The following is a 51,360-nucleotide window of genomic DNA, read 5'->3' on the forward strand; positions in this document are numbered from 1 at the left end:
ACCAGGGAGAGTGTTCGGCTCTCCCATTTGAAATAGTGCTGCTTCTTCCCATTTGTTTGTAATCTCCTCTTGTTAGTAATCCCTCAATCAAAGATGTTGCTGCTACATGTTGTGTAGCTTTTGGGAGAGATGATATTTAATGTGTGTCCATCTTCTCCAATTGTTCTTTGTGAGAGTGAGAGTTATTGGGTGTATGTGGGATTTGGGTTTGAGAGTTAAAACTCTATTTGTAATCTCCTTTTGATATTAGTGGAATTTCCTCGCCGTCTCGGAACTGAACGTAGACTTAAGCCGAACCAGTATAAATCCTTGTGTCATTTGGATTATTTATCTTATCATATTTTGCCGTTGTAGCTTATTGGTTTCATATTTGACGCTTCCGCACAACAAATATTGGTGTTGTTAAAAGTGGATCTTTTATCGTCTCTCTAATAATTTGACATGTGGAAGTGGCTCTGGACCTCCGGTAAGTACAATCTGATCTCCGTTTAAGTTAAAAGTAAAAACAAACTCGCGGGAAAAGCAGAGCGCCACTGCCGCGTGCTCCCGCCTGGGTTTACCGTTATTAAAGGTTTTCCGAAGGGCTGTTCTGACTTTTCACTCATTTAACGATCACAGTTATCTACGCCATAAATCCCGAGTTGCGTCCCTCAAGAGCTTTCCTCCCAGAACTGACCACTGCATGAAAATTCTGAATAGATGAGGTGGAGTCTCACACGTCTGTGCCACCATCAGCCCGTACAACCATCCATGTCCGCCCACGTGTCGCGACAATCGGATAACTCCATACCTGCCACGTTATCATCACCTCCACCTGCAAGTCCACTGTCAGTCACTGCTATATGACCGCATCTCATTCACCCCCAGCCACCGCAACGGCAATACGCAGCACCATGGGCCAGGAAAACGACACCCACTTCAACCTCGTTGGGTTCTCCAACTTCGTCCGGACGAACCCCCGGTCCGACCGGTTCAGGGTCCACCGGTTCCACCACGTCGAGTTCTGGTGCACCGACGCCACCAACGCCGCCCTCCGATTCTCCTGGGGACTCGGCATGCCCATGGTAGCTAAGTCCGACCTCTCCACCGGCAATCAAACCCATGCCTCCTACCTTCTCCGCTCCGGCGACCTCAATTTCCTCTTCACCGCCCCGTACTCCCCCACCCTGACCCGAACCGCCGACCCGGCCCGGCCCAGCAACTCCAGCGCCTCCATCCCCACCTTCGACCACACCGCCTCCCGCGCCTTCTCTGCCACCCACGGCCTCGGCGTCCGCGCCGTCGCCATCCAAGTCGAAGACGCCGTCTCCGCCTTCACCACCAGCGTCGCCCACGGAGCCAAACCCTCGGCCGCCCCCATCCTCCTCGACAACCGCGTCACCATCGCCGAAGTCCAACTCTACGGCGACGTTGTTTTGCGGTACGTCAGCTACTCGGACCACAACCACCTCACAGATCCGGACCCCAACCTCTGGTTCCTCCCCGGATTCGAACCCCTACCGTCGTCGTTTCCAATCGACTTCGGAATCCGCCGCCTCGACCACGCCGTCGGCAACGTGGAGGATCTCAAATCGGCGATATCGTACGTCAAAGGCTTCACCGGATTCCACGAGTTCGCCGAGTTCACCGCCGACGACGTCGGAACGAGCGAGAGCGGATTAAACTCCGTCGTTTTGGCGAACAACGAGGAGATGGTGCTGCTTCCGATGAACGAGCCGGTGTACGGGACGAAGAGGAAGAGCCAGATTCAGACGTACCTGGAGCACAACGAGGGGGCCGGACTCCAGCATTTGGCGCTGGTGAGCGAGGACATATTCAGGACGCTGAGGGAGATGCGGAGCCGCAGCAGCGTCGGCGGATTTCAGTTTATGCCGAAGCCGCCGCCGACGTATTACGAGAATTTGAAGAAGAGGGCAGGGGATGTGCTGACGGATGAGCAGATTAAGGAATGTGAGGAGCTGGGGATTTTGGTGGATAGGGACGATCAGGGGACTCTGCTTCAGATTTTCACTAAGCCTGTTGGAGATAGGTAAATTCCATCACTTTCTCTGCTCTTTTTCTTCGTGTTTCCCGATATTTTAAACTAGTCTAATTTACGAGTTTCATGTTTTTTCAATGAACAAAAAGTATGTTCCTCTGTATATTTCATGATTCAATCCTTGGTAGGAATCTGGTTTTTCATGATTCTGTCAATCTTGATGCCAACCAAGTTGGATTTTAGTGTTTAGCTTCGAATCGAGTCCTTTTAATTCGTATCGTAGAAATCTGTCCTTTGAGAAAGAAGATAGAAATTACTAGTTGTGTTGAAGTTTATGCCTTGTTTGTGCTGTAACGATCGTTGGATTAATGGTTCTTGTATACAATTGGCAGGCCAACCATGTTCATAGAGATCATTCAGAGAGTCGGGTGCATGCTCAAGAACGAAGAAGGCAAGGTTCACCAAAAGGGTGGATGCGGTGGGTTTGGGAAGGGTAACTTCTCCGAGCTCTTCAAGTCCATCGAGGAGTATGAGAAAACGCTTGAAGCCAAACAGATTGCAGAGCCAGCAGCTGCGTGAATCGCCATTGTCTGCGATACTGTAAAACGACTAAATAAGGCAGTTCTGAAGCCAGGTTCGTTGTACTCATTTTAAGGCTGTTGTATGAGTAGTGTCATTTTGTGTATACCAAGCTGTATGTGTGTTACTGTTGGTGCCTATCGATTTATGCACAATGACACAAATGTTATTGCTAAATTATATTTGTGACTGTAATCAATCACCGGCCTTGTTGCACTGTCGACGTGCTTGTAATGTGCAACGTTCAAGAGGAATACAAATCAGAGTATTAAGTCTTTGTACTGTAATCTTTTGTTCTTGTTTTCTTAATTTCGTTGGACATACGACTTTGGGAATTCTACTCTATTACATGGGGATGAGCATTGTAGTCTGTTTTTAAGGTCTTTCACTCGTAGGAACGGGATCGGAGTGGAGACGGGTTAATTGTGTGGCACGAGTCCGGTGTGGAAGGATCGAAACTTTAGAAAGAGGTTCATTGTGTTTGCCTTAACGTTACACATTGCTCTTTACACAAGGATATCAAAGAAACTTTGCTAGATAAGTTTTGAGTGCATTTTCTGAGAAGGATGGAAGGCGTCCCAAAATATGGATTGTATTGATCACACAGGAAACTCATGTCAAATGTTTCTGTGCCGCAGCATCCCACTGTTGCTTCATCCAGTCCTGTCATCAGGAAGATAACACACCTTAAACCGAAAAGATTTACTGGACAAAATTAAAGAAAAGGGATGCTAAACTCTTGCAAGTTTCTTTTCTCAAGAGAAGTTGGACAAAGAAAACCTCTTGTAATTTATTCATTTTAGAATTACGAAGAGAAATGCAATGGATAACTTCCATGCTTCATTGCCGTACAAACCGATTCTATTTGAGCATACTTTTTAAATATTGTAGTTCTACTTCTGCGGGCATAGGTCTCCTACTGAAGGCCTGGCAAACGGGTCGTGTCAGTCGTGTTCGTGTAACACCTGTTATCTTAACGGGTCGTGTCGTGTCACACATGTTATCTTAACGGGTCCTTAACAGGTCGACCCGTTATGATCCGTTAAGAAATTTTTTTCTTTCTAAAATTTGCACATACCACACATTGTCACATAAATAATACTTCAAAACATTAAAACACATTTGTCGTTTAAGGACTACATCTACACTCGAAAATAAGAGCCTCATAAAAAATACATCCATACACTACTAATCTATTACAAATATTAAATGTGCAAGGATATGACAAATGAAACCGTTTTTGTTTTCAAGGTTGTGAAGCCTTTCTCAAAAGTTTAAACCTTGCCAATGGAACTCAAAACTTAATGAAAGTGACCCACTAGAGTGTTTATTCGTACTTTCATTAAGTATAACATAAGATTTTGTGGTATCCACTAGTGTCAATATTTTAAATTGAAGATCGAATTCATTCATTGTATTCATATAGGATCAAGGAGTGTAGTTGTAAAAAATCATCAAAATTGGAGTTAAAATAACTGTTAAATTGTGATTTTTCGTTTATAACCGTCAAAAAGTTTTGTCCTGTTACTTAATCTTTAAATGTTTGTTTTTTGCAATTTTTTGGTGTACAAACAAGTATGACGTTAGATCGTTGAAACTAGTTTCGTAGAATGCGTATCTCATCAAAACAATAGATTCACTAATACTTAAGAGTTTATTCTTACTTTCATTAAGTATAACATAAGATTTTGTGGTATCCACTAATGTAAATATTTTAAATTGAAGATCGAATTCATTCATTGTATTTATATAGGGTCAAGGAGTGTAACTGTAAAAAATCATCAAAATCGGAGTTAAAATAACCGTTAAATCGTGATTTTTCGTTTATAACCGTCGAAAAGTTTTGTATCGTTACTTAATCTCTGAATGTTTGTTTTTTGCAATTTTTGGCATATGCGATCTCGAAGCATATACAAAGAAGTTTGACAGTTGGATCGTTGAAATTAGTTTCGCAAAATGCGTATCTCATCAAAACAATATATTTACTAACACTTAAAGAGTTTATTAATATTTTCATTAAGTATAACATAAGATTTTGTGGTATCCACTAGTGTAAATATTTTAAATTGAAGATCGAATTCATTCATTGTATTCATATACCGTCAAGGAGTGTAGCTGTAAAAAATTATCAAAATCGGAGTTAAAATAACCGTTAAATCGTGATTTTTCGTTTATAACCGTCGAAAAGTTTTGTCCCGTTACATGATCTCTGAATGTTTGTTTTTTGCAATTTTTGGCATATGCGATCTCAAAGCATATACAAACAAGTTTGACAGTTGGATCGTCGAAACTAGTTTCGTAGAATGTGTATCCCATCAAAACAATATATTCACTAACATTTAAAGATTTTATTTATACTTTCATCAAGTATAACATAAGTTTTTGTGGTTTCTACTAGTGTAAATATTTTAAATTGAAGATCGAATTCATTCATTGTATTTATATAGGGTCAAGGAGTGTAGCTGTAAAAATTTATCAAAATTGGAGTTAAAATAACCGTTAAATCGTGATTTTTTGTTTATAACCGTAAAAAAGTTTTGTCTCGTTACTTGATCTCTGAATGTTTGTTTTTTGCAATTTTTGGCATATGTGATCTCAAAGCATATACAAACAAGTTTGACGGTTGGATCGTTGAAACTAGTTTCGCAAAATGCGTATCTCATCAAAACAATATATTCACTAACACTTAAGAGTTTATTAATATTTTCATTACGTATAACATAAGATTTTGTGGTATCCACTTGTGTAAATATTTTAAATTGAAGATCAAATTCATTCATTGTATTTATATAGGGTCAAGGAGTGTAGCTGTAATAAATCATCAAAATCGGAGTTAAAATAACCGTTAAATCGTGATTTTTCATTTATAACCATCGAAAAGTTTTGTCCAGTTACTTGATCCCTGAATGTTTATTTTTTGCAATTTTTGGAATATGCGATCTCAAAGCATATACAAAGAAGTTTGACGGTTGGATCGTTGAAACTAGTTTCGCAAGATGCGTATCTCATCAAAACAATATATTCACTAACACTTAAGAGTTTATTAATATTTTCATTAAGTATAACATAAGATTTTGTGGTATCCACTAGTGTAAATATTTTAAATTGAAGATCGAATTCATTCATTGTATTCATATAGGGTCAAGGAGTGTAGTTGTAAAAAATTATCAAAATCGGAGTTAAAATAACCGTTAAATTGTGATTTTTCGTTTATAACCATAAAAAAGTTTTGTCCTGTTACTCTATCTCTGAATGTTTGTTTTTTGCAATTTTTGGCGTATGCGATCTCGAAGTATATACAAACATGTTTGACAGTTGGATCATTGAAACTAGTTTCGTAGAATGCGTATCCCATCAAAACAATAGATTCATTAACACTTAAGAGTTTATTCATAATTTCATCAAGTATAATATAAGATTTTGTGGTATCCACTAGTGTAAATATTTTAAATTGAAGATCGAATTCATTCATTGTATTCATATAGGGTCAAGGAGTGTAAATGTAAAAAATCATCAAAATCAAAATTAAAATAACCGTTAAATCGTGATTTTTCGTTTATAACCGTCGAAATTGTTTGTCCCGTTACTTGATTTCCGAATGTTTTCTTTTTGCAATTTTTGGCGTATGCGATCTCGAAGCATATACAAACAAGTTTGACTGTTGGATCGTTGAAACTAGTTTCGTAAAATGCGTATCTCATCAAAACAATAAATTCACTAACACTTAAGAGTTTATTCATATTTTCATTAAATATAACATAAGATTTTCTGGTATCCACTAGTGTAAATATTTTAAATTGAAGATCGAATTCATTCATTGTATTCATATAGGGTCAAGGAGTGTAGCTGTAAAAAATTATCAAAATTGGAGTTAAAATAACCGTTAAATCGTGATTTTTCGTTTATAACCGTCGAAAGGTTTTGTCTCGTTACTTGATCTTTGAATGTTTGTTTTTTGCAATTTTCGGCGTATGCGATCTCGAAGTATATACAAACATGTTTGACGGTTGGATCGTTGAAACTAGTTTCGTAGAATGCGTATCCCATCAAAACAATAGATTCACTAACACTTAAGAGTTTATTCATACTTTCATCAAGTATAACATAAAATTTTGTGGTATCCACTAGTGTAAATAGTTTAAATTGAAGATCGAATTAATTCATTGTATTCATATAGGGTCAAGGAGTGTAGCTGTAAAAAATCATCAAAATCGGAGTTAAAATAACCGTTAAATCGTGATTTTTCGTTTATAACCGTCGAAAAGTTTTGTCTCGTTACTTGATCTGTGAATGTTTGTTTTTTGTAATTTTTTGCTGATGCGATCTCGAAGCATATATAAACAAGTTTGACGGTTGAATCATTGAAATTAGTTTTGTATAATTCGTATCCCATGAAGTTCAATGGTGTGTGTGTGTGTATATATATATTTATTTATTAAGTAGATTTAAATCTATTTATTTTGTATGTATAATTATTATAGTTTTTAGGGGTATAAAATTTAATTTAAAATTTAATATATATATATATATATATATAAATATAACTATTATAGTTAATATTTTGGGGGTATAATTATTATAGTATATATAATTATTATAATTATTATAGTTAATTTAATATATATATATATATAATTATTATAGTTTTTAGGCGTATAAAATTGTTAAATTAATATATATAGTAATTATAGTATTTTTTTTAGGGTTATAAAATTATTAAATTAATATTCTGCTTATCGTGTATCGTGTTACCCACGTGTATACCCGAAACAACCCGTTATCTTAACAGGTGCTTATCGGGTTACCCGATAACGACCCGTTTCGTTATCTTGTCGACCCGAACACCTGTTAATTTTGTGTCGTGTCGTGTCGGGTTATCAGGTCGTGTCAGGAATTGCCAGGCCTACTACTGATACTTTGTGGATGTTGGTCCAACTAATCCAATTTGTTGGAGATATTTTCTACCGGTGGTTTAGACTGTGTTGTAGCGTGTGGAAAGGACTATGGAAGAAATGGCCGAAAGCTTTGCCCCACGGTTGGCGCTCACCGCACAAAATGGTCGAAGGCTTTGTAACCAATCAGTTTGGGTTGAAGACCCCCTGAGTTGCATATTTTGTTCGAAGATAGTTCAGAATTTGTTTATGGATTGACATTTGAGGATAAGTCCTTTATGTTGTGTGGGACACTCTTTTCCCTTCGACCGGAGTGAAATTCCTGGCAAGGTTTTATCGAGGCCCAGTATACACACTATCCTTAGTTTGTTTGTATTCTGAATTTGCTTGCAATGAATTATCGTACTTCTCTCAAAAAAAAAAAAGTTTGCTTTAATGGGAAATATGTCCAAATAGAATTAGTTACGAATTTTTAATAAAAATACAACTGCAACTGTATGATATAATGTCCCTTAATTCTAATTGAAATATTTACATCCTCCGCTATGATGTTAAAAGGAACTCGGGAACCAATACAATCTCATCTAAAAGAACCTCCAATATTTTGAATAAGTTCACGAGCATCAGACTATAATAATGTTTGATAAACCATGTTTGCAGCACTCCTCCAATGCCTCTCGAATGGTAGAGGCATCTGCCATCAAAGCAACCCGTTGATTAAACCCTGATGTAAATTAGTGGTTCTTATATGTCCGTGATAGTATTACTATAAAGAAAAAAAATACTTTAAATTATATACTTAAAAGAAAAACCTCGCTAACATTGTATTTGAACTCAATATTACGCCATCCGTTACAGAAAAGAATTGTATTATATGATTTCTTTTATTATTGTAGTGCTTAGAGCATTTCCACCGGAGGTGAAATGTGCCAGCACCCAGTCAAAAAACTAGGCTGGGGGTCAGTGCATCCACTCCAGCCCACAAACTAGCCTAGCACCCAGCCTAAGTCAGGCAACAGACCAGCCCATTTTTTACTGACCCAGGGACCGGCTTATTTGGCTGGCGTGTGGCTTTCATCTGCGAGTGGGCGCGAGTAGGAGACAAGAATGCAGGTGGCGGGGCCCACTATCAGCGTACTCACCCATCACTCGGATCATGGCGATGTGGCCCTCTCTTTGCCGTTGGATTTCCAACAGCTAGTTTTTCTAGACCGTTGGATTTCCAACAGTAAAAAAAATTTGAATTTCACTTTTAAACTGGACCGTCCGATCACAGATCAACGGTCTACGTTCCCCCCCCAAAAAAAAGGTCCAACGGTCAGAATAATACACATCATTTCAGATGGATCGAAGAGCCTCGACATCAAACATTCTAGCTGCAACCCTGACAATTGCCCAACGAGCTTGCACGATCCCAAAACAACGTTCCACATCCTTCCTACACCCATCTTGACATTTTACGAAGTGTTTTTCTTTTTCAGTCTGTGGATGTGGCACTGTTTTGACAAACGAAACCCACCTTGGGTAAATGCCGTCTGCAAGGTAGTATGGTCCGTCGTATTTAGTACCATTAACCCAATATGTGCATTTCGACGATTTTCCTTGCAGCAGATTGTCGAATACTGGAGATTGAGCAAGAGGCCTTTTATGAGCTCATTGGCTTCGGGTTCCATCGAAACTCTAAAGTTAAGCGAGTTCGTACGAGAGCAGTTCCTTGATGGGTGACCCACTAGGAAGTTCTCGTCTGAGTTCCCAAAAACAAAATCGTGAGGACGTGGTCGGGGCCTAAAGCGGACAATATTGTGCTACAGTGGAGTTGAGCCCAAGATGTGGTGGGGGCCTGGGTCGGGATGTGACATTTTGGTATCAGAGCCAATCTGTGGTCGAAAGTGTGCCGATGAGGACATCAGGCCCCTAAGGGGGGTGGATTGTTACATCCCACATCGTCCAGAGGAGTGGATCATGTAAGCCCACATCGTCGAGGGGAGTGGATCATGTAAGCCTTATATGTATATTCCCATCTTTACCTAGCATAAGACCTTTTGGGAGCTCATTGGCTTCGGGTTCCATCGGAACTCCGAAGTTAAGCAAGTTCGCACAAGAGCAATCCCATGATGGGTGACCCACTGGGAAATTCTCATGTGAGTTCCCAGAAACAAAACCGTGAGGGTGTGGTTGGGGCCCAAAACGGACAATATCGTATTACGATGGAGTCGAGCCCAGGATGTGACAAAAATCCTAACATGAAATTGGCGTCGTTGCTGGGGATTGTTTCGAATCATTTGTGTTTATCATATTCTTAGTTAATTTTTTTTGTATATATCTTTTTATTTACCAGTTGATTTTATTTTTATTTTTATTTTTGTAGGTTGTGGTTTGTAAATTTTGAAAGCCATTCAATGATGGAGCCTCCGGTAGGAGAGTTGCCTTTATGAGTTTCTTTAGCAGAAAAGGGTTTTTATAGATTTAAACCTACAATTTGTGCCCTTGTTTATTTGAAGACCCATGATATTTTGCAATGTCCCGAAAGGGAATATTTTCCTGAGTTTTTCCATAAGCATGTCAATATGAGAAACAACTCAAAAAGGCATTGGAACAATCCCTATTCAGAGTTCTACCCTCTAGGTTTGAAAAAGCACCTTTATTTTATGTGGGCATGTAATCAACAGTATTTTGATCAACTAGATGTGCCACAAGAGCTTTCGGTGGAGAACAAAATCTCTATATTGTTGGGATCATCTGATTTGTACATTGAAAATACATAACAAAATATCAAAATTCACCAAAATAAACCAATAAATTATAACTAAGAATAGAGTAAAATGTATGGGCTTTTGGTTTCTTTTGGTATTCCTTGTAGTAGTACACTTCCTTCCACAGCGGAATAACTTGCTGCATTAAACAAAAAAATGATGAGATATTTTGCCTAACATGTTAATTCATCAACATAAATTGGTCGATGCAAGGCGCTTGTAGCTTAGTTGTTAACAACATTCACCACTTTGAGGTCCTGTGTTAGACTTTCTCTCCCCTAGTATTGCTTGTATATATAAACGAAAAATAAAATACGAGTTGGTTGCTTACTAACTGCAACATCAACATCTACATTATCATAGCCAGTTCCTGTAGAAGCAAAGCAAACACTAGTAGCAAAATCTGAAATGTTGTGCGTTGGATCCAAGTAAGGCCATCTCCAACCGATGGCTGGTCAGATGGCTCGTTTTAGCCCTCTGGCCCTCCAAGATTCTCCAAGATATTAATATTTTAATGAACAGTACAGGGCCATATTTGCCTCCGTCTCCAACCGAGGGCCAGAGGGCTCGTTTTAGCCCTTTCACAAAAAACCGTCTCCAACCGAGGGCCAAAGGGTCATAGGGCCAAACATAATTTATGTTTTTAAATGTTTTTAAAAATGTTGTTTAAGTTTCATGTTGTATAATTTTTATGTTGGTTAATGTTATTTAATGTTGTTTCATATTGTTTAATGTTGTTTAATGTTATTTAATTTAATTTAATGTTGTATAATGGCTTACGAAGTTATAGGAAAAAAAATAGAATTTAAAAAAAAATATGAAACAAATTTTGTGAAATAGAAGTTATAGGAGTTATAGGAAAAAAATGGAATTTCAAAAAAAAAAATGAAATAAATTTTGTGAAATAGAAGTTGTAGGAAAAAATAGAAGTTATATGAAAAATTTTGTAAATAAAAAAAATAATAAAACTGTAAAAAAAAATTAAAAAAAAATAATCAAATGCAACGGCTACTAGCCGTTGCATTTGAATTTTTTCTTAAGAAATCCTGTCGGTTATAACTGACAGAAATAACAAAATATTAAAAAAATAATAAAATGGCCAGCCCATGGCTGGCTACATGCAGCTAGCCCTCCAGCCTTCCAGCCCTCAAAACCTCTCCGATTCTGTGGGGCCCTCCCAGATTCCAGAGCCCTCTGGCCTAGCCCTCGGTTGGAGACAGTTTTCGGGCTATTTTCGACCATCTGGCCCTCTGGACCATTCGGTTGGAGATGGCTTAAGCATGTATAGTTAGCTTGCAGCCTAGACCTTCGGGGATGAAGTCAGAAGGAATTCGGCCATTGCAGAACTGCCAGGTGGGCTGGCCTTTGAAAATCTTGACCTTAAGGCTAGATGTTGCCTGTGGCAATATTATAGGAATGAAGTTGTTGTTACCTGAATCAACAGAAGAATCTCCAAATACTATGACTGTTGGAACTTTAGCCCTACATTTGGCAACCAAGGGTTTGAACTAAGAAAAGCCAAGGAATGTACAAGTTTTCCATGTTGCTTTGTAACTATCAGGTTTCTTTTTTGCAATCTCACAGTTGGATGGAAATATGTGATACGAGAATAATTAGATTGGTGGGAGATATGAGTTTTGATCTGTTTAAGCTATTGAATCAAATCCAACAGTCAAATATATATCGACACAAAGTCTCTAGACTGTAGGTACTCAAGAAGAATCGATAATTGAGAACATGAAGTCAGAAATCATAAAAATTTGATGCAAAAGTAAGGAGTAAAAAAATGAAAAAAAAAAACCCATTAAAAACCAACAGATGGAAAGTTCATTGGCACCAAAAAGATGAGTTGAGTTGCTTTTGTGATTGTTAGAGCACTTTCACCCCTTCCAAATCCCCTAGGGGATAGCGGATTGAATTTCCTCCTCCCCCCTTCCAAAAACTTCTCCAGCTCATTTCAATCCATTGGGCTATGGGAGAGCCCAGTTGCTCACCTAGTCAAAAATCAAATGGCCCAGCCCCTAGGCCATATGACGCAAGGCTGACACCAGCTGCGTGAAGAATTCTTTTTTGTGCCAGGCATGCGGAAAGCACGCACACGTCTCTAATAGTGTTGCAACGCTTGGAGCCCGCATACAGGCGCACTAATGAGGCTGGATAAAGGGGAGATGTGGCACATGCTAGGCTGTTGGATTTCCAATGGCTATTTTTTCTGGGACGTTGAATTTCCAACAGTAAAAAAAATTTGAAATCTAGCCCCAACGACTAGATGACATGGCACAATCTGGACTGTTAGATTTCTAACCAACACCCAAGTTTTTAAGCTTAAAAGAAAATATCTAAAAAAAATATCAGAAATGTTACTGTTGGCCACGTGTCAAAATCTAGGATGTTGGATTTCAATTTTTTTGTAATCCAACAGTCCAGATTAAATAAGTCAATAAAAAAATGCATAAAAATTAAAAAAAAAACATTATAGTTTTTTTTTCTATAAATACCTAACCATTATCTTGAACTTTACACCACATTTCAATATTTTTAAATACTTTCAACCAATCTTTCTCTAGTAGACAGAGCTTGTCAGGTTATTGTGAGTGTCTTACCAGCACGGGCCCAAGAGTTTTTCTTCTCAAACTCTAGTATACTCCATTCAGATGACCATTTAAAATTTGATAACATTTCTATAGCATTACCTTAAATTCGATTTTAGGAAAAACTTGTTTGGAAATTTTCTGCCACATGGTAAGGTGAGTGCCAAGTTTTTATACATCGATATATTTACACTAATGGGCGAGAGGAATAAATTGGTATCGAACAATATTCACAAAATTCAAATTTAAGACTTCTAATTTACAAATGAAGAATACCACTAAGTGTAGTACTAAGTGACATTTGTATTTGTTCTTTAAAAGATCTTTGGCATTAATTATGTTTGTACCAAACTTGACCAGTCCCGAAACTACCAAGTACCAGTCAACTTCATACCTTCAAGGACACACTAAAGAGTTCATGCTGAGGCACCCCTACCAAAGCACAAGAGTTTCTCTCCACACAAGAGGTCAATCATAATACGACACATGTCAACGTCAGAATAAAGCTCATAGAGTCCCACATCAACCGCGGACGAAAGTGGAACTCTTCTCAACTATAAAAGAAGACCATTCTCCTACAATTAAGGAGGAATGTCATTATTGTACTTAAACTAGTCATTAGAATCCACTAATGATGATTATGCTTAAACTTATGTATTTGTGTAAACTTCTCTACTCCGTGGACATAGTCAGACTTAGGGTAAACCACGTACATCTTGTGTTTGCTCATCTATCTCTATCTCTTTACATATTATCATCACTACCGAAGCAACCATTCGAAGGTCACAAAATTGACACTTTACGTTGTTCCAAAGTCTCATTGATTTTGTGCATCAACAAATTCATTTTCAAAGTTTGTAACTTTGTCATTTGTTTACATTTTGATATTCTCTTAAATTCGCATAACCCATGATTTTCAAAAACAAATTGCTGATTATCAAAGTACTTAAATGCTAGGCGTCCAAACTGAAAAAAGATCGAGTTGGGTCGACTTTTCATTTTTAGGCACGTTTTATTTCGCTTTATGGATCTTTTCAACAGATCGAGCTGTAAAACGAGGAATTTCTGTACTGTTTTTGACAAGGAGGATGGTCCATGGACACAGACCTCACCCAAAGTCAGTTTCCATTCCTATGTCGTAAGGGCTTAAGTGTTTTATAAAATGAGATCTCTCTCTGTGAAAGGAACCATATTCTGCATGGTGTTTTATAAAACGTGATCTTTCTATGAAAGGAAACATATTCTGGCATGGTATTTTACAAAATGGTATCTTTCTATGCATGAGAGGAAATAAATTCATATATAAAAAGCAAGAGAGATTTACAGTAGGGTTCCAGATCTCATTAGTTTGGCAATCAATCAAATGCCATGCCTATCTTTTGGTGGAAATACTGAATGAGGTTGATGTATAATTGTTTGCCATGAGAAAATCAAATGCTCTCAAATATATGCAACCTTCACATCAAAGTATGATACCGTACAAATGAAATATTTATATACCATACTTTTATTGTATAGTATATGGTATATATAAAAATAAGGATGTGTACGTATTGAGAAAATTAGAATCTGATGCCTCATTTTAGACTTTTCTATATTAAACATTTGTTACTTGTCAACTTTAGATTAAAGCGCTTTCACTTATGATTAAACTCTTAAGAGAAAAACTTATGTGGGGCTTGTCTTGCCACTGGATCATGCTGAGTGGCACTACCATACCACTCATAACTTGCCGTGTGTTAAGCATTGTTGCATTAATATAATTTCTTATTTTCAATTTATATCATAATTAATAAACTTAATATAAAAAACTATATGGAAAAAGAAATTTTTTAAAAGGCCTGACTTTGAGGGACCTCATAATCGCAAGGTTATCTCTCTCACGGCCTTGCATGGTTGCTGGGAAATTGTGTAGAATTTGTGTAATTACTGGTTCAAAGGTTCATTAATCCATCTGAAATGAATTAGGTTTTTGACTAACCTCAGCATTTTTATAACTTATCGAATAATTATTATGGACACATAAATTCTGGTGAAGAACCCAATTATTAAAGCCACCTTCCTTCACCAGTTGTTAGTAGTTCCAGTTTTCAAATACTATGGCCTATTGATGTGAAATTGAATTAGTTATAAGCAATCATGGGAGAGAAATATGAGAGATGTGGGAATCAGGGAAGGGGAGGTTGAGTAGTAAGGGAGAAGAATCGACGACATTAGGGACACCGACCGACGAGAGAGAAGAGTCTATGGGCGGGTTTACAGATGAAGGAACTGGGGTTTGTGAGTTTTATTTTAGCAATTTTAGTTTCTTGAAGAAATAATGCTTTAACTTTTTTATTTTATTTTGACATAAAACGAAAAATTAGAAATCATATTTAATGTTTAACACATGGCAAGTTATGAGTCGTATGTAGTGCCACTCAGCATGATCCAGTGGCAAGTTAAGCCTCACACAAGTTTTTCTCATATGGGGGGTTTCTTTTTTTTAGTATTAAGTACCTAACAACCCCCAATCTTTTCGTGTAATTTCAAATTGGTCTCAACCCTATTAAACATTCCAAACAAACATCCAACCTATTAAAAATGTCACATCCATTGAGCTCTAGTTAATTTTTTCAAACATAGATCATGTTCAAAATCCACCAATTAGGTATATCATGGACAACATTAATATTAGTTGCCTCAAAATTTGAATTTTAAACATAGATTATGTACTATGGACCCCAATGAATAAACGAGTATTGAATTGAATCGAAAATGGACCCAAATTGAAATTATATTAGGATCCCATCTTCTAACAAAGAAGAGGGTTAAGAATTTAGACAAAGTTTCAAGGAGCTTGGTTATGCTCATGTGATGTCCACATACACTGATTCTAGGCCTGTAAAACTTCCAATTCTTCTTTATAGACAGTGAAGATGGTGGTGGCCGCACCATGATAGTCCATACCTTTTTAGCGACCTCCATGACCTTCTTCTCGATGTTGGTGGCTAGAGTTGTGGGGTGGAGTTGTGGTTTTGTGTTGGGTTGAATGTGATGGCATGATGGAGCTAGTGGTGACCGTTCGTTCGTGGATGCTATGCTTCAATGACCTTTTATTGATTTTAGAGACAAAGTAAACCCTAGTTAATTCAACAGATTTTTAACTTGGGCTAACAATTGTGACATTTTCAATAGGTTGAGTACTTGTTTGGAATGATTAAAAAGGTTGAGACTAATTTGGAATGACACTAAAAAGTTATGGAATTTTAGGTGCTTAATCCTTAAAAAAACCATTGTCCTTTTTGCACCCACAATTCAACTTTTTTTTTTTTTGTTATTATGTTATTATAGAATTTTTTTTTCTTTTGAGATATATTGAATTAATGGCACTTACATTAACAATATCTTCTTTTGCAAGATTTTAAGAATTTGTTATATATTGGACTTAATTATTAAACTAATTATAATAATAATTGGTGTAATTTGAAATCAATTAGTAAATTAATTAAAGTTGTAAAAAAGTAGTTTGATTAAATCTCTAAAGTCTTAGATGTTTGGTCTAAAAAATTAAAGATCCAAATACCTAGATCAAAATTCTTATGCTCATAGTTAAACTTTACATCCAAATTGAGAGTACGTATTTCTTAATTAATATTGAGTTTTTTTTTGTATGCTACTCACACACTCATTTTTATTTTTCATACACTTCTTATTATTTATGTCATTTAAAATTCTTCAATTTATTCGATTCGACGATCGAAAATTAAGAAGGGTGGGTAAGAACTAGTGTGGGAATATCACACCCATTTTTATTTTATTTTTTTGAAAAATCATGCCGTACAAGGGGGATTTTTATTAAATAAACAAAGAAAGCTACACATAACTAAACCTATTGATTCAAAAGTTCATTTCATATAAAATGAAAAGAATGTGTATACTATTCCTCGTCAATAGCCAATTGGTCTTATGGTGAAATCTTAATTTTTTTCATGGTATCAGATCATATTGTCTTATGTGTAAAGCCTAATGGCCTCACGTGTTTCACGTCATCCGACTTGTGTTGTTTACGTATTTGACTTGAAAATTCCCCACACGTGAGGGGACGTGTTGAGAGTATTAATCCCACATCGGGGAAAGAAAGGATATTGCATATGCTTATAAGTAATTGAGTTACTTCTCAAATTATCAATTAGTTTGATAGTGGACTCTCAACTGTCTTCAAATTTCAATCATTGTTTCAACTTTCTTCAAATTTGAATCATTGTTTGCTATTAGAGTAATGTTACAAAGACTAAATTTGTAAACAAGTTTTGTAAATTAAATGACATGAAAGTTGATGATTGAATTATTACTTAAGCATTGATAAATTAGTTCATTTCTTATTGGTGACACATCATTTAGTTTGCATATTTTGTCTACAAATTTAGTTTCCGTACTCCCTAGTATTACCTTTTCTATTATGCCCTGTAATTCACTCACAATTATTGTGCTATCTATAGTTAATCAAAAAGTAAAAATACACATGAAATGGAAAGTTTAGACAAATGCAGGACCAACAGCAACAGGTACATGAACTCTCGTGATAATTAAAAGCCTAAAATGGCTCCAAAAAGAGACCTAAAAACTCTATGTAAACATGTGCAAAAATCACATGCACTAAACACATAGAAAATGACCGATATACGTACATTGCACATGCTGCTCATCCCCTCCCGTTTGATACGTGGGACGGGACGGGACGGAACGGGATGAGCTGTTCCGTCCCACGTTTGGTGCGCCTAAAAACTATGGAACGGGTTGTCCCATGGGACGAAATTTGGCTGATTTTTCATTCCACCTCTTCCCCCTAGAACGACCCGTTCCATATCCGTGGAACACAAATTTATAACATATTTTATGACAAAATTTCTCCTTATCTTTTTCAATATTTACATCATCCGTTCCATCCTGTTCCGTCCCGTCCTGTCCTGTCCCGTTTCGTCCCGTCTGCGTACCAAATGGTATGAACAAGATTTTAGTGAGACCAAAAAAGCCAAGTCTTTGCTTCATCTGAATTTGGTAAAAGTGCATGAGTGACACACCAATTTTAGCTTTTTTTTTCCTTTTAGGCTTACAAGATTTGTTTCTGTCAAAAGATACAGTTTATTGTGCAATCTATGTAGGGGTGGGCACATGGAACCGAAAACCGAAATTGAAACACGAATCGAATCGGACCGCACCGAACGGTTTGGTTTTGCGGTTTTGAAATGGTTGCGGTTTCAAAACCGAACCGTGGAAAAGAAAACGGTTTGGTTTCGGTTTTGGGTTTTTAAAACCGCACCATATATTGAATGTTATGTTTTAATTAGTTCAACTAGACTAGTCATCCAATTTTGCACCACTATTCGACATCAATGCCCTGAACTCACTGCTTGCATCTGTCTGTCTCTCTTTCTTAAAACTCATCTTCATCTCTCTCAAAACTCATTTTCATCTCTTCCACAGTCGATTGCTTGCATCTCTGTTTGCGACTTGGCTGCTTGCATCTCTGCAACCTCACTGTTGTTGGAAAATACTTGGCAACTTCCTATACTGCAACACGTATCTGTTGGCATATGGAACATAGTCAATATAATTAGGGTGGATTGAGTCATACGTAAAAACAGGAATGTTGTTATCAAGAAGATTAAAGACTGACCTCATCAGACATGAAGGCACGGTCAGGATCATCAACAATTGGTGAAAGGGTCCCATCGTAGTCTAGGAAAACTACCATCCTCTTCCCTTTTGCTGCTTTCATCATCCGATCAAATGAGTCCAATGTAGAAGGGTGCTCAACCTAAACATATAACACCCAAAACAGAATTATAAAATAAAAACGAACAAGTATATATATGGTAAGAATTGTCATAAGATCACCAACTAAGTCCAAATGGCTAGAACGTACCACCCAAGAATTATAAACTAAATCTGAGGAGAGTGGTCTATTAGGGGTAGTGATGTCATGCAGGTTTGACGGTCTTATGCATGAATAGGTGTGTATTTTAAATTGTACATTTTTTTCTCAAAAACCAAACCGAAACAGTTTGAAACCGCACCGAACCGAACCAAATGGTTTAGTTTCATTTCGGTTTTGGCTTCAAAACCGCACCGAACCACACCGCAAAAAGTTGCGGTTTCACTCGAAACCGCACCACGCCCACCCCTAAATCTATGGCCTCGTTTGGCTTGCCGTATTACACACCGAACAATACTTTTAATAAGAATTCGGTGTTTGGCGCCTTATGTATAATTTTAATACCAGGATTAATTAGGAGACATACGTGTCGCCATACGTTATGTTTTTTAGTAGAATTTTCCAAAACCCTAGTTATTATTTAGCCTTTTTCAGTCTTTATAGGTCCCCAATATTAGTTACATGTTATTGTCAAGATCATGGCCCATGATATGCCAGTAATCTATGCCCGTGACAATGCAAAAAATATGTGCCGACTTGGAGCCTACCTTATCATTATATAAATCAACAATATTGTATTCTAAGTTGCACCAAGTTTTTGAAGCTCCTCTTCTCATGCTTTTTTCTATTGTTCTTCAATTTGTCCATTTTTCTTCAGCTCCCTTTTTATATTATATATATATGGCCTCTGCTATTTCAGAAGGCAAGCAGTTTGTTCTTGGGACAGATGAGTTCGAAGATTTTGAGGTCACAGAAGTTGATGGAGCCCTTCTCTGGGATTTGCTTGAAGAGTTGGAGAAGGAGGAGGAGAATAATGACAAACTAGGGTTTGTAGTGCAATCACCAGTGAGTGCTGATGAGGCCAATAATGTGACGACAGATGGGCAGATTTCATTGGAGCAGCATGGGATTGAAATCTGCATCCCTGATTCAAAGTGGGAAGATGTAGACATGGTGGAGACTGACCCATCATATGAAATGGGAGCTTGGTTCAGAGATGATGACATGGTGGGGATGGTTGATTTTGGTTCTAGTATTGGAGATTATCCACAATTGCAGCACAATGAAATAACTTACCATTGCTTGTGGGAAGGATAGTTGAATATATATGTATATATATCATACATACATATATATATATATTGTGTATATATATATATACAAGTATATATACACGGATGTAGGGGGAAATAATTAGAAATGAAAAAGCATTGATATTATATATATGGACCACCAAATTAACCAGTCCATGTATGCCAATCCTGGTTAATATATGCATGTCACCAGTAATTAGATTAGTTTACTGCCATCTTTAAATAAGTATAGCGACCCAATGCTATTGTTGTCCAATTAATCTACTTAATTCTAAGGGTACCTAATATTAATTTCTTGATATGGGAGGTTTTTTTTTTTAAAAAAAAAAACGTAAATATAAATAAAACTAGTTACAAAAGTTGAATGAAAAAATAAAATCTCGAGTGTACCTTCATTTTTGTCAATTTTATCTATGATTAAGATTTGTATCTGGCCTATAAAGTGTGTATTTCGTCTTTCTTCTCATTTTTATGTCAAGAAATTATAACTTATGTCCCTCTACACCTGTGAGCAAGGACGAAAACATAATAGGGGTCAAGTCTGTTTCTTCCCCTAATATACGCATTGATAAATATTAATGTGTATTGGTGAATATCCACAACAATGGTGTCTGCTATCGAGAATTTGAAAGGGTGGGAACTGGGAAGAACAAACCCATCAGGATTCTAGACAGGGATTTTATGTTAGATTGGGGGGATCTCACGTGTATAGATAATTTGAATTCAAAATATGAGAGATTGGAGTATTATGTATAAAAAAGAAAGACCCTAAATTCAATAGAGAAATAAAAATATTGTACAAATTGAGAAACCCGAATATGAGGTAAAGACTAAGCAAGAAATACTTTAAATATAAGTTAAAACTAAAGAAACGTTGATAGAATAAGGAGGGGAAGTGCATATAACCGCAACACGAGGGATGAAGAGAAAAATGAGGTATGGCCTAAAATAGACAAAAGTTTGGATTGATAACGCTGTTATGGTCCCTTAGTGGCTCCACTCATGATTCTAGATAGAGGCGGAGCCATGAAGAGACCAGGATGGTCCCAGGCCCATCCTGACATTTTTCACGCATAAAAGTTTAGTGTTATGTTTATGATTTTCAAGATTTTCCGTAAGCTCAAGACCCCAATCCGACGTTTTTACTTTAATTTTGTTCGTTGGTTTGAGGTTGGTGGCTCCTACAGAGTTGAGGCAATTCTTTGCTTGTGAGCTTTGAGGAGGACTTTGGTCTGGGGATCAGTGGAAAGGAGAGAGAAAGAAAGTCAGACAGGCTTGGGGTTTAAGTTTAACAAAGAGGATGATGAGGACAACATCATACCATACCCAAACGACGATGATCAGTTGCTCACCACACGACAAAGTAATTTTTGTAATATGCATAATATTGATAAATATTAATGTGTATTGGTGAATATCCACGACAATGGTGTTTGGTACCGAGAATTTGAAGGGGTGAGAACTGGGAAGAACAAAAGACAGTGGATTTTATGTTGGGTTTTATATATGGGAACTTTAACGAAAAGCTCCCGATACTGTTCACTTTAACAAAAAGCTTCCGGTATTCTTAACGAAAAACCACATTTTTACACTAAAAAGTTAATCCTGGTATTATTCACTTTACCCTTTATTTTGTTTTTATCGTTAAAACTCAAAGTTTTTATGCCATTTTCATTACTTTTCCTTTTATATAGATATAGACAGTGGATTTTATGTTGGGTTTTTGGGGTTGGGGGGGGGGGGATCTCACATATATAGATAATTTGAACTCAAAATATGAGAGATTGGAGTAATATCCATAAAAAAAGAAAGACCCTAAATTCAACAGAGAGAAATAAAAACATTGTACAAACCGAGAAACTTGAATATGAGGTAAAGACTAAGCAAGAAATGCTTTTAAATATAAGTTAAAACTAAAGAAACGTTGATAGAATAAGGAGGGGAAGTGCATATAACCACAATACGAGGGATGAAGAGAAAAATGAGATCTGGCCTAAAACAAAAAAGAGTTTGGATTGACAACGCTGTTATATATGGTCCCTTAATGGCTCCGCTCATGATTCTAGATAGAGGCGGAGCCATGAAGAGACTAGGATGGTCCCATGCCCATCTTGACATTTTTTCACACATAAAAGTTTAGTGTTATGCTTATGATTTTCAAGAGTTTTTCCGTAAGCTCAAGACCCCAATCCAACGTTTTTACTTTAATTTTGTTCATCGGTTTGAGGTTGGTGGCTCCTATGGAGTTAAGGCAAACCTTTGCTTGTGAGCTTTGAGGAGGACTTTGGTTTGGGGATCAGTGGAAGGAGAGAGAAAGAAAGTTAGAGAGGCTTGGGGTTTAAGTTTAACAAAGAGGATGACGAGGACAACATCATACTATACCCAAACAACAGTGATCAGTTGCTCACCAAGAAAAAATAACTCTATTAGCACTACGGTCTACAAGTCTATTATCTATGCTTAGTAAGTCACAAGTTTAAAGGTTTTTCGACACCCATAAAATCGCAGGTTCAATACATAATTTGACTAGCTTGTTGTCTGACTTGTATCGTTGTATGAAATAAGAAAAAAAATCAAAACCGTATAAATTCGGGGAATCCATCCAATGAGGATATCTATTAGTTTCGACTGCATGAGTTTAGTAACCGAACAGAGTTATAATAAAGATTATGCACCTATGAGTATGCACTATGGTGCTCTTTATCTAAATCAAGGTTATGCACCGATTAATTGGGTAAATCCTAATAAGGAATCAACAGTGAATTCAATAGATACGTATGAATATTGTGTGCAAAAATATATTTAATTTGGTCAAGTAGCATGTCTTTCACGCCAAATTTCCAAGATTTTGAGCACTTTTTCATCATTTCTATGAACTATCAAAGATATTGGTATGTAAATATTCATCAATATTTCCGTGGATACCTCATACAAATATTTTCTTACTGCCTGTGGGATGAAGAAACAACATTTAAAGCATAGTTGTGATTCGTCGGTCTTCTTCTCTAGTGTATGAAAATATACAACTTGTTAATCACGACCCCTGCTTGAGTATTCGGGCTGGAAACAAATCTTATCAGGTGAATTCTGAGTTCGAGTTAAGACTACTTGTGGTATTTGTGTGCGGGTGAACTTTGAATTCGAGATGAGATTATTTGTTGTGGTATGCGTACGCTGAAGTTCTGATCTTGTCAAGATGCGGAGTTTTGTAAGTCAGCCTTGTTTGATCCAACAGAAAACTTGGCTATGAAAAACCCTATTGTATCAAGCGAGGACGATGGATCAAACCTCTGAACGAGTTCTTCCTCCCCGGGTCTCAGCCACTCCCTGTGAGGTCAATCAGATCACCTGGTTAGTTAGGGTTTGGGAAGGAGTTTAAACAATTACACAGGACTGAGAAATGAACTCACTCAGTATATCCATCGGGAAATTCAAAACGGCCAACAAGACCAGGTCCTCCAATCCTTGGGTGCTGAAAATCAAAGTAAATAGGAAATGAAAAATTAGCTGGCTGAGATATAGTCAATTCCTCATTGTTAAGGAAAATTTGAGAAATTCAACAAACTAAATTGCATAGACCTCCAACAAACTATTTGAACCAAACCTGCGGTGCCAAGGAGAGGAATTTATATGTATCCAAAGCATATCGAACAACAGCTTCATTCTCTCCGGGATTTATGGTACATCTGGAGGTGAGAACAACGTAGAAAGTTCAGTTCAATGGTAGGACGATGCCTGTACAAGAATTTAGTTTCTCTCCGGGATTTATGGTACATCTGGAGGTGATACAGTTTAAAAAGATGGCACCAGTGATGTAACCATCTTTTTCTCGAAAATGAACCAATAATGTAACTTATGATCGAAGTCAAGAAACCTTGCATACTTGAATACTTATCATGCATGCTCAGTAACACTATGAACAAGAGGAGGCATATATCTACTAACGTTGAATACACAAGAACTCCACCCGGGCGAACCAACTGAACAGCCTGATCAAGCATTCTTCTTTGATATGTCGCATGCTTTCTCATGGATTCAATTGTTTCCTGGAATAAGCAACTAACTAAATCAAAACTTAAAAATGTTAATGAACCTAATTTTAAACAAAACATCTTGTAGATACATCCGCGCATAAGACATCAACAACACAAGGCATTAAAAGTACTCAGAACAATGAACAAACAAAAAAACTACTACTGTAATCATGTATTAAAAGTAGAACAATATTTGATAGGATTATGGTACCTCTCCAGCAAATAGTCGAGGTCTTAAACCAAGGGCAGAGCAGGGTGCATCAAGAAGAACTCGATCAAAGCTCTTGGGAGCAAATCCCTTTGACTTCTCAACCCTACCACCCACGCTCTGATTTCTTCCTGGACCATTCCGTTTTATTCGCATTTCCTTCCTGATGGCAGCTTTGCTAGTGTATGTTGTCTCATTCACCTTTTCATTGCTAACTAAAACATTGATTTGATTAGATTCAACTCGAAAGAAGCCTTTGCCATGCACATAATAAAATCAAAATGACAACAACTGTTGCATCAGTATGAAAAAGAACAATTACATGTAGAAGATATGTTAGAATCCACAAGGTCACAAATTATTGCAAGTATATTTAATGACCTTGTTCACAAATTAAAAACATTATGAACGTATATACTGATTCCAACAAGTTCTTGTTCCCAACTATCAGAACCAGAAGCCAGTGCAGAACCATGAAAATTGTTCTCATGTACACATATGAGGAAAGTTTACCTACCACTTTTCTTGAAATCCATCTCAGCATTCAACCTTTCGAAAGTAATCAATTTAGACTTCTCCAATTCTGACTTTATCAAGTCAGAACCTTGAACGTTTCCAACATGATTTTCCTTAATGCAAGAGTGATTAGAAAAATCATCGGACTCGTTTGTTGTACAAACAGATTTTAGAGCATCTAGTTTATATGGGGTTATACAACTCAGGCCCATTTCAGCAGCCAATTTGTGAATACCCTGCACCTGCAAAAGTATTGTGAGTGTAAGTAGCACAAGAAACCGGAATCCTTAAGGCTAAAAAACCAAGAAGGGGGAATATTCATTATGGGACATTAAAATTCCAAGATCAGTGGAATTAAATTATCTTTCCACAATTTGATTTAAACAAGGAACCCAGAATCTAACCACCCATGAGAACCACAGCAAATCTGTTGGACAGACCTTATATAAAGAACTAAAATCCATAACATGACTTAAATAGGATACCGGAATCATAAACCAAGGCAAAGGGAGACACTGTTTCTTCTACCACATCTCGGGTTAGGAAATTTACCTTATTGTGAGATCTATCAGCAGCAACAATTTCTCCTTCATCCTTCATAAGAAGTGCAATTGCAGTTGTTTTCCCTCCCGGTGCAGCACACATGTCCAATATGCGCTCACCTTTTTGAGGATCTAAGAAGCACAAGAGAAATAACAAAATCACACGGTTAAAAAATTTCTTTAAATATTCCAAAAATGATAGCAGTAAAGCAACAGCCAGCTAATTCCTATGGAAGTAAGCATCCATCACAAATATAATACATCATATAAATACAAATAAAGGAAAACCATGACACAGATCACTACTTTGTGCAGAAACCTAAAAGATTATGTAGTTATTGTGGTTTTGGATCACTGTGACAAAATCCTAAAGAACCAATGATAATTAGGAAACAGTACCGTATGTAGATTGCTTTAGTTAATCAAAACAATGTGATAGGTACCTAGTGCGTGAGCAGCAACAATGCTTGGCAGATTTTGAAGAAATATTTCCCCCTCAAGCACGTCTGGAAGCCACGAAAAAAGACATTGGAGTTATAGCCGAATGAAAAACCAAAAATACACACCATATCAGAAAGAACAAGCAACTACTCATCAATTAGGTAAAAAACAAAAGGACAGACTATAGATAAAAGAAAACTCAAAGTTCTCTCATTAACGACCCATGTCAACTACTAAGGAGAACATCCTTCAATCTATAAAGTAAAAATCTATTCTAAATTATCAATGCAATACTATTTGAAACAAAAAATGAAGCAAAAAGCATGAATCAAAGCTCATTGAAACACTTGATATACTAGAAGAAGAGCCATGCAACAGCTTTAGACGGCATGAAATACATTAGCAGAGAGCTAGGCTTCTACTCTCGTATGAACCATACCATGTAACGAAGGGAGATTAAATACTCTGTCACTCATATCCACAGCAAGCCCTTCCATAACACGGAAAATCCCGGCCCTTGACAGCATTGCTCTTCCTTGGCCGATATACAGCCCCCTTCGTTCAATATGATAAGGATCTAAAACATCATTTTAAAAAAACATCTCTTAACCCACAGTCACTTAAGCAAGCTCACAACCTTCGTAACCTATTCTTCAATCCCACATACATGAACAAATACACTATTTACCTGTCTCTGAACCTTGCAGCACAGTCCCTCGGGTGATCCCAACGACCCATCCACCATCGGCACCAGGCTGCTCAACTGCCACTGAAACCGCCACAACATCCCCTTTCTCGACATGAGCAGTGCAACCCAATACACCAGGAACATACACCTACATATCAAAAACCCCCAAAAACATCCTCTTTCAGCAAAAACTGAATAAGCAAACCAAATTCAAAGCAAAAGAAACCGAAAAAACGCTAACCTGGGCACCTCGAAGAACTGCCTCGGCGCATTTCCGGCTCACAAGAACCTCTTTCGGAAGCTTCCCATCTGCAGCACAGCCATAATCAATGGCGTGAGGACCCGAACCCCTCACAAACAGCACATAGTCCATCCCTTCCACGTCACACTTGGAAATGTCAGCTCCCTTTTCTTTCAGAACCGCCCTCAGCTTCTCAATGGCGGCATCCGGCGTCGACTTCAGCGTGTTCACGCGTATACAGGAGTAGCAAGACGGCCGCCTGAGCAAACCCAAAAAACAAAAAAGACAGAAAATATAAGAAAAATGAAATGCACCATTGCAATTGTAGAGAGAGAGAGAGAGAGAGAGAGAGAGAGGTACGATAGGGCTTGGGAGATGCGGGAGAAATGGTGGGGTCCGTATGCCTTGGAGAAGTAGCTTTCGAGGTCGGCGTTCCAGCGGAGAGTTGGGTTGTAAGAGTAGCGCTCTGGTAAATCGTCCATGGCTTTGTGGTGCTTGGTGAAGAAGGAGGCGATGGTTTTGAGCAAGTTCCGAGCTTTCTTCTTCATTCAAGGAGGCGGAAGCAGCAGCACCACCACCATTTTTGCTTGAGTTGCAGAACTTCGGGGGTTTCGGCAATCGGGCTTTGGGGTTTTTGGGGGGAAACTGGGCCGGGATAAATCTCCTGTTAGCTAGAGTTTTGGGCTTTGGGTTGTTTGGGCCTGTTTGGCGCCAAAAATGAACGTTGTGAGGGCTTATTAATGTGGCTCTAGTAGCACAAAGTTGCAATATTTTGACATAAATAGTTGACATTAGGCCTGGGCAAAAAATACCAAGAATTGGTTCGGTTCGGTTCTTTTTTTTGGTTCATTCGATATGGGTACAAGATTGGTTCGGTTTGGGTTCTCTGTTTGGTACCGAATGAGTTTTTCAATTAAAATTGTCGTCCACGTGGCTTGTTTTTAGAGAGTTTTAACGAAATACTCTCGGTACTGTTCACTTTTAATGAAAAACCACATTTTTACCTTTTCTTGGTACTATTCACTACACCTTTATTTGTCATTTTTCTTTAAAACTAAAGTTTTTTTGGACTTTTTGTTAGTTTTTCATTGTTTTTATTGGTGCTTATCCAAGTTCACAAGGACTTGGTCACACTAGAGTGGATCCCTATGGTAAGAAATTTAGTTACCACTCGTCAATGACATAGTTCGATCTCTCTCACTTTTCTCACTCCATCCCTCGGTCTCTCTCTCAATCGCCACCCCGCCGTCCACCACTCATCCTCTCCAATCTATCTCACGGTCTCATCTCCACCACAACCATCGTGACATTGTCTTCTCTCATGGTAAGTCAATCTCTTGAATTTGTTTGCATTTTATAAAATCAGGGTTTTAATTTTTAGATTCAAATTGAGATTGGAATTGGGGGTTTCTCTAAAATTGTAAGATTATGCTGAGGCTTTTGAGTTTGTTGTTGGATTTTGTAGTTTTGATGTAGTTAATCTCTATTACTTGCATTTTATAAAACTAGGGTTTTAATTTTTAGATTCAAATTGGGATTGGAATTGGGGGTTTCTCTGAAATTGTAAGATTATGCTGAGGCTTTTGAGTTTGTCGTTGAATTTTGTAGTTTTGATGTAGTTAATCTATATTAGTTGCATTTTATAAAATTAGGATTTTAATTTTTAGATTCAAATTGGGATTGGAATTGCGGGTTTATCTGAAATTATGAATTTGTTATTATTGTTGTTGAATTGTTATTGTTGTTGTCAAAATATGATTAATTATGAATTTGTTATTGTTGTTGTTGAATTGTTTTAATTCCATAATATTATCCTTTGTATCCTTTTCCTTGTCCTCTACTTTTGCTTGAGAATTAGATTCCCATATATTTCCAACAAAATTTTATCTGAGAAATAATAATGCTTCCTCAAAATTAATTTAGATTAGGGAAACAAATAAAGGAAATGCTGCTCTAATTTGTTCTTGGGGGTAGATTACAAGCATGTTTGAGATTGCTTTTGGAATGGCTATTCTGACAATCAAATAGCATTTATGAGAGCATTTGATAGTAAAACTTAAAAATACTAGGTGGTTCTCTTCCAAGTGCTTTTCTAAGAAGCACTTGAAGTGTTTCTTTGATGGTTGAATGCATTCGCCATTGTATGTGTTGGGGACTCCATAGATGTCAAGCATTGTGAATTTGATATGTAGTGTACAATATATATACATATATATAGTTTTGAAGCTAACTGAATCTAGTAGTGGTTTATAGCTATATACATACATACACACACACACACACCCACACACACACATACATATATATATATATATATATATAATAGGTCAAATTGAATGATTGTCTATGCATTCGAAATGTGATCAGCATTTAACCACCATCATTGTTTGGTTTTAAACACACTAGAACACTAACTCTTCTGCATGCCTGAACTATATATGACTCTGGTACTTGAACACCACCACGAACTTATTATACAACCATTTGTCCAAGTGGCTGCGTTGCTTATAGGAGAAACAAGTAGTCTGCACTAAATATGCACAATTTTAATGGATAATATGTTTGAATGTTTTAATCAGGTTGTGTGAACATAGGAGAAGTAGCTTGCTTAATCTGCACAATTTTAATAGATAATCTGTTTCAATGTTTTAATCAAGTTGTGTGAATATAGGAGAAGTAGTCTATGTATGCTTTAATCAAGTCGTGTGAATATAGGATAATTTATGGAACAGATTCAGTGGTTCTGTGAATGTTATTGTGTATGCTAGATTGACTTGTAATTGTAATCGTAATTGATATTTTTGTATTGATTGGATGCAGGCTTCGGATTATGTAGATTCTGTAGATGATGCAATTGATTTGGAATATGAATCGGGGGGAAGCAAAAGAGAGACCGAAAGTGAAGGCGATCAAGAGGAGGTAAGTGTTTCCCAACTCCTACAAGGTAAACGTAGTAAGACTTGGGAGCACGTTAGGCCTTATCAAGTTAAGACCCTAGTAAGTCTCAAGGATATAGAAGGGAATGTTGTAAAAGATGGATTGATAAACTGGTAATGGTTCTACATGTAAGACTTAGGGCAAAATGTGTGTATTGCCGGGAGCATACAAATGATGGTGACTATGCGTCCGATTCAAGCATTAATGGTACATCCGGAATGAGAAAAAATCTTAATTGACAATGTAAATTTTATCAGGTTAACTTGAGGAAAAAAAAAAAAAACTTCTTTATAAGGATAAGAAAGGGGGTAAAACTTTGGTTAATAGGGAGTTTAACTAATTTGATTGCTTGGAAGCATGTGTAGAGATGATTGTTCTTGATGAGGTACCCTTTAGTATTGATGAGTAGATTTTATATTTGTTTATACTATATTTAGGGCCTCCGTATTTAGAGCTCGTACAAATACTCAGGGGACTTAAATGTAATTATGTGATAAAGGAAGTGGTAAATATGTAATAAGTGAGGAGTCCTTATTCTATAAAAGGACCCCTCACCCTCACAATTAGGGGAGGCCATTTCTGGAGCCTTCTCACCCCTCTCACATCTCCTCTCATTACAGAGGTTCTCTCCCTCACCTCTCAGATAAATACAATACAATCAGTGTGGACGTAGTCCAAATCTTGGGGTGAACCACGATACATCTTGTGTTATTTACATTACTACGTTTACCTTATAGGAGTTGGAAGACACTTACCTCCTTTTGATCTCCTTCACTTTCAGTCTCACTTTTGCTTCCCCCCGATTCATATTCCAAATCAATTGCATCCTTTACATAATCTACATGGTTCGAAGCCTGCATTCAATCAATACAAAAATATCAATTGCAATTACAAGTCAATCTAGCATACACAATAACATTCACAGAAGCACTGAATCTGTTGCACAGATTATCCTATATTCACACAACCTGATTAAAGTGTACATAGACTACTTCTCCTATATTCACATAACCTGATTAAAACATTCAAACAGATTATCTATTAATATTGTGCAGATTAGGCATACTACTTCTCATATATTCACACAATCTTATTAAAACATTCAAACATATTATCCATTAAAATTTTGCATATTTAGAAAAGAATAGGAAAATGAGGATTCTAGAAAAGAACAAAAGAAGAAGTGATTATATAATATTAATATATATAAATGAAATTAAGAATAAAATATTAATAGATACAAATTAAATAATATAATATTTGAATCCTGTTTTTTATTCCGACACTATACCAAATACTTCACTAAATCAGTCCAACTTAGTCCATTCTAAGTTAGTCCAATTTAGTCCCTGAAGCTAGTCTAGTCCGAGATAGTTCGGTATAACAAACGCACCGTAAGTGTATTTGAATATGGTTATTACCCTAAGTAGAATCACTAAGCAAATCGTTTATTATAAGCATTTTAGGTTGGTTGATATTGATTGATAGATATTTTTTTTACAAGAACCGATGGAGGTGTACTCCATTAATCATCACACATAAATATAAGGTTGCTATTGGAGTACATTACTCTAGTGACTAATAAACGATAGACGCAACAAAGTGGTACATTGCTTCAGTGACCAACAAACACACAATCGCCACCAGTACTGACTTGCCACAATAAACGACATATGCAACATAGTTATACTACCAGCCACATTGGTCATCGCTGAATAGTGTCACATAAAGTCATTGCAGTAAAGAGAGGCCACATCAATTCATCGTTGGCAAATTTTATATGCTTAGAGAATTAACTATTTAGTTTGATGTGTTAGTGGAGTCCACTCGACAGCTGATAAATGGGGAAGGCAAATGAGAGAATGTGGAATCCAAGGGAATATATTTGTTCACTGTCTTCAAGTGATGGTGATGCTTATCACCCTATTTATCATTATTGGATGAGCTTATATTTTCGAAATCTATATAGTGGATTACAAATTTCAAAATTTAAACTAATGCAATGCTAATAAATAAGTGTTTTTTTGCTCACCACCCTATCATTAGATGCGTTTAAATTTTGAGATTGTAGTTATTCAGTAGACAATCTCAAAATTTTAACACTCGTAATGATGATAAATAAGATGGTAAATATCATCATCCCTTGAGGACAATGAACAAAACTATTTTTGATAATAAATAAAATAGTGAACATCATCGCTTCTTAATAATGTCGAAGAAAAATGCATGAAAACAAATCCCAAATGCCACGACAGCTCCAATAAGATGAACTAATTGAATAACAAGATGACTCGATCAGCACTCAAATTCGTCATTCATCAACCTTAAGATTGAGAACGATTAAAAACGCGAATGTCGTGGCCACTAACCGAGTAGGACACAGCACAGCTCGGTCATCACTCGTCAGCCGTCGCTTTCATCTCCCTCATCTGATTTGGCGCGCGCAAGCAATCGCAATGCTCGCTGATCTCACCGCCCCACCCCCACACACAATAAGCAAATTGCTCAATCGATTTCATCGCTTCCTCCACCAGCTAACAACACAAATAAAGCAAAACAAGGCAAATGCTTCGAATCGGCGTCCTCAGATTCGTCGCTCTCCCTCGCTCCTCTTCCTTTTTCTTCAATACCACTTCTCCCAAATCCCTCAATCCTTGTACAATTCGCACCAAGTTCGCTTCCCATTCCCGAACGATGGCTTATACGACGTCGTCGGGTTCTTCCTCCAAGCTCCTCTTCCGCCAGCTCTTCGAGAAGGAGTCCTCCACCTACACTTACTTGCTCGCCGATGTCTCTCACCCCGACAAACCCGCTCTGGTCACCCTTTTTCTATTAAATGTTTAATTATTTAAGTACTAATTGTGATTTTAATTATGATTAGGATGATGATGATGCAAATTTTGGGTCTTTAATTTGTTGGTTGAATTTGCAGTTGATTGACCCGGTGGACAAAACGGTGGATAGGGATATCTCCCTTGTCAAAGAGTTGGGGCTGAAGTTGATCTACGCCATGAACACTCATGTTCATGCTGATCACGTGACCGGAACCGGTCTCATGAAGGTACCAACTTTCGAGTTTTTTTCTCCATATTTTTTTTACTCTTTTTGTTAATGTTGCTGCATTTGTATTATTCATGAATGACGAAATGAGGAATTGCTTTCGAATGATGCTATTTGGGGGGAAAATTGTGTTCTTTGATGGAATTCAATAATAAGGGATTTTACCAAATGTCTGGCATTTTTGTTGGGTTTTGATTGATATGCAAATATTTGTTGTGGCAGACTAAGCTTCCTGGCGTAAAATCTGTCATTTCGAAGGCGAGCAAATCAAAAGCGGACCTTCTTATTGAATCCGGCGATAAAATATATTTTGGCGATCTGTTTTTGGAGGTATGCCAACACTTGGGATTTATTTTCATTGATGTTTTAAGCTTCTTGCACAATGTAACATGCAAATCGGAATGTTCTGATGGTTTCTGGAGGAGTGATATATAAAAAATTAGTGAAAAAGTCGAGTATCATTTGAGGTGTAAGTAGAGTGGGAATAGTTCAAAATGTCTCTTTGCTTCCCCGTGGTTATTACTTAGGAATACCTAACAACTATACTTTAGTGTAGTTTTTCTTCTCTTGAGTTGATGATTCTATTTTCAGTTATTGTGTGAGATCAACTTTTCTATCAATTATCAAATAGATTGATGAACGCTTACTAAGAAGATTGGATTACAATGTGCTAACTGCTATGTGAAGGTAAAAAACTTGATTGATTAATTTGGAGTGTTCGATGTAAACCTGGTAGCAGTTTGGAATCTCATAATGAGGTTTGAATACTGAAGACTCAGCTTTTCTCAAATTAATTGCTTTTAGAAGAAATCCTGCAGTATGTTAGAATAGCACTTCATAAATGTTAAAGTTTCAGTATTGTGCCCAGCAAATGTTAAAGTTTCAGTATTGTGCCCAGCTTATACATACTGGTAGAGGTTGTGATCTACTGCATCCCTCATTCCCTCTTATGGGGAATGTAAAAAACTGACCAAAAGAAATAACCTACTGTAACATATTTTGTCGTCCATGCACCGATTTTGAACTAAGTTTTATGCAGATTCTCTACGCTTGGGTGTCTCTGGCTGCATATGTATGTGTTGTGCATGGGTTTCCATGTAGGGTTGTGTATGCATGCATATGTATTTTATGTTTGTAAGTTGTGGTCTGCTGCATCCAATTAATGGTGTAATGACAAAACAGGCCGGCACAAAGAAACAACCTGCTGGAACATATTTGTCATGTACTTACCGATTATTGACTTGTTACTTTTCTGTGGTTTTGTCTAGTATTTACTGAGTTGCAACTAGTTAGTTTAATTTTTCTTTTGGTGTGTGTGTGTTGCATCCGATTATATTGACATTTTCTTTTGTAAATGTATATTTATGTGTATATTTATTTTCAGGTTAGAGCTACTCCTGGGCATACATTAGGTTGTGTTACGTATGTTACAGGAGATGGGCCTGATCAGCCCCAACCAAGGATGGCTTTTACTGGAGATGCACTACTCATACGTGGATGTGGGAGAACTGATTTTCAGGTATAGACAATAGTGTCATAAACTTATAAAAATCTTTAAGATGTCACTTTTCTGTGACAGTTCTGCTGCTCTTTATCAAATAAAAGGAAAAAGAGAAATGGAAAATGAAAAAATAACGGCAGTGTGACAGTGGAAGTTAACTTGTTTTTTAAACGGGATTGTCAAGGGCATCTGTCAAGTTTGTTTTTATTTCTCTAATCTGCTTGCAGGGTGGCAGTTCACAACAGCTGTACAAGTCAGTTCATTCACAGGCAAGCACATGACAAGAGAGTATACTGTGGCTTTGAGTACCATGAGAAATGAATGAGGTTGATTCATGACACTATATATTGAGAAAACGCTAATACTTTTGTTCTTACAAATCCAGATTTTTACATTGCCAAAGGATACATATATCTATCCTGCTCATGATTACAAGGGATTCACTGTAAGGAACCATCTATTGTTTATTTCTTCTGTACCAAGTGAACCTACGCAGCTACTTATGGCACATGTTTGCTTGAGATGCAGGTTAGTACCGTGGGGGAGGAGATGCTCTATAATCCTCGGCTCACAAAAGATGAGGTATATAATTGTTTTTCGCCAAAATCTTATGCTCCTTGCAGTTATTAAATTTTGATTTTCGTCAGAAAGATGTAGCTACTGCTATCTGGTTAACGAGCAGATAATGATTTTCCTTTTTACTGTAATGAATTTGATTGTTGATTCATTTTTATTTATCTGCATGTCCTGGGTCAATATTTAGCCAAGATGTCTTAGCATAATATTCACGATGTGAGACATTAATGTGACAGAGCTTCTGCCTAAAAGAAATCACTTGGTTTTACTAAGAATGGTTGATACTAATGTTGCTCAGATATTTGTAAAAGAATTTTGGTAAAATTTATAGGGTAATGAGAAATACTTTTTCTACCGTGTGAAGATTATTTGCTGATTAAGTAGCATCCGGTGTAGGGAAGTTTGCATGTTTTTTACTATATCTTTTTATGTTTGAACTGTTTTGTGCAGGAGGAATTTCAAAGTATCATGGAAAGTAAGTAAACGTATCTAGCATCTAATCTTGTAGCCGTTTACTGAACCGTTTTAGGTTAATTAAGACAAATTTTATGTTTTTTGACAGATCTAAAACTCGCATATCCAAAAATGATTGACATAGCTGTACCTGCAAATATGGTTTGTGGATTGCAAGACTTGTCTGAAAGACCTGCCGAGTCCATGGCCAACTAGATACAGTTGCTGCTATGATTTGTACTTCAGACAAGAACTTCTAAAAGGAGTTGGCGCGTTACCACATAACTCGGGTGAAATATACTAGTAGTGCTGAAAAGGCAGATCTATATCCAATGATACCTCTCGTGTTTGTTTTAAGAGATAATTGTATGAGTTATTTTGTTGTGCAGAAAAATAATAAGAAAACGGAACGAAAACGGAAAAAAAATGTGTGGATGAATGAAAGGGCCAGCTACCTGCGGCTGTTGTATTGGACTTACTACGTTAAACCTCTTGTTTACTATTTTCCATGCAACATCTTCTGCATGACATCTTTGTTGTTGAAGTTCTTTGTGACATCCCACATCGTTCAAGGGAGTGGATCCTGTAAGCTTTGTATGTATATTCTTATCTCTACCTAGTACGAGGTATTCTGGTAGCTTCCTGGCTTCAGGTTCCATTGGAACTCCGAAGTTAAGCGAGTTCGTGCAAGAGCAATCCCATGATGGGTCACCCACTGGGAAGTTCTCGTGTGAGTTCTCAGAAACAAAACCGTGAGGGCGTGGTCGGGGTCCAAAACGGACAATATCGTGCTACGTCGAATCTGGATGTGGTGGGGGCTCGGGTTGGAATGTGATAATTGGGTATCAGAGCCAATTCCTGGTCGGATGTGTGCCGACGAGGACGTCGGGTCCCTAAGGAGGGTGGATTGTGACATCCCACATCGCCAAGGAGAGCGGATCCTGTAAGCTTTATATGTATATTCCCATCTCTACCTAGCACGAGGTTTTTTGGGAGCTCATTGACTTCGGGTTCTATCGGAACTCCGAAATTAAGTGAGTTCGTGCGAGAGCAATCTCATGATGGGTCACCCACTGGGAAATTCTCGTGTGAATTCCTAGAAACAAAACCGTGAGAGCGTGGTCCGGGTCCAAAGCGGACAATATCGAGCTACGACAGAGTTGAATCCGAGGATGCGTTGGAGGCCTAGGCTGGGATGTGACATCTCCCTTTCGGCAGTTTTGAAATCTAAATTTCATTCAAATTTGCTCAGAAACTGAATACTTGGACCTCTCAGAGACCAGAGAACATCCATCCATAATTTCTGTCTTAAAGTATCTTTATCTACCTCAATTACCTTATCCATTTGGAAATTGTTTGGACTTTTGACTTTTTAATCCATGCCTTCATTTAGGCATTTGGATAAGGGATTTCGAAGGCAACTAGAACAAGTTATTGAGAACTGGACAACAAAATGTTAGATATAGGGGATCAGGAATGCTCCCATGAGCATTACAAAGGCATGTGAGAGTGATATGCAAATCTCTACTTTAAATGTGTCATTTGCAAATTCTTCCCACATGTCTTTGTAATACTCATGGCGGGCATTCATATTCCTCTTTATTAAACATTTTGGTTCATTTCGTAATAACTTGGTCTCAATCTCATTAGGACCTTGAAATTCCTTATTCAAACATAGTAAAAGTAGCTTCATTTTTACCCAAGAGCTCATTTCCATCCTTCTAAATGTTTTACGGTAATCATTTTGAACTCATGTTTTAGTCGTATATGCTTCAAATTGGATACTATGGATATTTTTTTGGGAACTTTAACGAAAAGCTCCTGGTACTGTTCACTTTAACGAAAAACCACATTTTTACATTAAAAAGTCAATACGGGTACTATTCACTTTACCCTTTATTTTGTCCTTATCATTAAAACTCAAAGTTTTCAAGCACTTTTCATTAGTTTTCCTTATTTTTTAATGAATTAGATTGGAAATGAGGTTTCTAACTTCACCCCCAAAAAAATTTAAAATCAAATTTTCTTTCTATATTTGGAATATTTCAAAATATTAAAATTTTCCCAACTTTCAAAATCAATTTTATCTTGGAATTCTCAGAACATAACTAAAAAAATCCTACATTTTATAATTTTGGGAATTTTTGAAACTTTTTGTATATGCAAATCAAGGTTTTTTCTTGAGTTTTGATTTTTTATGTGTATTTGTAATATTTGTAAATTCATTTTGTAGTATATTAGTATGTTTTATTTGTACATAACATGGATATATATAATCATATAGAGACACGCATTTTTGTACTCATAATAGTATACTCATTATTTTTAATATATAAGAGTATGGTTACATATCATAAACAATAAATAAAAAATAAGAGAAATAAGAGAAATGCTATAGAGACTCTCAAACGTGAGACTCTCTATGAACTCTCTGCCGCCTAATATTTTTGGCACAATTACCGTGCCAATATTATAAAACATCATGTAAAAACATGAGATGCCGGAGATTCCATAAAGAGTATCACTTTAAGAGAGTGCTTAACATTTCTCTCAAAATAAACAACGAACACGAATGAATATTAATTAGCTCACATTAGGAGTAGAAGAATCAGTATTCACTAGCCACGTGTTTTGTTAGACCAAATCTACATTATTCAAGACATAAATTATGCACATTTTCAGGTAAATATTATAGTTAGGCTGCTAATGTGAATTAAATTAGAGGACTTAAGTGGAAGATATGGTCTAATGACTGAGATGCAAGCAAGTCTAATTAGGACTTGTTCTTGAGGGATTAAAAGACTTAACCCAATTACGTAACTTCACATTTTCAAAGGGGGAGAAAATAATGGGAAATTACAAAAGAACAAGAATCTAAGCAAAATAATCTCCAAGGAAAAGAGGAGGAATAATAAAATTATAAGAGTCCAAGTCAAGCAATTCGAAAATGTTGATGAGGTCTAGATTTTCACATCCAGACAATTGAAGGAGAAATTTTTTAGTATACTCACAACACAAGTCGGTACATTATGTATCATAATAACATATGATGTACCGTGTTTCTAATAAATATAAAAAGTGAAATGTTAAGAAGACTCTCTTAAAAGTGGGACACCTTGTCGGAGTAGAATTTTCTCCCCTCCTGATCTTTCTCCCTTTCTCTCTTCTCCTATTTAAACGGTTACGATTAAGCGACATCAACATTTTGCTTTAAATTTTTGTATAGAGAAGACAAAAAGGAAAGTGTGAGAGAGGGGGAGGGAAGGAGATGATAATCGGAGAGAAAAAAAAATCCTACTCCCTCTCTGCCACCTCATATTTTATAATATTGACATGAGTATTGACGTTAAATTGTGAGGTATGAGAAAGTTCATGAAGCGTCTCATTTTTTGAGAGAGTCTCCTTAACATTTTTCAAGAAAAAATTTCTCCGATTAAAGGAAAGGATGTGCATGGTGGCATGCATATTTTGATTCACATCCAAATGCTAGAGGACAGATTTTGAGGTTGAGATTCTCGTCAAGTTTCCCAACCTTCAAGATGTTTAATTTACTTGCTCCAAGAAACAAGCACTAGTTGTTATTAGTGGCTCTTAAACTTTGGTTATTGTTAAACTCGAACATGAGGAAAACCAAAAACGTGATTGCGTGTTGGAAATGGGACTGCCGCAACACGCACCTACTTTTGTGTGTCAAACCAAAACTCCTCTCCACATTCCACCAACACATTTCCGTGCATTAAGATAAGCACTTTTTCTAGGGAAAGAAAAATGACATTGCCAAAATAATGCACTTTAACTTTTATACGATATGAGTACATTGTTTAGTAGTTTATTAAAGAATAAAGCAAGGACTGTATCTGACTATTTTGAAGTGCTTAATATAATATCAAATATCCAAAGTATTTCATTTTTTTAGGGATCATTACATCCTTGTTTAAGATAAACAACATCCATTAGGAGCATCTTATTATATCTAAATAGCTAGCTCATAACAAGATAAAGCAAATCTCGCAAGCACATTCATTGCATGGTAACAAATGTGGTCTATATTGTTACTCACTGCTATTAAAATGACTCAAAAGAGGTCATATTAGACACTCTGATATATTAGGTTGTAAATATTTAACTTACTTATTGTACATTTAAGTATGATTTTACGAATTTTGTAGTCTTGCCTGGTAAAAAAACATATTACTCTCTGAAACACAAAACTAATGACTTTATTATAATTATAGTAAAAGATCATGAAGATGTACATAGAGAATTTCGAAAGAGGAAAAATTATTTTTGATTTTTGATACTAATTACATAATTTTATGTCGATGCTAAATAAGCCTTGAAGTCCAACAAAAGTTAAGAAACTAAAGAGATAAATAAATAAATAAATAAAATCATGGGATGGTTCAGGACGAATTTCAGGTTCGTATTCCACATGCACATCATGAGTTCGAGTCTAGTGCCGATGAATCATACGATGGTGGCCACGTAAAAGCTAAAATGCCTATGTGTGTCTTCTCGGCTAGACCCGGCAGTTTTTGACACGACACGAAAATGACACGAAAATAACGGGTTTTAGGTCAACACGATAACTTATCGGGTTATTATCGGGTGACCCGTTAAGAACCCGTTGATAACGGGTATACACGTGGGTAACCCGTTTCGACCCGTTAAGAAAAAATTTATTTTGATAATTTTAAAGTTTAATTACTAAAAGATTTATTATAAAATACAATAGCCATATTAATATATACAATATATTCTATACTAAATATATAGTTTTGTATTATTATTCTATATAAGTTTAAAAAAAAAAAGTTTTAGTCATTATTTATTTTTATTATGAGAGTTCCTTATTATCATTACTAGGATAAATATTACTTAACATGTTGTTGTCCAAAATTAAAATAAAGTAATATAGTATTTGTATAGGCTAGAACTAAGAAGACATACATACAAGTATGAAAAATGTGAAAGAATATATAAACACTTGTGATTCATCATTATTCCTCCACGAGTAGATAATGGTTGCACTTATATTATCGTTTAGATTTTTAAAATCCTCCAAACCTTCACGAATAATGTTTTTTATTTGAGGGAAAAATTAATAAAATTAATAATAATTATTGTAGAAGTGTATAAAATGTAAAAAAAATATACAATCATTCATAGTGACAAACTTTACAACTTTCATGAAGGGGTCAACTTCGAAATCCAACACTATAATTCATAAACCTTAAATTTATATTTAACCGTCAATTGTCATTTACGCTTTATTCTTCTTACTGAATTTCATTTTTAAAATTTTCTTTTTTGAAAACATGATCATCTGACGGATGTAAGAAGATGAACGGTTCAGATCTTTGATATCACGTTTTGATATTTACGGTTAACTGAAATATGAGTTGATGTCATATAGTTTGTAGAAACTTTATAAACATCAAGCAATATTTTCACTAACCGTAAAACTCTGAATATAATATCAACGATCCAAACCATTCATCTTCATGCATCCTCTAATAGATCAAGTTTTCAAAAAACAAAATCTGAAAAAACAAAATTTTATGAGAACAATGAAGCGTAAATGTAAACAACAATCAACGATTAAATTTTGATCTATGATTTATATGATTATAGTGGCGAATTTCGAAGTTAAGCTCTTCATGAAAGTTGTAAAGCTTGTCATTACGAGCGTTTATATATTTTTTTCTATATTTTTTTACACTTCTACATTAATTAAAAAACTATTAAAGACTTTAGGTAAGTAAAATATACTTAAAAGAAAAATGCGTTTTTATGTTTTGGATGTGACAATATGATATGTATATACTTATCTAGTATTATGTTTTTCATTTAATTATTTATTGGTTTAAAATATATTTTCCTTAACGGGTAACGGGTCGGGTCATATTACCTGTTAATATTATCGGTCGATTTTGGATCGGGTTATTTTACCCGTTTATTTTAATGGGTATTACACGACACGACCCGTTAAGATATCGGGTATGACACGAAAACGACACGAACACGAAAAACACGACACGAATGCCAGGTCTATTCTCGGCTCCCAAAAAGATAGAACTGCCGTGACGAAACCACCAACTAATTATTTTTTAATAAAAAAACAGAAAGAGAGAAAAGAGAGGCCATATATGAGAAGAAAAAAACTACATTAAAAAAAAAAAAAAGTCTCATAGCATATATAGCATCCATGCCGAGCGTGATTCTCTATATCTGTAACAAGTATGCATTTTACCACAATAAACGTTTTTCATGTGTTGGATACATCATTTCAAACTCTGAGATTTGATTCGAATGTAGCAGTGATTGTTGATCGTTGAAACTTCTGCTAACATTCCCTATCATGTCAAACTTGGGTTTGACATGCATGCCTTATCACCTAATTGCTCAACTGTATATGCACTCCACTAGATATGCCTTATCACCTAATTGACCAAAAAATATATATATATATATGCACTCATACTTTATTAAGAAAATTAATAAAAAGCCCTTTGCAAAACATTTTTTTTATTTATTTAAAAACTCTTAAACAACTCCTTTTATCATCAAGAGTACAATTTTTATTATTAAGTGTTGCAGTTCTATTAGATTAGGAATGTGATTGTGTAAGTCTTAGTAGATATGAGAATGCATCTGTTGACCCTAAAAACTACCAAGCCTACATGGCGCACAAGCTGAGTAACTAATGAGCTAATTATGTCCTTCGGTTGTATGCGGGCGTGCCAACTTGTCGGCCGAACTCGGCCGAGGAGTAAAATTTGTTGATGTTGCGTTGGGTGCGCTGCTGACTTCTGAATCTCGCGACTGCGGCCGAGGAAGGAATACTCTCGGCCTTCGGGTTCTAGAGCCTGAAGACAAGGCTGCTAACTTAGCGAAGTTCAATATCAAATTCGGCTTCCAATGTGTTGAATGTAGTAACTCGTAACACCTCACTTCACCGAGAAGATTGATGAGATGACATCGACCAACACAGATTCGGAAATTCTTCTCGACCGAGACTTAGATAGGTAACCAATCGGTCTCGACGCAGTGCTGTTTATGCCAACTAAAAATGCTATGAGATCGGTTGATTCTAGGGTGATAGTGCTATTTATGCCAACTGAAGATATCACCGGTTGCCTCCACAATGCTGTTTATGCCAACTGAAGATGTGTTGGCGAAAAAGAAAATTAAAAAAAAAATCTCAAAGTTGTTGAGAGAGTTTGCGCAGGGCAGTTTTGTGTGTTGAATTGGAGGTCCTTTCAACGTTGCACCGAGCCTTGTATTTATAGTATTCATATTTTATGCTCAGCAAGGTCTGACAATATTTGTAAAGTCTAAGTGCAACTCAAACTTGTGAAAAGAAATTTGATCCATATCAGAGGGCTATCCTTCAGACTGTCGTACCTTCTCAAACAAATCAAAAGCTTATCAAGACTTATCACATCATCTGACCAAATAGTGATAACCACTATTATATATATAAAATAGATATTTGGGAGACTTTCGTACGCACGGCATAGCCACATAGGCATGCAGGCCTACTATATATAAAATAATATAGTAGATATTTGAGAGACTTTTGCACGCACGGCATCTCATCATACTAATCATCCCATTACATCCTTGTAGAATTGCTCCACGTGGTTCTGTATGCAAGATAGAATCACATAACCTCAATTAATTCAAACTCTGTTGTTGTTGCCTTCATTGGAGGTAATAAGAATCCCACTTATCCTGTCGTATAAGAAAATGAATCATATTGAAAGATAATTATTACGATAACGATCATAATAACAAAACTATCTTCATTTTTCATCCAACGGTTAGGAGCTAACTCTCTCAACAGCCTCGATTGCTTGGGCTGATGGTGTATAATTGGGTCCAAACATTGCCCCTTAGTTTCCTTGAGCTTCGGCTCGTAAGCCAAATGGTTAAGGAAATTAATTGTTTGTGACCAACAAAATCTCGTTGTATCACCGAAAAAGAAACTTTGTTCCTCGGCAATAACATGTATGTTCTGCTAATGCTACAGCCTTCCTCGACTGTCATAACTCCATACCACGCTCGGCAGTTTTGCCAGAAGGTCGAGAAGGAGAATAACTAGGGTCAAAGACAAAGTAAAGCCGAGAAGAGCTGGGGACGAGGTTGATAAAAACCGTTCTTGGAGCTCGGCCTGCCGATATATACATATCTATAAAAGTAGCATGATTGTCTAATGTGATCTGCCAGCCATGCAGTTGGCCTATATATATATATATATATATATACACACACACACACACATATATATATATAAAGAACTTGTGCCGAGCACCAGTTCGCCGAGTTCGGCATGTATGATATAGGTCGAGTAGAGTTGGGGGTAAAGGGCTGAGAAATAAAAAAATCTTACTTAGCAGCATGTTTCTCGGCCATGCATATACATATATATAAATCTCAATGGCTTGTCTCTGTAATGTGATTGCATATAGATGTATAGATATACAACTACCATGCACCTACTCTGCCTTCAGTTTAGCTGGACCTCTCGAATCCCAATACTTATATATATATATAGATATCCATGACATGCATACATCAAGATGAAAAGCTGAGAGATAGTGTGCATAAAGTATCTATAATTTGTTTTTCTGAGCTTGAATCTGCCAATGCTTATAGGGCCACCCCATATCATCTTCCTGAGTCTCTCGGCCTCGGCTGTCCGCACCATCTTGTCGCCCCCTTTATTTTCTTAAGTATCGGCTTAATTAGGCAGATGATTAAGAAAATAATTTATTCCTGTTCTTAATACAAGAAAACAAAAGTGGCCGAACTAATAAAGAGGAGGAGGCCAACAATCTTTTATTCCAAGCCGAGATCTTTGTATATCAACACAGCCAATCAAATTTTGCATTGAGCCGAATAAAAAATCATCTCCAAATATGCTCGGCTTGACAAAAGATTTTTTAACATCGGCCACCGAATGTGTTGAACAATTAGTATGCTCCCTGGGCATAATAATTTCGTCGATTTCAACTTTTAACTCAAACAACTTAGCCAAATGGGATTTCCCCATATCAACTTTATCACCACTAATCATGTCAATTGGCGTAGTCTCGGCGTCTCAGACCATGTCTCCAATTACCATATCAATTGATGTAGTTTTATGGTCTCAAGCCGTGTATCGGTCTTGTTCGTCATTGGAACACTCCTCTGACGAATCATTTTCCAAGTTGATTTGTGACTCAAAAATTTGAACTTTTTCTTCTAGGCCTACCACACTTTCAATCTCGACCGAGACAACAGGTGCCCTAGGTGTTTCTTCGGTCGTCTTGGCAATTTCCTGAGGCTGAATTTTGATTGTGGCCGGAATGAAAACTTGCCCCCGACCTTTGGACTTAACCATTTTTCAAATGGAATTGATCTATAGTCAGAAACGTAAGGAAAACGTTCTTCATCTAGCCAGGCATTAAAACGAGCCCTGTCTTCGTTGGTCACGTAAGGAAAACGTTCTTCATGTAGTCCATTTTTGAACATCAACGATTCAAAAATTAAGTCAATAATTTATTTTGTAGCCCTATCTTCTGATAATGAATCCAAAATTATTGACTTCAAGATCACTTTTGAACATCAACGATTCAATAATTTATTTTTATACTTTGAATCATTGACATACTTTCGTGGTAACGAAGGTCTCATACTTGGGTTCCCGAAGAAACTCAAATCCACTACACTTAGTTGTATATTGCATTCTGTGTTCTTGTAGGAACCTCTCTTTATGAACTTAACATTCATAAACTAAATTGAACCTGTAATTTCAAATTTAATGCCTTTGAAACTCGAAGTTTTCATAAAACAATACACCTATGAAAACCCGACGTTTTTCATGAAAATCATGTCTTAGAACTTGAATGTTCTAACTTTGATGCTTATGGATGATTGATTCACATAGCACCAATCACAATCTTATTTCCTCCATTCAGTAGATTGTATCGTAACAAGTTAGATTTTCCTGATTTGGATGTTTCTAATAGAAACCACTTTATGTGGGTTACAAGAAGTGAATCTCCACTTGACTATCAAGAAGTTGAGAAACCATTGTTGCTAACAATGGCATGGAAGAGTTGAATAAGCCTCTGCCATGATCTTTATTCGAAGACTTATGCTCGAAGCATTACAAACCGAAGTACCCTCCCGAATGAGGATTTCATGGCTCTTTGGCTCGCTCCTATGGACCGTCTAATCATGAAAGATATTGCCCGAAGCGCACCATGATTACGTCTATGAATGAGTACAATTCTGAAGTTTATAAGTCCGATCGAATTTTGACTAGTGAATACTTTTCTTGCCCTTCCTTGTTTCTAACTCTCTCCTGAAGCAACAAGTGTAGAAAGTGGAAGTTTACCAAATTCTCATATTTGATTACTACCATAAACATTTGGTAGAATCAAGGCCTGCCAAGGTGTGGCATCATGCCCGAAACATGATCCTTGGTACCTAAGACCTAAAACTTTAAGAATAAGGGATAATATTCCTAAACCTTAACCCTACAGAATCTACTTCCGTCTTGATGGAATAGATCATAAGTTATGTACCTGTTCGTGCCCTTACCATTGTCGTTGAGGAGTACCATTCTAGTAGTCAATATGTGAGACTAATTTTGCTCTACCAAACATCATTGGAAAAGAAGAATTTTGACATGGATGACCTTGTTGGCTGAATCCCTTTAGTAAACCATTTACTTTGTGAACATTTTTCCATGTTCTTGGATTCAAGTTTGGTGTATGTTTTACTTATGGATAATCTTATTGATATTGTCCTCGAATATGAGTTAATTGAATCATGTTTCTGTATACATGTGACCAATTCAATTAAACACGTGATTAGGTAAAAATGTGGGAAAGTTAGTTATCTGGATGAATGCGTACTACACACACTAACTTTACATCTAAATCACATCTCTAACAATGACTTTAGGTTTATCCAACCTGGTTAAGAGCATTGGCACGCTTCTTGTTGTATGAATGATACTGAATCACCATTTAAGGGACCTTAAATTCTCCATGTCGTTAAGTTTTTAAGGATATTTGAGATGACAATGATCATAAATGAAGCCACTGAAGAAAATAGAGTGAAATATCTTTGCACCACCTTTAAAAATAAGCATGCAGCTTTGATTTGGGGCCAATGGGTTGTCTCCCAACTGGGAACACACCATATGTGGCCGGCTTGAAGTTTGGTGACTGAGTAGTTTACTTGCTTTGGCATGACCTTTTGGGACACAATGATGATACGACGCATCTTCTTACCCGAAGTAAGGATCTTGTGCCGACAAGCACACTTTGCCAAGCCTGCTCATTAGGGAAATTGATTTTCTATATCATTCCTCGCAAAGATACGAAATGACCCACTTTTCACAATGGATTCAAAGGAATATATGTGGACTAATCTAACCAAAATGCAGACCATATAAATACTTATGGTTTTGGTTGATGAATCGACAAACTGGTCACATGTGTGTCCACACACATTGCTGCTAAACCTCCTGGCCAATTACTGGTTCGCCACCCTACTTATCCCTTAAGGTCCAGGAGATTGGATAATGCCGGAAAGTTTATATCAACAGTTTTCAATAAAGTATTGCATGTATTTTAGGTTTATAATTGATCATCAAATTCCCATGTTCACCCCAAATAGCCTCGCTTAGCGATCATAACTCGCAATTTAAATGATCACCTAGATTTTTGGTAAATGTACCAAGTTTTCGATTTCTGCCTAGGGCTATGCAATCTTTTACGCAGTTATGTTGGTCCGCCTTGAGGCCCATTGCCACCCAACCTATGACGTTACAGTTGGTTATGAACCTGATGATTTTCGTATTTAAGCATTTGGGTGTGCATTCCATGTGCCAAGTTGTGCTGCTGCAAAGTACCAATATGGGTCCTCAAAGAAGGATGTGAATCTTTGTCGATTATGATTCTTCTTCACACTAGCTCTCTTCAAGCCCTTACACGCGATCTCTTTACCACTCATTTGCGGGTTGTCACTTTAATGAGACAATCTTCCTGCCATTAGGACGAACGTTAATGTTCCTGGAGAACGGTGTGAATTTGACGTTGCCCACTATGTCTCATCTCAATCCCCATATCACACAAGTATAATAAGCAAGTGCGATGAATTCTAGATTTCAGAATGTTGCTCCAGACGCATTCCTCTGATCAAGCTAAAGTGACGAGATCATATACCAGTTGCAAACATGCCTGCAAGGATAGACGTACTTAACGAACGTCTAGTAAACATCACTTGAGGGTGTGTCGTCCCTGTTGAATGGTTTGGATCCCCTGTTGGACGGTCCGGTACATCGGCAGATAGCCAATCAATCTGTCTTGGCCTGGAGAATAACAGATCACTCGGTTCGTAAGATTTACTTCCCTGCAAGAGGAAGACATGGCACAACAATAAATTTACACTTAATCGATGTCTCAAATCATTTCCATCTGATGAGATTAATCCGGATTTCTCCCGAGACTTAAAGTTCTTGCTCTAGTATACTAGTTTGGATGAGCTAAATGGAATTGAAATGAGATTACCATTGATGATGTTTTTACTCATATGGTAGCTACCGACATAAATGAAAAACGACGATATCGAACCGTGTTTCGTTGATTAAGTGACAACGTAGAACTGATTGGACAACTGAAATTACAATCTAGGTCAAATTCCTTACCAAAGTGTGTATTGGACCTGTCGTTCGCCCAAGGTAACCCTGTTGTGTTACAAGTGGGAAACGAAGCATTATGAAATGAATGAAATAGTGTGATATGATGCACGTCTTACGACACAAGGTTTCTCTCAAACATCCTGTGATTGATAGCAGCATTATGAAATATGGTTAGTGTTTCTCCATGGGCATATAGATACGGAGATTTACATGTAAGTTCCCGAAGAATTACATGGATTGGTTTAAATAGTTCCAAACCATGGAACGCCCTCTTAACTTGTTTGAGACATTCACTTATAATCCGACAGATGTGGTATACCCGTCTAAGTGATTATTTGATCAGTCAAGGATATGAATTATGCCCTTGCGTGTTAAACTATGAATTCTTATTCCAAATTGCTAGAGTTACAGTTTATGTCGTTGACATACATCTCACTAAGACTCTGGAAGAGCTTGAAAACATTGCATGGCACCTGAAGATGGAATTTGAGATGAAGGATCTTAGGAAAACTCGTTTATGCCTTAACCTGAAGTTCAAGCATTGTTCTGACGGTACCTTGGTCTACCAGTCGAACTACACCCTGAATGTGTTACCTTTAAGTATACCTATGATCATTCATACATTATATGTAAATGAAACCCTTGAAAAGGTTTTGGAATCTGAAATTCCATATTTAAGTTCAACTTTGCGCTTCGTTGTACTTAGCCTATTGTATTTAGACAGGACATCTCATTCGATGTTATCTCTTGGTAAAGATGCATCACCGTGCCTACATGCAACCATTGAATTGGTATTAAAGACGTACCCTGAAAGTACTACAATGACAAATCCTAACGCATCTCGAGCAGATCCAACCCACCTGATCCTTGGAATGATGCTTGCCTTGTTTGTTATGCTAACGCAAGTTACTTATCAAACCCGCACAAGGCAAAATCCCTAAATGGTTATGTCTTTACCGTTAGAGATATCGTAATATCTTGGAGGTTCACGATATGACCTTAGTTGCGAAATCTTCAAATCGTTCCAAGACTCACTTTACTTCACTACGCCACAAGTGAGACATGGTTAGGAGTTCTTGTTGAGCATATTTGAAGTACTTGTTATTTTCATCCATCATTGAGTCCCAACGACGATCCATGAAGACTATGCCGCATGTATCAACCCGACCAAGCCATGATACATCAACGAAGTCAACGCCAAGACATATTGTATCCACATTTACATCAGCAAAGCATCATGAGATTGAAGTCATGCAAGCTTATCCCAAACAACCTGACCGACCTCTACACGACGTCACTACCAAAGTTAACCTTCCAAAAGCTTGTCCGAGGAATTGGTATGCCTAACTATTCATATGCAATGCTTGTAGTTTCTAATTCGGAAGTTATGTCAAACTCAAGGAGAGTATCCAGAAGTATACTCACTTGATCTTAATGTACTCTTTTTCCCTACGATTAGGAGTATTTTTCCCACTGGGTTTTTGCTACCTAACTAGGTTTTAACGAGGCACCCATCATGGGCTAATCATACCCTTGTGAGCTCTTCTACTTGCGTCTAAAAGATGTATAGTTTTGACTTAATGCAACTTCTTACTTTTCTACTTAGTCTATGGGTTTTCTCCCACCTTGGGTTTTACCATAGCGAGGTTTTTGTGAGTTTTACTTTTTATGCATTCTTCATTGATATAAGACTCGCATTTGCTCATTGTGCCGAAGATTTCATCAATTGTACTTACTTCATCGTTGAAGACCTGATGCGCCGTTTACTTGAGTATTTACACACTCAAGGGGGAGTGTTACAATCTTATTAGATTAGGAATGTGATTGTGTAAATCCTAGTAGATATAAGAATGTATCTTATATTCCTTTTAGGAGTTGATTATCTATTAAATGTTGTAATCCTAAATGGAAAAGTTTTTACATATCCTACTACTATAAATAAAGGCACAATGGGGTGGAATAGAACACACCCACAATTACACATCTCTCTCTTCCCTCTCTATATGCCACACCCTCTCTCTATATGGCTTCCATAATTGTTTAGTAAATTATGCCTACAACATTAAGTACATTTTCTTTTAATTCAAAACCTAATGAAGTGATTTTCTTTTTGTTTTCTTGTCTTAAAATATAATTAATTTCCTTAATAATAAGTAAAATTGTCCAAGCATTTCTACTTAATATATATATATATATATATATATATATGTGTGTGTGTGTGTGTGTGTGTACGGTTGAATGTGAATTCAGTCTTTACTTTTGCCACAAGTTAACAAGCATTTCTACTTAAAATATATATATATATATATATATATATGTGTGTGTGTGTGTGTGTGTGTGTACGGTTGAATGTGAATTCAGTCTTTACTTTTGCCACAAGTTAACAGGGAAGTAGAAATAAAAGCCTTGTTTTGGAATAAATTTTCATGTTAGATACACGTATCTTTCTTATTCTTGATCTAACATATGACACATGAGTAACTACAAGCTACAAAGCTAGTCTTTTCCTCACCTTGACATTATATTTAATGGGAAACATAAAGGTTTCTACCTTGACATGATCCTGCCTCTAAATTTCACAAAGAGAAATGCTAAGGAGACTTTCAGAAGTGGAACTCTGCATGGACTTTTTGCCATTTTATTTTTTGGCATAATGTTTTATAATGTTGCGATGAGAATTGACGTTAAACTGTAAGATTATAAAAAGTCCAAGGAAAGTTCCACTTTAAAAGAATCTCCTTGACATTTCTCGTTCAGAAAAAGGACTTATGTACATTAAACAGGTACATAATCACGTGGTGTTCAAATTTAATGATAAATTAGAACGTCACGATAATACCAAACCTATGTAATGTAAGTTACTTCACGTATTTAGAATTTTTATTTTTCTATTACTTTATTCATTTCCTTTCTTCCAAATGAAGCGTACGTAAGAAACTGAATGCCAAAAATCTCATTTGGAAAAATACTTGGACTTTTTGACTAAAATAAACGTTGATTATACATTCAAAACTTGGAGTTGAATAAAGACTCGACATATACAGAGGACATCGCAAGGGAGCAGAGACAAATTGTACAGGAGCACGATTTAGCACACCAATTTTCCAATTTCAAAGCCTTGGTTCAAAATCCAGTGGTCCAAATGCAACACAAAACCCGCTCTCATGCAATTTTTGATAATATCAAAATCAATATATAATAAAATAATGGCGGCAACTGCATGCATGTCTGCTCCAAATTCTACCGGCTACCCTCGTTTCTCTCTGTCTCTACACTTTATGCGTTTTTTATGTGTTCATATTTAATTACGTAGAGTCTCGTTGAACAATATTCCATCGAGATTAATGGCAGACATTCCCCTATCAAATTATGCCAAGAATATCGTATGCACACACACACATACACACACACCATATGTATGTATGTATGTATGTATGTATGTATGTAGTTGGTCCATCGTGAGGAAATTAAATGTGGCAGTCCGATTGATTGGTTCCTCTTGCTATTTAGCGTGTTTGAGTTTTGATAATAGTTTTCACAAATAAAACCCTAATTAAGTTTTTTTCCAAAACGAATTTGTAATTTTTTCTGTCAAACCCAAATATTGTAATTAAATGTGAAATTAAGAGCTTGTTTGACTGTCCAAGGAATCCTAA

At 36.7% G+C, this 51,360-nt stretch overlaps 3 protein-coding genes across 7 annotated transcripts; 2 read left to right on the top strand and 1 right to left on the bottom strand.

Moving 5' to 3' along the window:
* Positions 1-405: 405 nt before the first annotated feature.
* On the top strand, positions 406-2,844 carry LOC103417220 (4-hydroxyphenylpyruvate dioxygenase). Its single transcript, XM_008355409.3, has 2 exons — positions 406-2,029; positions 2,371-2,844. Exons 1-2 carry the CDS (start codon positions 843-845, stop codon positions 2,555-2,557), a joined length of 1,374 nt encoding a protein of 457 aa, XP_008353631.3. The 5' UTR covers positions 406-842; the 3' UTR covers positions 2,558-2,844.
* A 19,797-nt stretch (positions 2,845-22,641) lies between these two features.
* Positions 22,642-27,168, bottom strand: LOC103417222 (rRNA (cytosine-C(5))-methyltransferase NOP2C). 4 transcript variants are annotated; one of them, XM_008355411.4, is made up of 13 exons: positions 26,835-27,168; positions 26,475-26,733; positions 26,234-26,381; positions 25,985-26,122; positions 25,548-25,610; positions 25,115-25,236; positions 24,564-24,804; positions 24,050-24,261; positions 23,750-23,850; positions 23,409-23,490; positions 23,215-23,276; positions 22,978-23,131; positions 22,642-22,864 (listed from the first exon to the last, which is right to left on the bottom strand). In XM_008355411.4, exons 1-12 carry the CDS (start codon positions 27,020-27,022, stop codon positions 22,996-22,998), a joined length of 1,752 nt encoding a protein of 583 aa, XP_008353633.3. In that variant the 5' UTR covers positions 27,023-27,168; the 3' UTR covers positions 22,642-22,864; positions 22,978-22,995. The 4 variants fall into 4 exon arrangements, 3 of the variants coding, with proteins under 3 accessions (XP_008353633.3, XP_008353632.3, XP_070673690.1); XR_011578360.1 differs by having other exon boundaries at positions 22,642-23,131; positions 23,688-23,850; XM_008355410.4 differs by having other exon boundaries at positions 22,642-23,131.
* A 450-nt stretch (positions 27,169-27,618) lies between these two features.
* Positions 27,619-35,489, top strand: LOC103405156 (persulfide dioxygenase ETHE1 homolog, mitochondrial-like). Of its 2 annotated transcripts, XM_029097078.2 has the most exons (10): positions 27,619-27,798; positions 29,295-29,393; positions 32,344-32,472; positions 32,694-32,801; positions 33,856-33,990; positions 34,200-34,241; positions 34,358-34,417; positions 34,501-34,554; positions 34,999-35,023; positions 35,111-35,489. In XM_029097078.2, exons 1-10 carry the CDS (start codon positions 27,796-27,798, stop codon positions 35,215-35,217), a joined length of 762 nt encoding a protein of 253 aa, XP_028952911.2. In that variant the 5' UTR covers positions 27,619-27,795; the 3' UTR covers positions 35,218-35,489. The 2 variants fall into 2 exon arrangements, with proteins under 2 accessions (XP_028952911.2, XP_008342341.3); XM_008344119.4 differs by lacking the exons at positions 27,619-27,798; positions 29,295-29,393 and adding an exon at positions 31,674-32,228.
* The last annotated feature ends 15,871 nt before the right edge of the window (positions 35,490-51,360 follow it).

Source organism: Malus domestica, chromosome 17 (genome assembly GCF_042453785.1).
Source record: "Malus domestica chromosome 17, GDT2T_hap1".
NCBI lineage: Eukaryota > Viridiplantae > Streptophyta > Magnoliopsida > Rosales > Rosaceae > Malus > Malus domestica.

Coding starts and splice junctions, on each gene's coding strand:
- LOC103417220 (XM_008355409.3), top strand. CDS start 843: ATGACCGCATCTCATTCACCCCCAGCCACCGCAACGGCAATACGCAGC. Junction 2,030..2,370: donor ACTAAGCCTGTTGGAGATAG/GTAAATTCCATC, acceptor TACAATTGGCAG/GCCAACCATGTTCATAGAGA.
- LOC103417222 (XM_008355411.4), bottom strand. CDS start 27,022: ATGAAGAAGAAAGCTCGGAACTTGCTCAAAACCATCGCCTCCTTCTTC. Junction 24,805..25,114: donor CTGATAGATCTCACAATAAG/GTAAATTTCCTA, acceptor ATACTTTTGCAG/GTGCAGGGTATTCACAAATT. Junction 24,262..24,563: donor GATGGATTTCAAGAAAAGTG/GTAGGTAAACTT, acceptor TCAATGTTTTAG/TTAGCAATGAAAAGGTGAAT.
- LOC103405156 (XM_008344119.4), top strand. CDS start 31,977: ATGCTTCGAATCGGCGTCCTCAGATTCGTCGCTCTCCCTCGCTCCTCT. Junction 32,473..32,693: donor CCGGAACCGGTCTCATGAAG/GTACCAACTTTC, acceptor TTGTTGTGGCAG/ACTAAGCTTCCTGGCGTAAA. Junction 34,242..34,357: donor ACAAGTCAGTTCATTCACAG/GCAAGCACATGA, acceptor TTACAAATCCAG/ATTTTTACATTGCCAAAGGA.